Source organism: Dendronephthya gigantea, unplaced genomic scaffold (assembly GCF_004324835.1).
Source record: "Dendronephthya gigantea isolate DGI-Jeju-01 unplaced genomic scaffold, DenGig_1.0 000081F, whole genome shotgun sequence".
Classification (NCBI taxonomy): Eukaryota; Metazoa; Cnidaria; class Anthozoa; order Malacalcyonacea; family Nephtheidae; genus Dendronephthya; species Dendronephthya gigantea.
In genome coordinates this window covers 161,337-233,425 of record NW_021163091.1, presented here as the reverse complement: position 1 = coordinate 233,425, position 72,089 = coordinate 161,337, and the positions used below count along the sequence as shown (strand labels likewise).

Below are 72,089 nucleotides of genomic sequence, written 5' to 3'. Positions count from 1 at the left end.
GCTTCAAAGCCCTTGCTTCCTTGGTATGTCGTCAATGCTTTAATTTAAATTGGCAAAAAATTCTCTTCCGCGTTCCAACAACATTTACTTTTTAAAGGGTTAGTATGGTTTAATTTATTATAGTTAATTTGATTAAAAACGTCCGTGGTAATCTCAGTTCTCTAATCTTTCACCCGGTTTCATTCATTTCATCTGGTACTTCATTTCTTTTAGTAAAATTAATATGCGAATGTGTGTTCCAATTTACTGCCAATTTGGTGGAAATACATAAGAAATACTTAATGCCTCGTTGCCGCCTTTTGTTATGTTTTATCTTTGATATGCCTTATAACATAGCTACTTATTGTTCATACAAAAATTAAAAAAAAAAGCCTATAGATATTATAGTAAAACCTCTCATTTGAACATGTCTCTGATTTTATCCAGTCAGTCAGGTTATACAAAGTAATATCAGTGCTAGCCGGCATGTTCTTGGTGATATTCAAAGCGGCAATCCAGGCACATTTAGATATTTTTGATGGTAAAAAATAGAAAATTGCGGAAGTGTACATTTATATAAGTAATAATTATAACAAACGGCTCGAAAAGGCGTTATTCCAATGATAAAAACAATAATAATCGATACATGATGATCCGGCGTATATTTAATATGCTTAAATCTTGTCGTTTAACTATTTCTATTGATATAGAATTATTTAATCCATGTGGACTAACTAATTTTCGTTTGCTAAATTATGAAAACCGATTTTAACCGATTCTTACCAATTTATTGGGTTGTAAAGATAAATACGCAATGGTTGCAAATTCCAAATACGAATTTGGGCAAATCTAATTTCTCGTGAGAATCGCTTAAAATCCTGATATATGTCAATGATGAAAAAATTCGTATTTCACTGGCTAAATTAATTTCATGCAATTTGATTGGACGTACGTTTTTTTTCACGTGTGAAAAATTGGTAGGTCATTTTGGCGGCAATTTGTTGACATTTTTTTCATGATGGCGTCAAAATATAGGAGTGAGATTCAAAACCTAATTCTCAAATGCAACTGACATTTTCAGCACATTATGAAATCGTAAGCAAAGAATATCTGACTTCTATTGAACAAAACTACAAAGAAACTGAACGGTAAAAAATATGTTTTGATGCATAAAAATTCGATTTTTGTTTTTCGCTCTGTTTTTGTTTATTAAAGCGTGTCATTCGGTCGTTCAGTGTCAAACTGATCTCTATAGATTTAATCTCGCTGTAAAGGATCGCAAAGCTACCCTCACTTGCTCGTTTTGCAATCATTCACAACAACTCGTGCATAATAAAAATCATACAAATAAGCCAACAATGAAGTGATCTTTATTTATTATATGAAATGGCAGTAAAGATTTTTATAACGTACATATTAATTTAAAAAAAGTGAAGCACTAAACTTGTTTTAACATTATATTTAAAAATATATTTATGCAAAGATGATCATTGAAATTTATTGTTTACAAAAAATTAAATTTGGTTTATTTCCTGAACTACCATTAAAATCCACCTCAGTCCTAAACCCACTATATATGCATTCTATAGGTATGATAATAATTGTGATAATTGTAATATGATTAAATATTGTCCATAAAGTGACTGTGTAACCATTACCCATCACTGCATAAACGGTATCCCAAAAAGTGCCTCTAAACAATCCACTAGTAGTTTGAGGCGCTGCCAGTCCATGGATCGGAACGTCTGAAGACGGCCTTTTTTGGTCAGCATACATGTCAGCAAATCAACGTATGATTTTTTTCCATGGTGTTTCTGAATTACATCAACATGCCTGCCAGGAATGATGTTTGTCAAATCTAAAAAGTAAAATATATTGTTGTCCTATGATACCTAAATATATCAATCACGTGATCTTTATTTGCGTGGTTTTTGCGCGAAACCATCAATCTTTAAATAAACCCAGTACCATATTAGAAATATATATTGTATCAGAGAGAGAGAGAGAGTAATATATTAATCGGCAATTTACCATGAAAAGTCCATAGATAAAAATAGTGGTAAATTGTTTTCCTTGGCTGAAAACTGTGAAAAAATACGAGTAACGTGAATATTTGCAGTTTTGGCCTAGAGAGATTCTACATCTATTTTTTGGGCGATAGCTTACTTTGCAAAAAAACAACAACATCGCCTCCAACTGGCAAAAAATGATTAAACCTTTTTTTAGTAGAATTTGAGGTGTCCTTGCGCTTGTTTTAGGCTTTTACTCTTGCTCAGATGAGATGCATGGTCTTGGGCATAAAAACCAGCGTTGTTTTGCCGGTGCTGTAAATTCAACTGTTGCCCTTCGTTGAAATATTTTTAGAGATCACTGGCAGCAAATCAACACCCAGGCACAGAATACCTACCAGAAGTGGAACTCTATACTATTTTTTCGTAAGTGTGATTCGTCACTTAGCAAGTGCATTTTTTTGAGGTAGTCACCCCCCTGCCAATACTAAAAATGGCCTGATTTTAGACAATGGCAGGGGGGTGACTACCTCAAAAAAATGCACTTGCTAAGTGACGAATCATGACGAATCACACTTACGAAAAAAGTACAGGAGTTCCACTTCTGTAAGGTATTCTGTGACCCAGGGTTGCCCATTTCATTGTGATCGAGAACTGATTTAAATATTCGACTAAAACACGTGACATGTAAAAACTTCAGGATGTAAACATCTGGTAGAGTTTCCAGTGAGCTCAATATATATTTGGAGTAGAAAATTCCGTCATTCGTCGTAGCAAAAATGCGAAGCCGAAGATGGCGGAAATTAGACAAGCAACAGTATCATCATAGTAAGTACTATAGTCTTGAATCATCATGCATGAATGGTCGCAAGCGACCAGACGGCGACCAACCGCCATCCTAACGCTCCCCCAAATCTCTGTAATTTTCCTACCCAAAAAAATCCCAATGGCTGCCACCAGTCCAGCCCTCCAATTATTTAATTTTCTATTGAGTCAGCGAACTTATTTGAGCTGTTATTGCGTAAATGTATGCGCAGCGAAAAATTGAAATTGTAAAAATAATACATGATAATATATATTCCAATCGCAACAATTTCGTCTTAAAATATTATTGAGCAATTAATTAATAATGTTTCAGACTGTTAATTCAATCGCAGTATAGGTCCAGGTGGTTGATAGATACTGTATTTCTACGTGTTTCCTGTCAACAATATATGTCCGAATTGAATACGGAAAAAAATGACAAATGGCCATCGAGATTATTTTTCATCAGTGAAAATGACTTACCGGGCTTCACTGGTGAAAGTTATATCAAGTCAAAATGTCATTGATATAAGATATTGCTTTTTTAGCTATTTTCAAGGCACCAAGCTCTCTCATTTGCTGGCTCCGACAACAAGAAAAATGAATATATATTCATTTCGAGGCTAAGACTTACCTCTCATTGCAATATTTCGCATTTTGTGAAATCCAAACGATTTATATTGAAAACTAAATACGGTCTCTTCGCAATTCAACAAGAGAGTGCCTTTTATCCATTCTAACGAACCTATAGATGTACCGGATTGACTTGCCAGCATCCAGATTTCTACTCCTTGCTTTAGAAATTCCACCAATCGTTCTTGACGCTTTGATCTTACTGCCTGGAATTTGTTGTATGAAAATTTTGACAGATAGTTCATTGCTGCTGTAGTCATCATGATGAATCCACAAATTTCCGCGCGAGTCTCCTCGCTCAGCTCTAGATGACGTCCAGAAACGTAGAGCAAATCCATTCTCTCAACTAACGTTCCCCATATCGCTGGTGGGGAGAGAGAGAATGACTTTGTTTCATCACAGCTTACGTATGTTAATGTCCCTTCGTAGCATATCTTTAAAAAAATAAGAAAAAAAAACACATACATATGGACTTTTGACACATTAAATTGCCAAACTCAACACAAATCATCGTGCAAAAATCTAATAACGGTATTACTTGCGCGAATGTATAACTTACGCAGCTTGGCCCAATATGTGAGCAGAAAATTATATTTTTATAAAATGTAGATGCAAATTACTTATTACTCTATTTGTAATTTTGTTAAAGATGTTGAAATTCGCTTAGTATTTTGCATTGTACTCGAACAAACTCGATGATACTAAATTTTGGGGTCTATAATAAAAACTCAGCTTTGTCGCAATTTTATATCCATATGATCGCCAAATAAACTAGGATCCGCGAAGAAAAATACATTTAACCTTGCCTCCGTAGCCTTCGGAACCATTACCTTGCTCATTATTAGAGAGAAGAGCCAAGAGGAGTAAAATTATTTCATTGTTTATATATCGTCTGTAATCTTGGGGAAATACTGCAATTTCATTGGCTAAGAGGGGCGCCAATAAAAATTCTATGCATTCAACTTACCAATCACCATTCAGGATAGAAAATATGAATTTTAAATTCAGTAAATTTTACTAATTCCAAATCGTGCTTCCAAATTCCAAACAAACACAGATGTAATCTATTTTACTTGTCAGCTAATAAATAGCCTTCACAGAACTAGTGATCATGAAATGAATTTGTCGTCCGGCTGCACTTACATACACAAAAGTCGGAAATCGCCAGTTTTAAAAATTGATCAAAGTAATGTTGCAAGTATTTTGTTCCGGATTATTCTTCTACCTACACTGGTTTTAACTTAATTAAGTTCCCATATTCTGTTAACATCTCAATTTCTTGGTGTTTTCATGTAACTAAAGATCTTAAAATAAAGTAAAACATTTACCTTCGAAGGTTGCCAATCCAAGTGAGCCTCAGCGGCGGATCTGAGTTCATACTGAAGTTTTTCAGCTTTTTCTTTCAAAGGAAACACAAGGTTTTCTTCGTCAGCTTGATTCTCTAACGCTGCAATGACTTTCACGTCGTCTTGTAATTCTCCATAAAAATTATTGAGCGTATCTTTATTTATACCGAGTTCAGCGAAGGCCATTTTTTCGATTAGTTTTCTTGTCTAGAAATCAAATTTGAAATCCAATAAAAAGGGTAGTTGTTTTAATCAAACATTTTTGTATTAACCACTGATAAAAAGTTGGTTCAATGTTATAGTCATGGTATCCAAATGGTATACACTATTTTTTGGGAATCTCCACAATTTCAAATTCGACAAATGGAAAAGCCCGTTTATTTGTTGCTGAAGGCCGCTATAATTGTGGTATATAGCACATTCTCACATACTCGTTTTCGCAGCCCGTCGATTCAAGAAAAAGTTAGTAATATATAGCAAGAGTAAATCAACAATATGAATGATTGCATTTTACCACATATTTTTCAGTCAACTTCAACTTATGCTCAGCAAATTTTCTCACGAATTCGTTGCAGTTTGCCAAAGCTTTAGGGTGCCATCCGTACGTATCCACCATGAACACCATCGCGACAGTTTCATTATTTCTTTTCAGTTCACTCGCCATTTCGTAAGCCACCATGCCACCAAAGGAGTAGCCAGCTAAAAACATAATATCCTAGTTCTAATATGGTTTACGACTGGATAATTTCAATAATTTCTAAAACGTCTACGATTTATCTATAAAATAAACAGTCGTTATTCTATTTAGACTGAATGAAATACAACACTCTAGGTTCACGTCTGACCCAAATGTCTTTAAAGTTTACCATGAAAATTTTATTAAGATAGCTTTATTACTTTGTGAGTTATCTTTTCCCAAAATAAAGGGAATGAGAATATTAGTTTCCTAAGAAGAGCAATGCCCATGTTTTGTATATATTCATAAATTATAGAGAACAATACAATAGAAAAATTGCCCCTTTTGTTTGCTCGGGGTAAAACCCTAAGTAATAAAACTTTTCCTTTAATTCTCGACTTCTTTATATGAGAAAATATATTCAGGATCGATTACGGAGATATTTTAAGTTATATTCAAAGTGTTTCGCTGCGACTCGTACTCGTTGTGACTGCTAAAGCCCCGTTCTGACTGACTACGGCATTTTTAAAACTATTTTACCCTCACTACGTGATTTAAAAAGCCACGCGACTTGATATTTTTTGGAGTTTTTTTTAGAAAAAAAGCTGAGAGAACTGTTTTCATGACCGTAATTTTAGGTTTATTCTTCGAAATGAAAAGTCGAATTATTTATGAAAAACTTGACAGTTTAAACACGCTTTTATTATAATTGGTGGAGAGGTTTGATTATCAGAACAGTACCAGGTAACGTAGCTAAAAACATGTTCGTTTTGCCCGACGATGGCGAATTTCGTAGCCGTAGTCAAATCTAAATCTCCCTATATTGTTTATGAAAGGACGTCTTGTATGACAGTTGAGAACCCAACATAGAATTATAGGAAGTCTTTTATTATTTGTTAAAATGCTTAGTATAAATATACATACCAAGATAAAATGGACCCCTTGGCTGTATTTTTTTTATTAAATCTACATATCTTCGGGCGAGTGTCAGCACTGTTCCATAGTCACTCTTCTCAATCGAGGTGTCATCCACTCCAATACCATACAATGCAATCTTGTCCTGTAACAGAAAGTTGAACAAATGATAACCACAGGATGCATGGAATTGAAGAAAATTAAATCACTTTTTTTGTACAACAAACGGTATGAATATCATATGTCTCCCTCGATAAACAAGAGCATTGCCACACCTAGCCTCACGCCTTATTTGTCAAAGGATCTTTATAGGCGATTGAATAGCGCGGAAAAAAAGAGAAATTGCGATCTGTCCTTGTTTTGAATGTTCTTCTTGTGCTCTTCCTGTGTGTATATTTTATGTAAATATTATATTTTATGTTAAAACAGCAAGTTTTCACCTGTTTTTGGAAACCTTGTGCAAATGATGCCAAAGCAAGGGCTGATTTGGGGCTACCATGAACCATGAATACTTTCACAAACACACTTTCTGAAGTATAGAGAGGAATTACTTTCTCGGGGTTGTCAACGGATTGCATTTCAACTCCATCTTCACTTTCTTTATTCTCAGCGTTGTAAACGGGGAAAACATTGGGTAAGAGAACATTTTTATCTGCAGAAACGCTTTTCTCTATGTCAACAGGCAAACTATTTGCTCTGCTTTGGTGAACTTTTTGTGAAGATTCACCCTCCACACTCGTGGTTTTGATGTTCTCGATTTGTTCCAGAATATCATTGACGATTGTTAGGCCGCTCACATTTGGTTGGATAAAATAGTACGTCTGAATGTCAAGAAAAATTGAGATGTTTGTAAATACAAATCTGTATATATCGGATAAGTGCAGTCATCATCGGATGAAATTTGCAATGCACGAGATCTTGCTGACTTTAATATTACAAACGTACCTCAAACGTGGCACCAATGCTGTTTTTAATTCGAAGTCTCATATTTGTTGCAACAATTGAATCAATGCCATACTTGTACAGACCGGTGTTTAAGTTCAATTCAGAGGCTTTATTTCCCGACCATGAGCTGAGCAGGTGTTTAACAAAATCTTGAACGTAGTTAAATCTGAACTCTAACGGTTGTAGCGCTAGGTTTTCCAACTTCATAATTTCGTCAGCAACAATCATCGTTTCATCTCGTTTCAATTGCAATCTCGAAGAAGTATGCCCTTTAAGATAGATTTGCCAATCCACAGGACATACACAGACTTGAGCTTCTTTAAAATTTTTAAGCATGATGGATTTCAGAAATTCAATTCCTATAATTACATAAAAAAGAAAATACGTGTATAATGTTGCAGCATACCACACCTCTATACGCCAAACTTTGATGAATGTGTTTTTGGGTTAATTTAAATAGCTAAGTAGACAAGGGCTATGCTAAGTAGCACAAAAGTTTTAAGTTGGAAAAACAGCGGTGAATTTGTATAGGTAACGAGCTATGCGATGTCTAGTATAATTCGGGATTAGGTCTAATAGTACAGTACGAGTGATTTCAAACATCACGAGTACTATTATTTCAAATTGTATATGAGCATCATCGCAGTATAATTGTTAATGGACCTTGGGCTATAGCTTTTTTATCTAGGCGATGAAGTGGAAATTTTCGGAATCGGAATATTCAAATTAGTAAATACCAAGTTTGGATGTGAAATGTTATAAATGTTGAAAATATAGCCTGAAAATTAGCAAACATAACTTGGTATATTGTTGTGTTACGGCCGGAAGTGTTTTTAACTAACTTAGCAGCGATATTATCCAGACTTCATAATTATTTATTAAATAAGAATATTATATGGTTGCGCAGAAATATGGAATTTATTTCGAGTGTTGAGACAATATTGCTTACAAGTGTGCGAAGCAAACGAGTGAGCAATATTCTCTCCAATACGATAAATAAATCTATATTTCCTAGCCACCATGTACTATTCTGTTTATTATAACTGCTATTATGCGTATTAAACGACAGTTCTTAGTAACTCAAAATGAAATATGTATTGAAGGGCACACATTTAAAATAACAATGTTCAGTAAAATGCGCTTATAGTTATAGTCTCTTGAACCGTGTATACTGTATATAAATATGGTATGAAATAAAAAACGAACGGAGACTGTGAGCTACAAAGATTTTTTGATTGGTCAAACATGTTTCCTACGCCGTTTTTGATTGGCTTTCGAAAATGATATTTTTACAGGTAGAAATATCGTATTTTTACGTGTGTTTAAACACGATTTTTCTCAGTGGCGTAAAACTCTCAACATATAACAATCGTGTTCATATAATAGGTATATTTTTACGGCAATTAAACTTAATAGTTAACATTCACCGAAGGCGTTAAACGAACGCAACGTCTCGTTACTGAACGAAACAATCGTTAAAATATAGTTTCCCATTGGCTAAAAGCGCTAAATCCGTAAAATAGCAAGCTCCCATTGGACAAACGTTTAATAACTTTCGGCTTAATTTATTCGCACGAAAGTTGCCAGCTTGGAGAACTGAACGCTTGCTTGCTTACGCACGGAACGCGAACATGGAATTTGCTTGCATGAGATGTTATAACTCTGGACCGGTGGCCGGCATGTCACAAATTTTATATTTCACAACTCGGGGAAACGGTATATAGCTTACTCACTAACTTTCTAAGATCGTCGTGCATGTAGCTCTGTGCGAATGTACTCCCAGTTTTAAATCATAGTACACTTGCTTGAAAATATTTCTATTCCCGAAAGTACTGAATATTTTGGAATTCTTAAATCTGATCGTGAATCAAATGACATTAGACTGTATACATGTGGCGATAACAAAACGATATTTCACAGGGGGTTAAGGTATAAAACGAGTTTTATATAACTCGAATACTCGATAAAAAGGGATCGCTAGAAAGTTTTATTGCTCTTTATTACGTTGTCGGGGCCGCACAAATAACTAATGTTGTTATATAGGTGCTTTGTATCATAAATGTGATTGGTTCATTCGTAGTCACATGACTTTAAATGGATGCAATGTTTCCCGCGAGGGAAACAAGTGGAAAATGCTTCTTGTCATAACAAAGTAAAGCGGTATTCTTTTTTGAATAAAATTGTTGTGTAACATGTATGTTTTCGTTCCTATAAAAAACATTTAATGTACACTACCTCGGGAAATAGTGAGTTTTGTTTTCCCTCGAGTCTCAATGTTTCCCTCTATTTCGTCTCGGGAAACATTCAGACTCTTGGGAAAACAAAACTCACTATCTCCCTCGGGAGCATACATCACCTATTGTTGATATTGTGAAGAAATATCCATGCCCTTAGGAACATTCGCAGGTATAGGTATGTGTTGAGCTTTCCATATTTATATGTTAATTATATGCATGCCCATGTCCTAGGTAATATTTGGCAGTGAATGGTTTGATGAGTATTTCTTATAAAATACGCTTTTTATAGATATGTCAAGAGTTCGGAAATATACTGCAAAATAGAAATGCTATTAGAGAGGCAAAGCAGCTTCTTCTTGATAAATACGCGGATAAGATAATCCCCGAGCCGGTGCCAAACACCGGTCGAGGGTACTAATTCCGCCCGGAGATTTTAATTACCCGCCCGGGAATGCAAATGCGAAATGAAAGTTGTCCTTGTCCGCCATTATGTCATAGACGTTGGGTGTTTTTGTAAGTTATGCGCATGCGTGTGTATAAGACGAGTTAAAACTGGTAACTAGCAAACGCTTACAAACGTGCGATTGGCTAAATAAAAACTTACGTTCACGTCAGCATAACTGATATTTTGAATTATAAAACTTTCTTTAGATAATATTTTTCATTTGGATGGTCTTAAAAATATACGAAAAATTGACTCTTAAAATTGATTAAAATAAAATGTAAAAAATGCCTTTGAATAGAAAAATTCTCACGCAAATGGATGGCAAAAAATCTACGATATTGAAGCATTTTTAAAGTGTTTTTGAACAGGTAAATGGGCCTAGATTTTGTATTCAGTTAAAGCATACAAGTATTTTGTAAGTTTAATATGTGGATTTATCAACAAATGTATGACACCTTTTTGAATTTATTCGTCAATTTCGCTGAAAAGATTTTGATTTGGAATCAAAGTATTTATTTTTAAAGGTGAATTTGTTTAAAAAGTAATAATTGAAATTTCGCTAAAAATTGTAGAATTTAAAACTATTCGTAGCACAATTATGATTATGATCGAATTTGGTAGCTCGAGAGTCGACTTTATAATAGTACCAAGATATAGGATTTTACTTTACGACTTCGGTCATTCAGCAGAAACGAGTATTATAGAATTTCAGTGATGGAAATATAAGTTTATTGCATCAGGCGAGGGGACTTTGCATGCAATGTATTTCTAGTAAAATATGCCAGAAAGCTTACCAATATGCCAGAAAGCAGCGTTGTCTGATCTTGATCGAAGTGCAAGAAATGATCCTGGAAGTCTTGTAACGGTATTAATTAAATTTTTATTCAAAATGTATAAGTCTTATGCGAATTTTACTATATTGACTTGTTTTCTTTCAGATTACGAAGTTACCTGTTCATCACGTAAGTGAATGAGATTAAAGATTATGATTAAATGTGTCAATTGAAAAAGTTCTGTTTTTCAGGATATTTTGCAGAATTTTGGAAATTTTTTTTATCCGAGGGATAGTTCAGACTTATCTGCATGGTATCCCTAGGGTAATTTGTTTTTAATTAACAAAATCATTTCACTGGGGGGTGGTTCCTATACACGGATATTTAGAGGACTTGCGCGCGAAAATGTGAAGCTGAAATTGAGATATTATTTCACTGTCTAAAAGTAGGAAACGTTTTTAATAAACTGTCAAAGTTTCAGGAAAAGCAATGCGTACTGGGAGCAACGCGCGACCCCTAAAGGTGACGAATATTTCATTGCGCGCAGTGGATTAAATGAATCGTTTATTTTAGCGTGACCGATCTCATGCATGCAAGGGTGAGCAAATGAATAAATTAAAGCGAGAAACTAAACATAAAAACAAAGCGATTTATTCGTGATGTTAATCCTCAGCATGTCCACCATTTCTTTCTAAGCAAACTGCGGCTCGTCTGAGCATTCTAAACACTGAACGGCGAACCATTTGTCTGTCCATTCACCTAGATATAGTCGATTCGCAAGAAAGAATTTCGAACAAAATGGAGAATTTGGGCTAGGACAGACAAATGCTTCGCGGTTCAGTGTTTACCGTGCTCAGACGAGCCGCAGTTTTCTTATAGAAATAATGGAAATTTTGAGGATTAACATCACGAATAAAAATCTTGTTATTAAATCACTTCGTCTTTTTGCTCGGTTTCTCGCTTTAATATATTCATTTGCCCACCCTGCATGAGATCGGTCACGCTAAAATCAACGATGCATTTAATCCACTGCGCGCAATGAAATATTCGTCAGCTTTTGGGGCCGCGCGGTGCTCCTAGTATCCATTATTTTTCCTGAAACTTTGACAGTTTATTAAAAACCTTTTCTACCTTTGGACGGTTAAATGATATCTCAATTTTAGCTACACATTTTTGCGCGCAAGCCCTTTCAATATCAGTGGATAGGAACCCCCCCCCGGTAACATAATTTTGTTTATGAAAAAAAAAACTTGCCCTAGGTTTACCATATAAGTCTCAACTATCTCTATAAACACAAAAACATGCCAAATTCTGCAAAATATCTTAAAAAACGGATATTTTACATTTGCGACACTTTTTTATACACCCTGTATAGCTGACGAGCAAAAAACCATTAAGGCCAAAACTTTCTCACTTTTTCTGAAACGGTGACAATGGTCACAGTTAGCCTTACTAACAATGCATGCCATTTTTATGTATTTAATTTAGTATATCCACCAAAGTGTTAATCACCTTCAGCTTTTATTTGTATAAAATTTGCATAGATTGCTCATTCATAAACTATAATATATACCCAATATGGCTTTTTGGGTGTAAAATAACCTCCATTTTTTGGAGGGTAAAAATAACTTTACTTGTTAAAGTCACCCCGAAAATTCAGGCAATATTTGGGACAAAATAATTACCTCGCGTTTTGGGGTAAAATGTACATCCTGTTATACGGCCGTTTTGCCTTGCCGTATTTAAAACCTTTCGTTCAAGTTTGGCTGTTTCTCACGCGCCTCTTATCGATTTATTCGTTATTCGTTATTTCATATAACAAGCGGTAGAAAACGTACCGAACTTGTTTCACAACAACAACAACAAATTATCCTAAATAAGGAGTAAAAAATACCCCTAAAATACGGACGATTTTAGGGATAAGTGAGAACTTTACTGTGCAAAATAATAAAATAATGGTCCTTTCAGCACAACTGCGTGCAAACGAGCGATTGCGAGTCACTATAAGGAAAGTAAAACGCAAGGAGGCGCTGTGTGCGTGGATTTCATATAGTTAGCCACAATATACCTTTTGTATAGTGAAGGGAAAGCAATCCAGAAGTTTCCAGGATAGATGTAATATCTTTATTTCTTTCCAAAACCCCAGCACCACTGATCGGTCCCCAGTTAACCGACAAGGCAGGCAGCCCAAGCTTGTTTTGACGATATTCGCATAGTTGGTCCAAAAAGGAGTTAGCTGCAGCGTAAGATACTTGGCCTGCATTACCAAGAACTCCAGATATTGAGGAAAACATGATGAAGAAATCTAGATCCATCGATAGGCTGAATTCATGAAGGATAACACTTCCTATTTAGAAACAAGTAAAATTCTTATTCATCTAATAGACCCTTTTGATAATTACTTCATAATTTAGAAAGAAATTAATAACATTTTTTACTCTCATGAGCTATAGTCTAAGATGCAAAACATCTTTCCCCAACACATACATGAGGAAGAATGTTAAATTTTCATTGATTAATCTGGAAATGAGTAGTAACTCGTGTGTCTGTCAATAGGAAAAAATTATCGCAAGAGTTTGTAATGAATTCGAATATAGCGTAATGCAATGTCCACTGTTAACATGGCCAGAAATGTAGGTCGGTCAGAGCCTCGTACCCAGGTGCTTTAACAGTAAACGCCTAAGGTTTTGTTTTGTTTTTTTTCTTATTATTTTTCGTCGTCGCAAGTTTGTTTTGGCGCGAAATATACTTGGTATTTGATAAGTGTATGTGACCGTATTTATCTATGTCACAGTTGTCTCCCAAAAGCTGTGGTGGTATATATACTTTCTTATTAGGATGGCCATCATAAAAATATTTTTTCTCAGGAACATACTTGGGCTACATAGAGAGCAAATTTTAATGATTCCACCACTTTTTTCTTAGAGGCGCATATTGAATCCTAAATTAGCGCGTCCTAAATAAGTTCGATTCCTCACAGTCTCGCATTCTTGGCAGTCATTTTTGGCCTGCATTTCTGACCATGTAGTGTGTGTTGAGCTGAGCCTAATAATTACTTGTTTCGGTTACAAACAGATGAGGTTGGACGGCAGACCGCGAAGCATCATAGGTAATGAGTTTCCTTATTCGAATTGCACGTCCCCCCTTAGTAATGCTAACCGCAATTTCGGCAAAGCTCTGACCAAGTGCAATACGAGGTGCAATACTCTGATTTGTAATCATAGGGTATCTTGAAAATAGTGTTCATTTCGCAAGGGATCGATGCAGACGATCTTTAGTATACATGCTCACCTTCATTTTAGCGAAGAATCTCAAAAATCGAATCGCAGGAATTTAAGATTTTCAATTTTAAAAATCGTAAATAAAAGCGCACATGAACCGTCAAATCCGAAACGTAAAGGAATTCTTGTAACTGTTGTTAAAATTCCTTGATTGATTAGGTCGATCAAATATAGTTACATAAATGAGGTTGAAAACGTTTATCTCAATAAATTTCACATATATCGCTAGCTTAACTACCCTTCTCTCACTCTTCTTAATCCTGTGTAATATATTTGAGAAACAGTGCATTGCCATTGGTCAAAAAATTCTGAGTAAAGTTTATAGCAGACTGCAATACCACAATAAGCAGAACACTTACCTTTTACCTTAGTACCCACAACCTCTCTGCATGTCTTCAGGTCAGCATTTTTTAGCAATTGATCTGCTAATACCATGGCAGTAAAAACAATTCCGGCTGTCGCAGGCAAACTTTCTAGTTCACTCCTTATTACATTCATTTCTTCCCAAGATGTTACGTCTGCTTGTCGTAGAAAAATTCGAGCTCCAGTTTTTTTCTCCAAAAGTTTGACCTCCTCTTTCTTTTCCTCGCATGGTGCTGAGCGAGCCGTACACATGACTGTTTTTGCTCCATTCTCAACCATCCATCTCGCGACTTCGAATCCAAAACCACGAACACCACCAATAACAAGGTAAGTGCGATCATCTTTCAAACCGTTGTCGTCAAGAGGTAGACTGTAAAAACCAACTTGATCAGGAGGATACTTAGGATTCAGAGATATTGTATTTAAACAAAACTCTTTCTTTGTTTCAACATCACGCGTTTTTTCCTTGCATCGCTTGTTGGATTCATTGCGGAACCCGATGACATCGTATATGCTGGATGCGTGTTGTGGTATATTCAAAAGGTTGTTCCAAAGGCCTTTCGATTTCAAGACTGAACAGCACAAATCCAATAGTTCTGAAAGATCCTTAGAGTTTTCAGTGATGTCTTGTAAACTCGTTAAAACCAAGAAGACATCCTTCATGTAAATCCATGGGTTGAACCTGACCGTTTCTTCTCCATTGAGAGTAACTGCAATCACAGTAGCCCCTGATTTAAGACGTTTCAGTATTTGGCGTGTGACATAAGAACTGGTCCTACCGAGAAAGCATACGGCATCTAATTCGTCATAACAAACATCTTTTGGGTCAGCCCTCGTTAATTCCTCTTCAGTCACAACCAAGAACATACCAAATTTCATCATCCGGGTTTTACTTGCCTGATTGTCCACAAGACACACGACATTTTTATCCATGGATACGGCAACGGAAGCGAAGATGAAACACACTTCTTCACTTTGATGATAGACAAGGACTTTTCTCTTACCCTCTAGATCACCAAGAAGATTTGCGAGAATGTGGTAGGACATTGCCATTGGAAATCCAATGGACGCAGCTTGTTGCGCTGTGAAATTGGCTTTCATCTCGGCGAAACAGCATTTTTCCGCAGCAACAAAACTTCCAAGATCACCAACTTTACAAACACCCACCACAAAGGAATCAGTTTCTTCGTGTCCATTGTATATTTTACCAGCTACTGAGATACAATCGTTCCTCTTCATATCTCGAAAATGCTTGCGTAAGATAGGACAGGCATAGTGAATTTCAATTTCCTTCTTTTCTTTAACTCGTTCGTTCGTTACTTTTTGTGGGAACCACTGACCTGACATACTTGCCAACTTCATAGGCTTACGTGTCCCGTCTTTCCAGAGAGGTGATTCTTTTGTTGCAAGTGTAGAATCTTCAAGGACAAGCTTTTTAATACGATTGACATACCGTCCACCACCTCGATAAACTATTTCTTCTTCCAACATTGGTTTTTCAACGTCTTGTAGCATTGCGTGAAAATCTTCTTCGGTAGGGGCGGTTGGCAAGTCAATTACAGAGGCACTAGGGATTGTGAATTCTTCGGAAAAGGTTCTCCTAAATCCAAACACAGAAGAAGCCCATGGAAAATTTTCATTCTGATTTTCTTGGATATGAGGAATTGAAACCATTCCTGAAGTGACAAAAACGAGCTGAATCTTCTCGTGAAAGCCCTCTCTTTTTAAAATCTCTTGAGAAACACAAAGACAAGTTTCGAACGTAATGCTGTGGACAATATGAAAATTGTTTGCATCAGCATCAAACATGCAGGCATCGACAGGCCAGAAATTGATCACCAGCAACCTTTTATTGCCTTTTATTTTTCTCAATACTTCATCTATTGCTTGAGAAACTGCGTCATGAGTTGAATCTGTCGTGTCTTGTACATCAACAAAATTTACACTTTCGCATTGGGGAATATGCTGTGCAAATCGTTCTGCAAACTTGCTTCGGTCCCTCAAAATAAGCCACACATTATCCTGACTATACTCTGATGAGCCAGTTGCCAACTGCTGCCAACCAATAGTGAATACTGCTTCATCAAATGTTGCCTTCACTTTGTCTGATAAAATTTGTGCCGTTATGTACTTGTCAATAATCATCACAACTTGACCACAGTAATCCATAAGAGTAATGCTATAAGTTTCTGTTTCTTTAGATTCTATTAATTTTACGTGAGCATAAAACAGTTGAGTGCAAGGGATCTTCTGGAAAATGGTGATACCTGTGATCGTCTTAGGCAGAAATTTACCCGCAATACTTTTTGATAGGAGGGTTGTCTGGAAACAAGCATCAATTACAGAAGGATGGATTACATATGCTGATGTATTCTTGATCTCTACAGTTGGGCATATGAGAGAAAGAGCTTCGGTGTCATTAGACCAGGCCTGAGATATCAAATTAAATTGAGGACCAAAAGCGAATCCCGCAATTTTACGAATCGTTTGAATATCACTTGTAGTCCTTTCTTCCATTCCAGATTTGAGCTTTTCAATAGTGTGGAAATTTCGTTCTCGGGGGGTAACTAAGTTGAAAAGCGTTATATTACAAAATTTGGATATATAGTTCGCTACTCCCTGTTTTTCACGTTTCTTCTGAAACAATCATCAGGCGAATGATTACTTTAGAGCAGTTAAAGATTGTATATACCGCTGAATAGAGTTTAATCCAGTTTTTTTATATTGCAAAAAATGTTATTTTTAAAAATATCGAACTCCACAGATTTTTTTTAAACTTTTCTATCGATAAAGATTCCGCAGTGTAAAATTTTGATCCAAAAAAATCGGGTGTCACCGTACTCGTTTCCGATATAAACTTGATTAAACTCTATTTGGCGGCCATTTTGAAACGCCTCTGTTGCTATAGCAACTGTTGCCAAGTGAAAGTTCGAAATAGATTTCGGCTCTACATATATGTTGCGTAAAAGTTATATTAAAGTTCAGTCTTGTAGACAAACATTTATGTGGCTTAATATCCCTGTTCAAGATGTGTATTTGACAATTTCAATACACTGTAGGGAGCCACCTTACGATCACAACAAAATCGACCGTTCATATTTGAAAAAGGATGTGACAAATTATCTAAGACTTTGAAAGTGCAACTTGCCGTGGTAATTTGTATTTTGCCACCGCAACCTGCCTCATGTTTTGCTTGATGGATTGCATTTTGAATGATTGCTTCAAATTGCGTGGCATGCGTTAACAAAAGTGAATTAATTTGCTATTTAAATTGTCAAATCTTTTAAAACTGGTCGAGTAGAAGGAACCGAGCTGTTTTTCGTTGAAAACAGACACTTATTCAAAAAGATTAGTAAATAAACGATATCTGAAGGTAAATATCTAACCGTAAACGGATTACCTGTTTAAAGTACTTACGTTTTAGAATATGCCCATCCTTAACACCAAGTTGAATAGAGCCTTGTGAAACAACAATTTCTTCCTCGTTGCTTTCCACTATTGTTATCTGGAATGATTTTTCTTCACTAAAAGATTTTCCAGGCTGAAGACGTGTTCTAATCCTGTACGAGTCGTTGTTGGATATGGTCAGGAGTTTTTCAAAGCTAATGCTCCGTATTTCGGGAGTTGATTGTGGAGATAAATGCAACGACATTGCAGCTATCATCTCGATATAAACAGCTGCAGGCATCACTGGGTCCGATGATTGTGAAAATTTGTGATCTTTGATGTAGGGAACATCGTGCAAATTGATTTCAGATTCCCAAGCCTCTAAACCAGTGAATATTTCTGTCGGTACAGTTTTTCCAAGAAGGGGATGGATAGTGGCGGTTGTAGTAGTTTGTTCATCAGTGTTTCGCTCATCGAGGAATGTAACGAATTCAGGCGGATGGGCACTGCGGTACCAAAACTCTTTCTCTTGCCATGGATATGTTGGACGGGGGAAAAAGGTTTTCGATCCTGAGCCTTGTACTTTATTCCATGATAACGACACACCATTTACAAAGAGACGAGCAACACAATTTTGAAGAAATGATAAGTGCTGGTTATTGACTGACCGCTTTGGCAGAGTTTGAACTACAACGACGTCATTTGACTGCAGGGAGCCAGACGCTTGATTGCGGGACCAGGTTTCACGAACATGGTACGAAAGCTGAGGCGCTGCATTAATTTCAAGAAAGAACTGGTGACCATCAGAAAACATATTTTTTAATACAGGCTCTAGTAGGACCGTTTGACGGATGTTACACCACCAATGCTCGAGTGACAAGAGCTGACCAGATAGCTGGGCGCCGGTAACAGTTGAATAAAATGGTATATTGCTTTGCATCTGGTTGACATTGAATTTACTTGTGAGTTTGAAATATGCTTGCTTTATTTTATCCATTTCCCGGCTATGATATGCTCGTGTTGTGGCCAGTTTCTTCCAAAATATGTCTCCTCTTTGACTGGATACGTGGTTTTCAACAAGATCTAAAGACAATTTGTTACCAGATAGCACAACATTACCAGGGCTATTGACGACTGCAACATCAACTTCGTTCTCCAAGTGAAGATCTTGCAGCATACGTCGAGCTTCTTCCTCTGCCATTCCAATAGCAGCCATACAGCCTGTTGGGGAACATTTCTCGTGGAGTTGGGAGCGGAACAGAACCAACTGCAAAGCTTTACTCAAAGGCAATGCTCCAGATGCCCAAGCTGCTGATATTTCTCCAAGGCTGTGACCAACTACAGCGGACGGTCGAACACCCCATGAATCCAGCAGCCCAGTCAAAGCAACATGTATGGCAAACAATGCCGGCTGTCCAATTTCGTTTTCATGAAGTCGGGAGGCTTCTTCAGGTTTATTGAGCTCAGTAATCAAGGACCATGGAGCATTGTGCTTTTTCAGGAGTGCGTCAATCTTTTCAATGCTTTCCTTAAATTTTGGCTCATGGACCAACATTTCTTTTGCCATGCCATGCCACTGAGCCCCTTGACCACCGTAGAGGAATACGACACTTTTAGGTACTTTATCAACGTTGCCGGTAGCCACTAATTCTTCCCATCCATTTGTCTGATTGGAAAACATCTCTAGGGCTTTTGCTGCATTTTTGAATGAATAAAAGCTGACCGCTAAGCGATGGGGCAGCATTGCGTACCTTTCATTTAGGGAATAACAAATATCGTCCTTGAAAAGTTCATCGTCATCAGGCTTTAACATAAGCGATTGGGACATCTTCCCGGCCATTGCTCTCAATGCATCTTTCGACGCCGCAGATAGTGTCAGAACTCTGTTAAATGAAGATCTGTTCTCGATAATAATGACAGGCTTCTTAGTAACTTCTCTGACGATAGCATGAGCATTTGTTCCACCGAAGCCGTACGAGGAGATTGCAGCAGCTCTCGGTTTGTCTTCTTCAGTTTTCCAAGGTTCATTACAAGCTTGAACAACCATTTTTCGCTCGGGCAATTTAAGCTGTGGCTTCAATTGATGCACGTTAATTGTCGGGACAAATCGAGCATGTTTTATCATCAAACATACTTTTATCAATCCGGCTAATCCTGCTGTTGACTCCGTATGGTTTATGTTTGATTTAACTGATCCTACACGAAGTACTCTTCCACTACTATTTCCATAAACTTCGGATAATGAGCCCATTTCGACGACGTCTCCCACAGCTGTACCAGTACCATGTGCTTCCACGTAACTTATGTCGTCTTTAGACAAACCAGATTCTTGAAGAACTCTTTCAAACAAGGCTGCTTGCGTTGCCTCACTAGGTGCTGTCATTGGGATTGCCGTTTGACCATCGTTATTCGTACCACACGCTACAACTTCCGCATAAATGTTATCTCTATCATCCAAAGCGTTTTGAGTTGGTTTCAAAATGATGGCAGCTACACCTTCGCCCCGCCCATATCCGTCTCCTTTTATGTCAAAACTTTTGCAACGACCATCTTCGGCTAATAATCCAGTCCTGCAGGATGCCGTATGGAATTTGTTTCCAATCAAAAGAATATTTGGCGCACATACTATCGCAGCGTCGCATTCACCATTTTGTAAGTGTGCATATGCTACGTCTAAAGCAACGAGAGAGGATGAACAGGCTGTATCCAACGTTAAACTTGGACCGGTTAAGTTCAAGGAAAAAGATATGCGATTTGCCAAGACTGACAAAGCACAGCCAGTCGATGAGAATTGATCAATTTTTCGAATATTTGACTGATCCATAACAAGAGAGCTGTATTCTATATTCATCGATCCAACATAAACACCAGTTCGACATTGTTGTAAATCTTCTAGACGTATGCCAGCATCCTCAATTGCTTCATAAACAACTTGGAGAAGTATTCGCTGTTGCGGATCCATTGACCGACACTCGCTTGGGGATATTCCAAAAAAATGGGCGTCGAATCCTGTAATTTTATCAAGAAAAGCACCAGTAAGGACATAATGTTTTCCTGGCGTGTGTTTTCCTGTATTAAAGGAATCGGTAAACTCTCTCGCGTCTGGTCTGTTCGTTGGATAAGTGCCAATACCACATCTACCCTCTGCTATCATATCCCAAAAGGCATCTTTTGAGTTTGCACCACCGGGGAACCGGCAACTGATTCCGACAATTGCAATAGGATTAGGCGTTTCAGTTTTAGCAACTGATTTAGAAAAACTTAGGTTTTTAATTCTTCTGAATTCGCGTTTCTTTGTACGGTTGAACCATTTCGTAATAAACGAGTCAATGTTTTCTACGCGGAAGTCAAATATCTTTCCTAGTAGGGTCAGGTAAACAGGTAATATGACTAAGCCATGAAGCAAACCAAGAATAACGATACCAACAAACATTTTGAAAAATGTTTGAAATACTGTGGAGGAAGTGAATCCCGTTGGCATCATTCCAAGGAATGTACTAAGCCCTCCTAGGAAAACGCTACCGCCAACTCTGTGTAGAGCATCGATGACACGAAGTTCAGGCGTGGTAGCCTTAGAGGAAACAAAGTGAAAAGCGACGTGTGCGTTGTAGTCTACAGAAAATCCCAATGCCATAATAAGGTTTATCATAGAGATTGAGTTTAACGAGACATTCCATATGTACATCAGGCCAAGTAGTTCAAATATAAGAGCAACAAAACCCCATATAAGACAAAATATTATTACAAAGTGATTAAGAAACAAGCACGATATCACAATAATTGAAATTCCAGCGACGATCAAGTTCCTAATGGTTTCATCAAGTACACGTGCATACTGTTCAAAGTATATGAACGGTAGAGCAACGGCAAAAGCATGAACATTGGAGGAATGGAAGAGATCTTTTCGAATGCTGGCCATCATATTTCTCTGAAAGGTTGAGTCAGGGTCACTTCTAGAATAAACTAAGATCCTTGAAGCTTTCAAATGTGTTTTATCTTCTGAAAATTTGAGATCCTGGGCAAATCTTTGATACTTCGGAATTGAAATAAATTCTTGCAAGTAGGCATGGAATATTCTGGTATTGTTAATCTCGATGTTTCTTTTTTGTGCCCAAGATATATATTCAGATAACCATGATATGCTTCCCGTGACAAAATATTCATTATTTTCAACAAGATTCTCCACATAGAAGTATGTTTTTTCAATTTCGTTGCTCGACTGATCAGCCTGTGATATAAAGATAATATTGACTTCGATATTAAGATGAAAGTTTTCTTCATAAACTTTTAGGAATTCCCGGTAATGCGAATCTTCAGTTGTCAACAGCTTTCTGTTGAAGCTCTCGTCAATGCTACGAGCGCCATAAATCCCAAAAGAAAGGAGAATTAATGAACTCAAAAAGATGATGATTTTGCCAGAGGGTGACACTATTTTTTTCCCCCATGCTTTCATAACGTTGTCAAGTCCACTCCTCCGAATTCCTGAGCAACAATCAGTTGGGGGAGGACTCATTAACCAAGGCAAAAAATCCCGGCGTCCTGCGTTGATTCTTTTAATATCAAACCACATACAACCAACGAAAAATGTTAGCAGCAGAACAAAAACAGATGAAATTGTTAGAGCTGCGTATGTGCAGAAAATACGAATAGAAGGGAAGATGGAGCGACAGCTCACGGCAAATGCTACGAGATCTGTAAGAGTTGCCATAGTAATAGTTGGACCGCTTCTAGCCATTGTCCCACTAAGAATATGATTTGCAGGTATATCTTGATGGATCATTTCATTCAGTTCGTGTAGGATAATGAACACATCGTCAATGCCAATGCTAACAACCAAAAATGGTAGAACACCAACCATACTGATAAAAGGAACACCGACCAACATTAAGAAACCAAGCGAGCTAGTGACTCCTAGATATATGGACAACAAGGCACTAAATCCTAACAATTGATGGCCGTAACGAGCATCTGCGCATCTTCCATTCACAACGCCACTAAGAATTCCCATGATCACGAATGTTACGGCAAAAAACTTAATATCAGAACCAGTACTTTCTGCAACTGAGTCGTCCAGGCTTCTTTCTGCTGCATAAAAGATATTTGCACACGTAGTATTTTTCGAAAAAGATGATACTTTATTCAAAAATATCTTTTCCCACTCCAAGATGCCTTCCCTTCTCTCTTCTCCCCTGTCATGCTCTCTCATAAAGTAAACTATTCTCAGTGCGTTTGTGGAATTAATTGAATCAATAGAAGCAGTGTTTCCAAAAATTTGATTAAAATTATCCAAAAGTCTTCTTCCGTTCGACATAAGAAAAGCATCATTCTGGATTATGGTCTCGATACGTCGTAAAATATTGCCAACTAGATTTTTCTTTTGAAAACCAAAAGCTTCCAATATGTTTGTTGAGGCACAAGTGCTATTAGTGTTTGGTCTAAAACAGTATTCGTCGTAATCCTTTATCTCTGTGATAATGTTGTGTAAATCAGTCATTTCCGCCAAACATTCTTGCGACAGGACAGACTTCCCAGGTTTAGGCAAGACAATAACTTCTTCTTGTCGCACTTCCAGTTCAAAGCCTAGACTTCTTGCTCTTCGTATATCCTGTGATGCTTCACTGTTTTCTGGAAGGTACAAAAACTTCACACTTTTTTCGACTTTTAATTCCACGAAGCCACTCGTTAGAGCAATAGTGACAAAAAGACAACACAACGTCACGAGAAATGGCCGTCGAGAAATAAATATGGCAGATATTTCAAAGATTTTTTCAAGAAATATGATAAAAAGCTGGTGCAATAAAGCCCATTTCTGTAGAAGTGAAGCTCTGAAGCAAAAGCGTGTTCGTTCCTTAGAAGGGCATTCTTCTTCACTGTTATTGGCATTGCTGTTAGCTTGCAAACTGCAGCTATTATAAAATAATAAAAAGAAAGTAAATGTTGAAATAAGTCTTCACATCTGAATTGAATTGATAAACAACTAAATAGTAACTATGAAAGCCAATTAAATTTGCGTTTTGGTGCGGTTGCATGCAAAGAACGGCACATGCGCAGATGCGACGTATTGAACATTATTCACGATGTAAAGAAACGAGGAGAGACGAGCATTGCTTCAAAACATTTCGGGCGTATAAATCGAGCAATTCTTTGAGAATCTACGCAATTTATCAACTTATGTTATGAATTACGAGTGTTACGCAAGGCTTTATTGTGTTTAGATATATGCATGTAAAAATAGAATAAATAGCTGCAAAAATAGGAAAATCAATAGCATGACAGGGATTAGTGATTAAGTTTTGCCACAAGATGCCTGAGTAAATATAATTTCGGCCCATTCGCAATCATTAATCACATTTCCTTTCATGCATGACATTTCGTGGGATTGAATAAAGTAGTAAGGTGAAAATATCAATCATCCTGTCAGAACGTGCGCATCTGGATCAACAGTCGTATGCCGTTGCCAAGTTTAACTGTCATAATTGAAAATATGCATGCTTGAGGCAGCTGCGAAGCTCTTATGTCAATCAAATGTGTTTTTTATAATGCGCAGTCGAGCATTTTAAAGATTACGTCAGAGAAGTTTAATTCGATTAAAATAGTAAAATAAATAGTTAAGTTAAAAAATAAGGTTCACAAAAACAATGTTTGATAATTTTAATGCTTGTTGATGATAAATATTTTAAGTTGTGAACATTAGAAAGCATTGATCGATACAGCTAAAGACCAACTCGACTAGTGCGTCAACGCCTTATACAAACAAGAAATGAGAGCTGGAACGAGCTTCTAATGCACACCCCCATTTCTATCTAACAACGCTGATTGGTTGGATAAGGATCAGCCCACTCTGGTTGATGACGTGCGCAGATGTCCCTCGACCATTACTATAAAAGGGCGTGCACAAGAACTTCAGACGGAACCCCGAAACGAGAGTGGACTAGCGGAGTAAAAAGCATATGAAACGTTAGGAAGCTCAACCTGACAGAACGGACAGCCAAGACAAGAATGGAAAACGACGAAGTTCCGAAAGGACGAAAATTGGAAGAGAAGAACGGAGAAAGAAGAGAACATTATTGACCTTTAGTAAACCCTTGTAAAAGATCTCCTACCTCGCGTAAATAGAACATTAAAGACATATAACACGAGCATTCAATTCAACACAAATATAATTTGGAAGGTTTATTCCATCAATAGAGCTAATTAAGAGGCTAGGAAGAAACGACGCTGTGTTGGATTGATCGATCTCCTACACGAATATATTATGTCGATAGAAAGTCGATACCTGGTATTCTGCATACAGTATATAAATGATACTATACAAAACGGACATTTTGGACAGTAAGTCAAATCATTTTGGTGGAATACATGCAGTATTGATTATAAGTATGTTGTTTTGTATCGATTTACGCATCGAAGTATCCACATCATAGACATAATATGCACCGCGGTTTATTTACATTATTTACAACACAACTATTTTGGCTATTCTTATGAAATGACGGATAAATTGTTGCCACCGTATAAATGTAGTGAATGTAGTCACAGTTGTTTGACGTTGTTCTTACTAATTGATTATCAATTTTAATTGATGGTTGAACATTCAAATTATTTATCTTATATGTTGATCCAATCAAAACGTATTCAGTTTTTATAGTAATATTCAAATTAAGCTTGTTTGCTGATAACCAAATTCGGACATTCTCTAGGTCCTCATTTGCCCTTTTCTCCACTTCATCCAATGTTTCTCCTGCTGCTGCTAAACTAGTGTCATCCGCAAACAGTCTGGCTGTTGTGTGTTTGAGGCAATTTGGCAAGTCATTTATATAGAGATAGAATAGAAGAGGGTCAAGTATACTTCCCTGGGACATGCCACAAATTATTTTTCTTTGTTTAGAAAACACACCATGAAGATGGCATTTTTGAGTTTGATTATAGATTCTATCAGTCAGATAATTACGCAATAGTGTAAGCGCCAATTTTCCGAAACCGTATATTTCAAGTTTTTTTAAAAGAATAGCGTGATTTACGGTATCAAACGCTTTCTTGATATCAAGGAAAACAACCAAATTATAGTGTCCACGGTCCATAAAACGAGCAAGGTCATAGCGGCATTGGTGATAAATAGGTGCTACCAGAAGATAATCATCAAGAATGTGGATTAAATGCGGGATTGACGAGTGTTTCTTAGCAACCCATTCGATAACAGTACTAAACATCTCAAAAGTACGACAGGATGACGCACAGCCCATTGCCATAGCACGATCGTAATGATATTGTCCCCGCCAAAAAAATGCCTAAAAGATCGTAATCAGATGGCTTGATTGGGATTGGCACTCTTAATATCGCTTTTGGCCAGAAAACAGCCATGCAGAACCTAATAATAGTTTAATCATAGCAACCGCATACTGTATTGACGCATGCTTTTAGGCAATACCGGCATTAACTGAATCCCTTTTGGGAAAAGATAAATGATGAATTAAGCGATATTCCTCTTGCGGTTTCTTGGGAACTACCCCTAAAGGTGAAACACGAAAATTGGGGAAGGGTGGGCATACAAAAGGCCCGGCAAGTTGACCTGCTGCCAATTCTTTTGAGAGCTTAGCACTGACTAATTCAGGATTTTGTTGTGCAGAAATGAGATTATTCGCAAAAAATTATTCACGCTTTCCTTCAAAATGAATAGAAAAACCAAATTTAAAACTATGATACAAAATAGATGTCAATGTCGGATCGTACTCACATAATAAAGGTTTAAGATTTTCAATTTGAACCGGTGTTGGAAGGACGGGGTTTGGCCCAGAGAGGGGCAGAGCTAGAGGTTTGTAAAGAACGAAAGGGTTGGGTGAACGACAAGACACTGATAAGAATTATGTTTATAATTGCAACCAGGACAGCAATCTCCACGGTGAAACTCACGACAAAACCCCTTGGGAACAAAGGGTCTGGCAACAGAGGAGGATGAATTGTTGCGCACAGGCGGTTGAGCCACTTTTGAAAAACGCGCATTATTAAAAGTTTGTGTTTGGCCGTAAGAAGGGCAGAGTCGCGTTTTTATGACACGCAATTTCGTTTCTTACGTCAATCTAACACGGCCGAGCTGCCATAGGGGCCGGTCTACTCATTGGGAACCGTTTGGATCCGTGCACAAACTTTTAATAATGCGCGTTTTTCAAAACTTTCTCAACCGCCTGTGCGCAACAATCCATCCTCCTCTGTTGCCGCACCCTTTGTTCTCAAGGGCTTTTGTCGTGAGTTTCACCGTGGAGATTATTGATGTCCAATACCCGCGATCGGTGTCCGATGGAGAAATTCATCATACATGTGATACCGATCGATCCGATGAACAACTTGCTTACCGTTGGATAATGTTTGTCCGATGGACATATACACGTAAAAAAATACAGAATAACGTCATTTATGACATCCAGACTATTACAACAGTCCAGCATGAAAAGCTGGACCAATATAATATATTTTTATTTTAATGCAATTTTTTTTCTAAGCGTCCATTTTTGAAAGACAAACAGGTACGATCGGATCGATCGATCGGATCCATCGAACAAATCAGTGCTTATGGTTGGACAGAAAAAAAGATGTCATTTGAAAAGTGAAATAAAGAGACTGGGTAGAGAGATTGGCTATGCCTCAGTGGAAGCTAGTGGAAATGTCAGACAGTCCGATCGATCGATCGGATCCATCGGACAAATGTGCTTACGGTCGGACAAAAATTTTTCCGATGGCAAAATGATGTCATTTGAAAAGCAAACGGTTGGAAAATAAACAGCCTGGGAAGGAGGCTATGCCTCTTTGAAAGTGGAAATGTCAGACGGTCCGATCGATCGATCGAATCCATCGGACAAATGTGCTTACGGTCGGACAAAAATTTTACCGATTGGGAGAACAGTTATTGTTATTTAGTATAAGCAATAAAATATTTGTTAATTAGAGTTCTGAAATGATATACTAAAGATCTTTACACCGGTGTAGACAGTTATGTTTGGTAATAATCTCTGAAAGTCGAAATTTAATCCTGCTTTTTGTTTCTTGTTCACATGGCTGAAATCGTGGCTTTACATTTCTCTTTAAATGTAAGGTTGTTTGAGAAGTAATATAATAAACTCGAAAGCTGCTTATTACCATTAGATAATAAACCTCAAATGAAGTGTGCCAAAAAACTCGGCTGTGGCCTCGCTTATCAACACACTTTTAGGTATCTAATGGTAATAAACGCTTTCCCGTTTATTATATATTTCTTATGAAGCGTGTTACGAGAACGTGGCTACAATGCATACGCATTTACAGAGCGTTCAAACGGGCCTCAGATATGCCTAAGTGGGGTGACGTATTTGTCCATTGGCATGTATTATAATAATGCATGCAGTTTCATGTTTTAATTTACAACTAATTCAATTAAGGTCAGTGTAAGGGGACGGTGGGTTGTTGTTTATCTAAGCTCATAATCTTTTGAAATTCATGTTTTCAAAAATAACTAACATACATTGCCTATCGAGCCAAAGTCAGTTAATGCCATATTTGATATTATGTGAAAACCCATCGTCTCTTGCCGCTCATAGTTAAACGAACGAGGAAGTATAGTTTTATGTAATACAAATATACAATTCGTGTTCTAAGCTTCATTGTCATTGCCATTGGGATATTTATAATTCATAATACTCCAGTTTCATTTTATAATTAATGTGCATGGATGTTTGGCATGTAAAATTGTGATAAGGTTTCTAAAAAACGAGGCAACATGGTTGTATGTAATACTTCTAAGCTCACACTCATTCGCGTTTGCTTCCCATTTTTGCCATCGGTAAAATGGATGTTTGTCCAAACGGATATGGATGTTTGTATGGATGTTTGTCAAATGGATCGGATCGATCGATCGGACAATTCGACATTCACACGCCGCACATTCAACGTGCACTACCACGCTAGACACGCGCGCAGTAACCCTCGCAGCAAGCCTTTATTTGTTTTCAGGCAACCGGCAAAATATTGTCCGACGGTAAGCAAGATTGTCCGGTCGATCCATCCGTACCATCTATAAAAGTGGTTTGTCGATCGGATACCGATCGTCAGTATTGGACATTTATGGGGGAGATCACTCTTCTGGTTGCAATTATAAACATAATGGTTATAAGTGTGGTGTCGTTTAACCTTTATTATGTGGGTACGATCCGACATTGACATTTATTTTGTATCATGGTTTTAAATTTGGTTTTTCTATTCATTTTGAAGGAAAGCATGAAAAATTTTTTGCGAATAATCTCATTTCTGCACAACAAAATCCTGAAATAGTCAGTGCTAAGGTCTCAAAAGAATTGGCAGCAGGTCAACTTGCCGGGCCTTTTGTTTGCCCACCCTTCCCCAATTTTCGTGTTTCAATATTATTACGATCGTGCTATGGCAATGGGCTGTGCGTCATCCTGTCGTACTTTTGAGATGTTTAGTACTGCTATCGAATGGGTTGCTAAGAAACACTTGTCAATCCCGCATTTAATCCACATTCTTGATGATTATCTTCTGGTAGCACCTACTTATCACCAATGCCGCTCTGACCTTGCTCGTTTTATGGACCGTGGACACTATAATTTGGTTGTTTTCCTTGATATCAAGAAAGCGTTTGATACCGTAAATCACGCTATTCTTTTAAAAAAACTTGAAATATACGGTTTCGGAAAATTGGCGCTTACACTATTGCGTAATTATCTGACTGATAGAATCTATGATCAAACTCAAAAATACCATCTTCATGGTGTGTTTTCTAAACAAAGAAAAATAATTTGTGGCATGCCCCAGGGAAGTATACTTGACCACCTTCTATTCTATCTCTATATAAATGACTTGCCAAATTGCCTCAAACACACAACAGCCAGACTGTTTGCGGATGACACTAGTTTAGCAGCGGCAGGAGAAACATTGGATGAAGTGGAGAAAAGGGCAAATGAGGACCTAGAGAATGTCGGAATTTGGTTATCAGCAAACAAGCTTAATTTGAATATTGCTAAAACTGAATACGTTTTGATTGGATCAACATATAAGATAAATAATTTGAATGTTCAACCATCAATTAAAATTGATAATCAATTAGTAAGAACAACGTCAAACAACTGTGACTACATTCACTACATTTATATGGTGGCAACAATTTATCCGTCATTTCATAAGAATAGCCAAAATAGTTGTGTTGTAAATAATGTAAATAAACCGCGGTGCATATTATGTCTATGATGTGGATACTTCGATGCGTAAATCGATACAAAACAACATACTTATAATCAATAACCATGTCCTAGCAACGTTGACTCCAAGACTTCCTTAAATGGGATCATAATACAATGTTCCTTGGCAAATCTACCTGATAACTTATGCTTCACATGGACCGCTACTCCTGATCATCGGCTAAGAGTAACTAATTATCCTCCCGATTACCATTATGGATTAGGCTTCCAAACTACTGGTAAAGCATCCCACATCTTCCTGCTTATTCTACTTGCTGGTGACATACAAACTAATCCTAGCTCTACTGTGCAATCCAACAGTAACAAGAACATGTTGCGCTGCCTATATTTTAATGCAAGAAGCGTCGTGCGTAAGTTGGATGATCTTCAAGTTCTCGCAGCTGATAAAGATTTGATCGCTCTTACAGAAACTTGCTGAAACCGACGGTTATGGATTGTGAAGTGCTACCCGGGACAAATTGCAACATCTTTAGAAAAGACAGAACTTCTCGGCCTGGTGGAGGAGTTATGTTGGTCGTTCGAGATACGATTACGTGTTTTGGTCGTCAGGATTTGGAGGGGGATAGTTCTGAGGTTCTATTTTGCGAGATTCGACCTAACAACAGACGTAAACTTCTTGTTGCTGTTTACTATCGACCACCGGATTCCAGTCTTGAGTACTTGAAGGAGTTAAAAGCATCTCTACGTCTAGCACATAATGCCAAATTCGATCAGCTCATTTTATGTGGCGACTTCAACTTGCCAAACATAGACTAGGCTACTGGCACCTCAAAAACCAATGACGCTATTGAGAACTGTTTCACAAAGTTAGTGCGTGATAACTACTTATGGCAATTAGTAGACTTCCCGACACGGATCTCTAACACACTGGATCTAATATTAACCAATGTACCTGAAAAAGTTAAAGATGTTTATGGGTATGATGACGTCATTTCTACTGATCATAAACTCATCAGTTTCTCCATGGATTTTAACACTCCAAAAAAACTAACTGTCAAACGCAACGTCTTCGACTACAAGCGCACTAACTGGAATGACCTGAATGAGGCTCTTTCTAGAACCCTTGGGATTTGGCTTTTACTTCAAATAATGTCGATGCAACCCTAACCCGCTGGTGCGATTATTTCTTGCAGCAGTAAAGGATCACGTGCCGGTGCGCCAGGTCAAGAGTGCGTCCGCCCATCCATGGATCGATGCAGAAATGTTGTCCTGTATCCGACGCAAAAATAAACTTCGGAAAAAGCTCGGGCTACAGCGAATCCAGACGACCTTTCGCGGTATTCTGAAATTCGACGGGAAACAAAAAGACTCATCGCGCAGAAAAAGAAGGAGTCTGGCCATAAACTTGGTGATGTGCTTGCGAGCAACCCAAATCGTTTCTGGTCCTTGATGAAGTCATTAACTACTAAACGTTCAATTTCCAACGTCCTGCGTGATGGCCAAATGATTGTGTCGGATCCAGTTAAGAAAGCTAATTTGATGAACTCGTTCTTCAACTCCGTATTTTCACCTCACTCACCTGTCTCTCCTGCATCCTTTCCTTCCCGTGATGTTGATCAGCAACTATCTGATATCGAACTGTCAGTTGGTGAAGTAGAAGCTGTTTTGAATACACTGAATCCATCTAAAGCATGTGGACCTGACAACATCCCTGGAAGACTTATTACATCCACAGCAGCAGCTATTGCACCAAGCCTGTGTCGTCTCTTTAATATGTCTTTATCCCTCGGTGTTTTCCCAGAAAACTGGAAGAAGGCCAACATTACTCTTGTCTATAAAAGTAACGATCCTTCACTGTCAAACAACTACAGACCAATCTCTCTACTGTGCATCCTATCCAAGGTGCTAGAACGTTGCGTATTTAACCGTTGTTTTCCACATACATCGCAGTTCCTCTACCCCCTACAACATGGATTCCGTCAAGGCCATTCTACTGAATCTCAACAGCTGGTTGTGTATCACGACCTGTTGGATTGTGGCAAGGAGATTGATGTTTTATACTTGGATCTGTCGAAGGCATTCGATAAAGTTCCGCATCACCTGCTACTTGCCAAACTTTCTAAGCTTGGTATATCTGGTTCCCTCCATCAATGGTTCCATAGCTATCTGTCTGACAGGTACCAACGAGTAGTATTAGAAGGTGCGTCTTCTGACTGGTTGCCAGTTTCATCTGGGGTGCCTCAGGGATCAATCCTCGGTCCCTTTCTGTTTATCGTCTTCGCAAATGATCTGCCTGGCTACATCACCACAGGGTCCACTTTAGCGTTGTTTGCCGATGATTCAAAATTGTATAAAACCCTTGATAGTCCTTCGTCGACGACTAATCTCCAACAAGACCTGAATAACCTTTGGGATTGGAGTGCTGATAACTCAATGCTTTTTAATCCCTTGAAGTGTAAAGCGTTGCGCATCTCCAGAAAAAAGTCACCCAGTCACAAGTTCGGCTATATCTTGAATGGACATTTGTTGGAGAGTGTGTCAAGCATCAAAGACCTCGGTGTGACTGTCTCCAGAGATTTGCAATGGTCTAAGCACATCGAGGAAATCACGGCAAAAGCAAACCGAACGCTGGGACTGGTGAAGAGAGCATGTAGAGATGTGCAAGACGTGAATACAAGGAGGACGCTGTACTGCACTCTGGTTCGCCCGCAGTTGGAGTATTGCTCCAGTGTTTGGTCGCCATACACTGTTAAACATCGGACATTAATTGAAAATGTTCAACGCCGCGCCACCAAATTCATCCTGAACTACCCAGAAAGTAATGTATCTTACGCCAATAGACTCAGCGAACTTAACCTGCATGCTACCTCTGGAATATCGAAGATCTATCAAGGACATTACTCTATTTTATAAATTCAACTCTGGTACTATGTATATCGACTCTAAGGGCATTTTCTCTCCAGTAAACTGTGCTCGTTTAACACGTAATACTTAGTAATAATAACTTCTGTTTTGTAATAATGTAAGCATATGTCACCGTCCGAGTTTGTTTGTAAAATTTCCATTACCAGAAATTTGGGACATTTTGCGTCCGCGTTCGTGGGCAGCGTCCGCTTCTTGGCCGAAGGAATTGGTGAAAATTTCATAAAATGGCTCGATGGTATAATTATGCAATTATAATTATGCTTCAAATGTATATGGCCGAATGCTTAACACACTGAAGAATCATGAAATTTCAAACGCTGTGGGAACCGTGGCGGTAAAAAATACGAAGATATTTATGAGTTATATCGCTAGCTATATCACAACCAAAGACATTTCCAACTCCGAACTTTGCATCGTCCAAAAGGAAAGTGGTGTATTTGACCAGATTGTAGGGCATGTTTACCGATATTACTATGGTTTATATAGCCGAATCATTCAAATTGGACTTGTATATAAATCGCACTCAGGAACCTAGAGGATTTGCTAGTGAGTGAATATTTTTTGTTATAACTCTTCCTTTCTGAACGATTTACAGAATTCAAACTCCGAACCAAGAAAAAAACACACATAGGAAGCGTAATTTAAAGTTTTGTGATTAAGCCATATTGTTTCGCATGAAATTTGGCCGCCATGTTTGTTTTTATCCGAATGCAAGACGCCATCTTGTCCCAAATTTCTGGTAATGCTGTATATGTCTGTACTAGTTGTATTTTAGTGTATTTATATTTAGATAAGGAGACAATTACAAATTGGGACTTATGTCCTGTTATTGCCTCCTGTCACTGCTGTAACTTTTAGTGACAAACCAATTAAAAAAAAAAAATAAAAATATTGCATGTATTCAGCCAAAATGATTTGATTACTGTCCAAAATGTCCGTTTTGTATATATAGTATCATTTATATTCTGTATGCAGAATACCAGGTATCGACTTGCTATCGACATATTATATATATAATATATATATATATATAATTATATATATATATATATATATTCGTGTAGGAGATCGATCAATACATAAACAACACAGCGTCGTTTCTTCCTAGCCTCTTAGCTCTATTTATGGAATAAATCTTCCAAATTATATCTGTGTTGAATTGAATGCTCGTAATTCATAACATAAGTTGATAAATTGCGTAGATTCTAAAAGAATTGCTCGATTTTTACGCCCGAAATGTTTTGAAGCAATGCTCGTCGCTCCTCGTTTCTTTACATCGTGAATAATGTTCCAGCCTCAAGGCTCGACGGCACATGCGCAGTTGCAACGTATAAGAAAAAATCGGGTGTTCCGGGGGGTAAATCTGCGCAAACGGTTTGTTTACATTTTGAACTTCACTATTTTTTAAAATACGACGTGCTGTCTGAATATCTAACATTATTAAGGCTCGTTACGCTTTTAGATTAATATGAACTAGAGTTTATGTTAAGAAAAAATAAGAAACATGCGGAATTTAGGCAATTTTCATATCAGAGGGCCCTCACTTGTTATGTGCAGAACCTATGCGCAGAACGGACTTGACTTCCACTTTAATAATCTAGCTCCTCGAAGTTTGAGAGATCTATTTCAACATTCTAATACGATGCATGATTATGATTTGACAGGGTCCTCAACTAGGTTATGTCTTCCCAAGCCCAGGACGGATTACTTAAAAAAAAGTTTTAGCTACAACGGTGGTTATGTCTGGAACCAAATTCCGGAGGACATAATAACGTTGTCATCTTATAATTCATTTTGTGAAAAGCTTTCTTCTTCGACCTTTCCATTTATAAATCCTCTTGTGTAAATTAATTTTTAAAAGTACACTTTCTCTCTATTAATCTCATATGTATAGTTTACACTTTCATGTTTATATTATATGTTTATAAGTATTGTACGTATATTGTAGATCGAGTTAAGCGGGTAGGTGGGATTTCATTTTGTAAACTTAGTGCACACCTCTTTTGAAAACCAGCTTTATTGTTGAAACGATTTTGTGTGTAAATAAAGTTTGAATGAACGAATGAATGTTTTCTTATCTCTCTGCGATTACTTAGACGTACCAATGGCGCCAGAGAAAACAGTCGGTCCAAAAAATGTCCTTTCTTTTGCAGGCATCGGATTATATACTTTGCGCATGGAAGCCCGTTTGCCGTTGAACAAAACGAAAAATGTAAACTTTTAGTTTCCGCGTTTCCTCGACGCAAAAAAGTTAATTTACGCGAGATTCAATCATTGACCGATTTACTTAATTTTGCATGCTCAGTCGTTGTCCCCGGGCGGGCTTTCCTGCGTCGTCTGATCCATTTTAACGAAGGGAATAAAACCCGCGCATCATTTTATCCGTCTTACGAAATCGGTAAAAGCGGATCTTGACATTTGGCGTTCTTTTTTAGATGATTTTAATGGCCGATCGTTTTTTCCTTGCGATGTATGAACTGATTCGTTCAGTTTAAACCTATACCCTGACGATGTTATTTGTGCGCCGACTGGTAATATTTTATTTCGCGCTCGCCATGTTCCGGGGGTTAAGAACGTTTTAGCTGATAGTTTATCCCGATTACAGGTTTTGAAGTTCAAACGGCTAGCTCCAGTAGGTGTACAACCCTCTCCAGCGCTCATTCCAGCTCAACTATTGCCACATAATTGGCCAATAGAACATCTAAATTAGTTCAATCTAGTTTACACCCATATTAATCAATCCCTACTTATCGCCGGGCCTGGAGACTCCGATTTTCAGGATATAGTTTTCATTCTGCCTTGGTCCATTTGCCTATCTCGCCTTCAAATTTAGGTTTGTTTATAGCCTACATGTTTCAGCGCAATTCATGTGGCTTCGACTGAAAACAGATATGTCTCTGCACTGGGCTATTATCATCGCACCGCTGGAGTGCCAGCGATTTTCCGAACATGTGGTCTCGATCCAACTAAATACAGAGGACATAGTTTTCGCATTAGCGCGGCAACTTTTGCTGCGGAATGCGGTTTTACTGATGCGCAAATTCTTTCAATGGGTCGGTGGAAATCTGACGCTTTGAGAAAGTATATTCGAGGTCCGGGTCTGTGCTCAACCGTTTTACATAGATAGGCGCTATTCATCATGGCTGTCAACCAGCAATTTTGTTTTGGCAACTTGGCTTTCGTGCATATCGATATGTCAAGTTGACGCAGAGGAAAGACTTGACTACACAACAATTATTCTGCACGTTCTTTGAATGTTCTGAGATGCTGACAAGGGTAGCGGAACATTTATGTCTGGTCGGTGACCACTATACATGGAAGTTCAAAGAAGGAGCACGAATTGTTTGGGTATAGCCAAGACTCTTTTCTTGCACGCAGTTTCATACCAGTTTGCCACTACTATCATTTAATTTTGCAGGATTACCGCTTACCTGTTTTATCGGTTGGTATAATCACTTTTATCTGTCGATACCCTGTCACGATTGGGTGGGGTATGTCTCCTTTATCCAAGTAGACTTATGGCGTTTTTATTACCCCCACCTTTCCTGTGCTAACTGTTAATTAATCACTTTGGTTAATAATTTGTTATGTTAAAAATTATGTCATTCATTACAAAATTAATAAACCGGCATGTGCATTATGCAATGCGCACATTTCCATAATTATTCCAAGTGGTGTCTGACTCGTTTATTGCCTAAAACTGATGCACAGGAAATCATCGTGACAAGATAATCCCCATCAGATATAGTGTTAATTAAAGGAAGCCATAAAGGAATTATTGGCATACCAATAAAGATTTTATTGCTTCCTGAGCTTATGATATAAAATGGGGAACTTAATATGGGGCACTTGGGTAATTTGCCCATCATTTTCTGATCACACGAATGTAACGCATGCAAGAAAACGGAAGGGAGCGGCGATACATATATGTAGCAGAATGCGCAAAGGCTTCATTCTGTTCTTTGCTTTATAGCGCAAAGTCGTGTCTGTTTTGAAGAAAAGTTTTTCCCACCCTTCTCCCCGTTTTTCTGAACGCAATGTTATTCTATTCAGTATATTAGTTTATAAGTTATATATTGTTAGTTGTGGACGTTTTTATTACCCCCACTTGATATGGTGCAGTTTGTAAATGTTCGTATAAAACAATGTAACAGGAGTCATATTAAATGTTTTGCTCATCAATTTAGAAGAGACTTCTAGACAGATACTATTTCCATATATTTGTTAATTTCAGCTAAATGTCAGCACCGTTTTGTTATTTAATTCCTATATATAAATGCAGGGGGTGTGACTCTTTGAAAACTCGGTGTTTTTGAAAGCTAATCTTTATCACGATTTCGCGAATCCCTGCAGGTAAATGTTATATAATCACATTTATTCACGTGACGTTTATTCAACTCAACTTAATTCTGATATAGAGAACGTAACAATACAAATTGCATGTGTAATAATTTGTGTGTTATTTTGAGAAGGAGCGATATAAATATAGCTACAGCAAGTTTTTCGTGTAACTGAGTACATAGTTCCAGAACTATAGAAAACGTAGCAATATATCACAAGGGAATTATCTAATTCGTATTAAAAACGCAAGGGGTCTGACACTTTGAAAATTCGGTGTTTTTGAAAGCTAATATTTATCACGATTTCGCAAATCCCGGCTGGTAATTGTTAATCATGTTTATTCAGGTCATATTTATTCAACTCAACTTAATTCTAATATATACACCAAGTTTTCAAAGTGTCACACCCCCTGTGTTTATAAAGGAATTAAATAACAAAACGACGGCGAAAGAAATATATGGATATAATATCAGTCTAGAAGTCTCTCTAAATCGATGAGCAAAACATTTAATATGACTCCTGTTACATTGTTTTATACCAACATTTACAAACTGCACCATATTTAGCTACGATCGTTTAAAAAAGACATAAAGATTAGCTTTCGAAAACACCGAGTTTTCAAAGAGTCACACTCCTGCGGTTTAAATAGGAATTAGATAATTCCCTTGTGCCGGATATGTGCAGTACGTGATAAAAAATTCTTAAAAATTAATTAACTATAATTATTAACTTGCTACGTTTTCTATAGTTCTGGAATATGTACTCAGTCACACGAAAAACTAGCTATAAAGCTATATTTATATTGCTCCTTCTCAAAATAACACACAAATTATTATACATGCAATTTGTATTGTTACGTTCTCTAAACTAAAATTAAGTTGAGTTGAATAAATCTAACCTGAGTAAATGTAATTAACATTTACCAGCAGGGATTCAGGAAATCGTGATAAAGATTAGCTTTAAAATCACCGAGTTTTTAAAGAGTCAGACCCCCTGCGTTTATGTAGGAATTAAATAACAAAACGATGGCGACATTTAGCTGAAATTAACAAATATATGGAAATAATATCAGTCTAGAAGTCTTTTCTTAATTGATGAGCAAAACATTTAATATGACTCCTGTTACATTGTTTTATACGAACATTTGCAAACTGCACCATATTAGCTACGATCGTTTAAAAAAGATATCAAATCATTACACGAACCGTCGAAAGTTTTCAAATAATATATAAACAGTAGCTATGTATACTCACGAAATGAGTTGTGTAAAATTTTTCATTATAACTTACAAATTTACATACACTCGAATTTGGCTAATCCGAAGTTTACATTGAATGTTCGGGAAGGCGTATTATAATAGTCATTAGACGCAAGAAGGAATTGTTAAACTTGCAAAGCTTAAGATGCATGAATATACAGAACACAGAGGAAACGCTAAATTCCCCCCAATAACTAAGAATAGCTCATCTTATATGAGCTTATGATATAAAATGGGCGAACTTAATATGGGGCACTTGGGTAATTTGCCCATAATTTTCTGATCACACGAATGTAACGCATGCAAGAAAACGGAAGGGAGCGGCGATACATATATTAGCAGAATGCGCATGGGCTTCATTCTGTTCTTTGCTTCATAGCGCAAAGTCGTGTCTGTTTTGAAGAAAAGTTTTTCCCACCCTTCTCCCCGTTTTTCTGAACGCAATGTTATTCTATTCAGTATATTAGAAATCGTGATAAAGATTAGCTTTAAAAATCACCGAGTTTTTAAAGAGTCAGACCCCCTGCGTTTATGTAGGAATTAAATAACAAAACGATGCCGACATTTAGCTGAAATTAACAAATATATGGAAATAATATCAGTCTAGAAGTCTCTTCTAAATTGATGAGCAAAACATTTAATATGACTCCTGTTACATTGTTTTATACGAACATTTGCAAACTGCACCATATTAGCTACGATCGTTTAAAAAAGATATCAAATCATTACACGAAACGTCGAAAGTTTTCAAATAATATATAAACAGTAGCTATGTATACTCACGAAATGAGTTGTGTAAAATTTTTCATTATAACTTACAAATTTACATACACTCGAATTTGGCTAATCCGAAGTTTACATTGAATGTTCGGGAAGGCGTATTATAATAGTCATTAGACGCAAGAAGGAATTGTTAAACTTGCAAAGCTTAAGATGCATGAATATACAGAACACAGAGGAAACGCTAAATTCCCCCCATAACTAAGAATAGCTCATCTTATATGAGCTTATGATATAAAATGGGCGAACTTAATATGGGGCACTTGGGTAATTTGCCCATAATTTTCTGATCACACGAATGTAACGCATGCAAGAAAACGGAAGGGAGCGGCGATACATATATTAGCAGAATGCCCATGGGCTTCATTCTGTTCTTTGCTTCATAGCGCAAAGTCGTGTCTGTTTTGAAGAAAAGTTTTTCCCACCCTTCTCCCCGTTTTTCTGAACGCAATGTTATTCTATTCAGTATATTAGAAATCGTGATAAAGATTAGCTTTAAAAATCACCGAGTTTTTAAAGAGTCAGACCCCCTGCGTTTATGTAGGAATTAAATAACAAAACGATGCCGACATTTAGCTGAAATTAACAAATATATGGAAATAATATCAGTCTAGAAGTCTCTTCTAAATTGATGAGCAAAACATTTAATATGACTCCTGTTACATTGTTTTATACGAACATTTGCAAACTGCACCATATTAGCTACGATCGTTTAAAAAATACATCAAATCATTACACGAACCGTCGAAAGTTTTCAATAATATATAAACAGTAGCTATGTATACTCACGAAATGAGTTGTGTAAAATTTTTCATTATAACTTACAAATTTACATACACTCGAATTTGGCTAATCCGAAGTTTACATTGAATGTTCGGGAAGGCGTATTATAATAGTCATTAGACGCAAGAAGGAATTGTTAAACTTGCAAAGCTTAAGATGCATGAATACAGAACACAGAGGAAACGCTAAATTCCCCCCATAACTAAGAATAGCTCATCTCATATGATGCTTTCAGACAAGTTTGTTTTAAAGAAACCGAAAGTACTTCGCAAGACATGCACTTTAAACCCATTCCATGCACTTTGCCTTTGGTTTATATTAATCTATTCAGAGTTCAGACTATTCTACTTGGATAGAGCATCTGAGCTCTTTCTCGTAAATATCAAATACGTTTAATTTACCTTTCTTCCATCTTGCACTGACTCTATATCTGTTGTTTTGTTAGCTATGAATTTTAGGTAGTTTTCTCCGCGGTTGACCGTAAATGTATCTTGATATCTTCAATTCTTGGACATGCCGCAGCTCTCGAAGGCTTTTGTCCAATTGGATCATGCTTTTCTGTGCTTTCCAAAAAACGAAGCTCTGCTATTGGTTGAAACATAAATGTATTGTAAAGTTCAGCCAATAAAAATCATTTTCAAAGAGTCACACCCCTGCGTTTATATAGGAATTAAATACCAAAACGATGCGGACATTTAGCTGAAACAAGACGCCTGTTCTGTCGTTAACTTCGGCGTACCGCGCACGTGCCAGTCTTCAATATAAAGCTTTTGAACATAAACAATACAGTTCATACTCATTTAGATGCCTTGCGAACCTAAATATTGTTCGATCGGGAAATTTAGAAACACGTCATACTTTAAAAAGTACGCGGAAGTTCAATAGTCAAAAATGTAAATAAACCGCTTAATACGTTCACTTTGTCTTACACGTGCACTCTCGCGTTCATATAGTTGTATTAAATCTTCAATTCTGTGCAAACTTCGACGTCTCAACGCGCCCATAAACTACCATTTGTTAAAAGGCGAAAGTAGATTCCCATATAGCAGACAAAGGGATGCTGCCAATGACGTCATACTGGGTGTACACGAGGTTACCAGGTGAACATCATGTGGGAATACACGATAGTTTCACGTGAGCATGTGTGGTGTATTAGGGTACCATGACGTCACATCAAATGTGCACGATAGTTTCACGTGTACATCATGCGTTTGATGTGTGTAGTGTTTATGGGGTATGGACCACTGCTGAGGCGAGTATTGTGTAGGATTCAAAAACAAATTTTAGTGTGAGTCATTTGTCAGTCGGATTATTTTTATCCATTTATCTCGAAATATTCTCTTATAGATTTGGTGGTTTTTAAAAGAACCGTTTTGTTTTGTCTTGTCTCGAACAAATAACAAAATACTACGTGTATATAAGTGGATCGAAATATAGCATAACTTTTATAATATATATTTTAATAAACCAATTTTTAAAATTAACACAACAGTTTCCCAAGTGGCAAGTATAAAAACATTTAGAGTACTCCTCTAACAGTCCAACCGTTTTACCTGGATAGGCGCGATTGATCAGGGCTGACAACCAGCAATTTTGTTTTAGCAACTTGGCTTTCGTGCACATCTGATACGTCAAGTTGACGCAGGGGAAAGACTTGACTACAACAATTATATTATGCACGTTCCTTGAATGTTCTGTGATGCTGACACAGGGCAAGGGTAGCAGAACACATATGTCTGGTCAGTGGCGAATATACCTGGCAGTTCAAAGCAGGGGCACGAATGGGTAGAGCCAAGACTATTTTTTTACACGCAGTTTCATACCAGTTTGGCAAACCAATAAAGTAAGATTTTATTGCTTCCTGAGATTATGATATAAAATAGGCGAACTTAATATGGGGCACTTGCATGGGTAATTTCTCCGTAATTTTCTGATCACATGAATGTAACGCGTGCAGGAAAACGTGCGGCGATACATATATGTAGCGCAAAGTCGTCCCTGTTTTGAAGTAAAGTTTCTCTTCCACCCTCCTCCCCGTTTTTCTGAATGCAATGTTATTCCATTTGTATATTAGTTTATCAGTTTTATGCTGTTATTTTTTGGCGTTTTTATTACCCCCGCCTAATATGATGCAGTTTGTAAATGTTCGTATAAAACAATGTAACAGGAGTCATATTAAATGTTTTGCTCATCGATTTAGACGAGACTTCTAGACTGATATTATTTTTATGTATTTGTTAATTTCAGCTAAATGTCGGCATCGTTTTGTTATCTAATTCCTATATAATATATAAACGCAGGGGGTGTAACTCTTTGAAAACTCGGTGTTTTTGAAAGCTAATCTTTATCACGATTTCGCGAATCCCTGGAGGTAAATGTTATACACATTTATTCAACTCAACTTAATTCTGATACAGAGAACGTAACAATACAAATTGCATGTATGATAATTTGTGTGTTATTTTGAGAAGGAGCGATATAAATATAGCCACAGCTAGTTTTTCGTGTAACTGAGTACATAATTCCAGCACTGTAGAAAACGTAGCAATATTAATAATATAATTATAGTTATTTTTAAGAATTTTTTATCACTGCACATATCATCACAAGGGAATTATAATATTTAATTCCTATTAAAAACGCAAGGGGTCTGACATTTGAAAATTATGTGTTTTTGAAAGCTAATATTTATCACGATTTCGCGAATCCCGGCTGGTAATTGTTAATCATGTTTATTCAGGTCACATTTATTCAAGTCAACTTAATTCTAATATACACCGAGTTTTCAAAGTGTCACACCCCCTGTGTTTATGTAGGAATTAAATAACAAAACGATGGCGAAAGAAATATATGGAAATAATATCAGTCTAGAAATCTCTTCTAAATCGAAGAGCAAAACATTTAATATGACTCTTGTTACATTGTTTTATACGAACATTTACAAACTGCACCATATATAGCTACGATCGTTAAAAAAAACATAAAATCATTACACAACCCGTCGACAGTTTTCAAATAATATATATACAGTAGCTATGTATATTCACGAAATGAGTTATGCAAAGTACGTTTGACATTATAACTTACAAACTCAAATACACTCGAATTTGGCTAGTCCGAAATTTAGATTCAATGTTCGGGAACGCATATTATAATAGCCATTAGACGCAAATAGGAATTGTTAAGGTTTGCAAAGCTTAAGATGCATGAATACACAACACAGAAGAAACGCTAAATTCCCGCCATAACTAAGAATAGCTCATCTCATATGATGCGTTCAGACAAGTTCGTTATAAGGAAAGAACATCACGAGACATGCACTGACTCAATCCATGCACTTTGTCTTTGGTTTATATTAACCTATTCAGACTATCAGTCTACTTTGATAGAGCATGTGGAATGTCACAGGGCTGGTAAGTGCACAGGGCTGAGCTCTTTCTGGTAAATATTAAATACGTTCAATTTATCTTTCTTCCATCCTGCACTGACCCTATATGTCTGCTGTTTTGTTAGCTATGAATTTTAGGAAATTTTCTCGGCGGTTGACTGTAAATGTATATTGATATCTTCAATTCTGGGACATCTCGCAACTCTCAAAAGCTTTCGTCCAATTGGATAAGGCTTTTCTATGCTTTCTAAAGAACGAAGTTCTGCTATTGGTTGAAAAAGAAATGTATTGTAAAGTTCAGCCAATAAAAATCATTCTTTCGAGGAGCTGGGACACTACCCCTGCGTTTTTTGTGGGGAATTAAATAATTCCCTTGTGATGATATTCAGTGATAAAAAAATCTTAGAATACACTATAATTATTAATATTGCCACGTTTTCCGTAGTACTGCTGAATATGTACTCAGCTACACGAAAAATTAGCTGTATATAGCTATTTTTATATCGCTCCTTCTCAAACCGATAACACACAAATTATTATACATGCAATTTGTATTCTTACGTTCTCTATATCAGAATTAAGTTGACTTGAATAAATATGATCTGAATAAATGTGATTATATAACATTTACCTGCAGGGATTCGCGAAATCGTGATAAAGATTAGCCTTCAAAAACACCGAGTTTTCAAGAGTCACACTCCTGCGTTTTTAACAGGAATTAGATAACTCCCCTGTGATGATATGTGCAGTACGTGATAAAAAATTCTTAAAAATTAATTAACTATAATTATTAATTTGCTACGTTTTCTATAGTTCTGGAATATGTACTCAGTTACACGAAAAACTAGCTATAAAGCTATATTTATATTGCTCCTTCTCAAAATAACAAACAAATTATTATACATGCAATTTGTATTGTCATACGTTCTCTAAACTAGAATTAAGTTGAGTTGAATAAATCTAACCTGAGTAAATGTAATTAACATTTACCAGCAGGGATTCAGGAAATCGTGATAAAGATTAGCTTTAAAATCACCGAGTTTTTAAAGAGTCAGACCCCCTGCGTTTATGTAGGAATTAAATAACAAAACGATGGCGACATTTAGCTGAAATTAACAAATATATGGAAATAATATCAGTCTAGAAGTCTTTTCTTAATTGATGAGCAAAACATTTAATATGACTCCTGTTACATTGTTTTATACGAACATTTGCAAACTGCACCATATTAGCTACGATCGTTTAAAAAAGATATCAAATCATTACACGAACCGTCGAAAGTTTTCAAATAATATATAAACAGTAGCTATGTATACTCACGAAATGAGTTATGTAAAATTTTTCATTATAACTTACAAATTTACATACACTCGAATTTGGCTAATCCGAAGTTTACATTGAATGTTCGGGAAGGCGTATTATAATAGTCATTAGACGCAAGAAGGAATTGTTAAAACTTGCAAAGCTTAAGATGCATGAATACAGAACACAGAGGAAACGCTAAATTTCCGCCATAATAACTAGGAATAGCTCATCTCATATGATACTTTCTGACAAGTTCATCATAAAGAAACCGAAAGTGCCTTATCATTATATACTATATAATAATGATAATAAAAAGTATTTCTATAGCGCACAACCAAATTGTGTTCTGTTCTAAACGCTTTACAGTAAAATCTAATATTAAAACTATTAAAATATCTAAATCATTAACAAACCTAATAATATAAATGTTAAGACCAACGTCATACATTATTCAAAAATAAGTTAAAAAGATATGTTTTAAGATTTTTTTTAAAAACAGTAATTGATTTGCACATCCGAAGATTAATGGGTAATTCGTTCCACAATCGTGGTCCCGCGACACAAAATGATCTATCCCCAAATGTCTTCAGTCTAGAACAGGGAATCTGGAGCAATTCACAGTTATTTGATCGAAGTGAACGCTGCGAAGTATGATAATGCAAGAGTTCCTTCAAATACGGTGGAGCAAGGTCGTTCATAGCCTTATACACATGAAGGATAATTTTGAATTGGACACGATATTGGACTGGTAGCCAATGCAATTCAATAAGTACTGGTGTAATATGTTCCGATTTCTTAGTACCAGTTAATAGACGTGCTGTAGTATTTTGGACTCTCTGTAGCCTCTGGAGTAAATATTTTGATACACCATATAGCAGTGAGTTACAGTAATCTAATCTTGAAGTTATAAAAGCATGAATGATTATTTCAAGACAGTCCCGAGACAAATACTTCTTTATTCTTGAAATGTTTTGATATTATAAAAAGATGACTTGCAGATACCATTAATATGTTCCTCCAATTTAAAGAACTCATCAAAAATAACCCCCAAATTTCTAGCTGAACCAGTTGGTACAATTCTGTCATCACCCACGATGATATAATTCAAGGGAGGCATAGGGCGATAGCGTGAATGGACTAATATAAGTTCTGTTTTTTCACTATTTAGTTTCAATTTATTCAGCATCAACCAGTTTCTAATTTCAAATATACATTTTTCCATACGAATCTTAGATGAAATCAATTCACCAGGATCATTTGTTTGAATGCAATGTAAAGTTGTCCCTCATCAGCAAAAAAGTGAAAACGGAGATCATGACGCCTAGCCACATCTGCAAGCGGGGCAGTGTACAATGAATATAACAGCGGACCTAATACCGATCCCTGCGGTACACCACATTCAAGATCACTCCATAGCGAATCTGTTCCCTCAACACGAACAAATTGTTTCCTAGATATAAGATATGAAGTAAACCAATCCAAAACACGACCCTTTATACCAAATCGTTTCCATAATCGTGTCAATAAGATCGAATGATCTACGGTGTCAAACGCTGCTGACAGATCCAGTAGAACGAGAATGACAGAGTTTCCATTGTCGAGGTCTTGGAGAATATCGCTTTGAACCCTTAATAATGCTGTTTCTGTACTATGACGAGGCTTATAGGCAGACTGGAACTTCTCATGTAGTTTATTCTCGTCAAGATAATTCATTAATTGTACAGCAACTGCTTTCTCAAAAGATTTCGAAACAAATTTCAAATTAGATATTGGACGAAAGCTGCAGAATTCTTCATAGGAAAGACCACACTTTTGTAATAACGGTTTAAGAACAGCAATCTTTAGAGAGTCAGGCATTAAACCATTTTCCAAAGATAAATTAATTATTCTCGTTATAATGGGCACGATGTCTTTTAGGCAATGTTCCAGCATAACCGCTGGAATAGGATCTAGAACACATGATTTCATTGCAATCTGTCGAATTAAATCGAACATCTCATTGTTACCAACTTCCTTAAAAACACGACGTTCATGGGGACATGAATCACCATCGGGAAATGGGTTTTCTATATCATTAATTAAGAGGGTGTCATTGATTTCACCTCGTATTTTAACAATTTTCTGCGTGAAAAAATCACAAAATGAGTTTGCCATTGGGTCAGGAGATGATGGATATCGGGTAGTCGTATTTTTGTGCAGCAAATTACTTACGGTCTTAAAGAGAGTTCTTTGATCAGATGACCCATCCTTGATTAAGTCAGTATAGTAAGCCGATTTTGAGGAATTAATCAGTTTATTCACAACATAACATTGTTGTTTATACAGATTCCTATCAGCATTCATCTTTGTTTTACGCCATTTTCTCTCAAGTTGTCTCCGTTTTCGTTTTAGAACATTGATTTCATCAGTATACCAAGGTGCCTTCGGGCGCAATGTAATTTCCCGGAATTTAGCCGGTGCATGTTTATTTAAGATAGTATGGAGACAGTTATCATATTCACGTACCAATGTTTCCAGATCCATAGTCATAAAATCTTTAAGGGAAGAATTTAGAACATCTGCTTTAAATTTACGCATATCAATCGCCCGCAGATTACGAGAAAGCAAACGTTTCTTCGCAAATTTTGGTTTCCTAAACAAGAGATGTAGATGCACAGCAAAATGATCAGAGATCGAAGGATCAACGATGTTACAGTGGTTAACAATATTTTCTTCTGATCGCGTTATTACCAAATCCAGGGTATGACCACCAGAGTGCGTCGCTCCAGAAACGTGCTGCTTCAAGTCAAATGAAGCTAAAAGATCTAGGAACTGCTTAGCAAGAGGGTCATTTGAATTATCCAAATGAAAATTGAAATCTCCAACGATCAAAAGTTGTCTGGGTGATGCAATAATTCCTTCCATGAAAGATGAAAACTCTTCAAAGAATAAAGTGGATGTCAGCGAGTTAGCCGATGAAGGTGGCGGTCGATATACAACTATAACTCTAATGGGTACAATGTCCAAAAAGGAACAGTCAAGATATTCAAATGATCTAAATTCCTCCTGTACATTGCAATTGATATTAAGGCTCTCTTTGAATAAGAGACCAACACCACCACCAATTGATCCATGCCTTGGTGTATGCAAAAATTTGTAGCCTGTTGGACATAAGTCTCCAATAGTTAGTTCATTCCCATTCGGAGCGAGCCATGTTTCCGTTAAAGCAAAAACGTCAATATTATTATCCACAGCAAAATCCTTAATCATCATGGTCTTGTTTCTGACAGATCTGGCATTAAGAAGGAAAAAATCAAGCAGATTAGTTTCATCACATTTAAAATTTATAGGCTCTATAGGCACTGTAATTAAGTTAGAGTGAAAACTGTTCATGTCCAAGTTCTCCTGCGGACCAATTCCAGGTGCCTGAGCCAGTCGGTCTGATACCGATGCCAAAAAACCTGATGCGCACGTCTCTGCTTATTTACTCGATTTGAGTTAACTGGCATTCGACGATGTGTAATACGTACTGGAATGCTATGAGTACGTTGATCTTGATCCCGTGAATAATTAGAGATTACATTTTCAACAGGAGCACTATAATGACAATTTTGTTTTTCCCTAATTTTCAATTTTGCTTTACTTGACTTGCTTGTTACACCGTTAGAAGTATACATTGCACGATGAGTAATTCGTACTGGAATTATTTGACTTCGTTGAACTTTAACTTGCAATTCATTAGAGTCAGCCTTATTGTTAGAGGCATTACAATAGCATTCATGTTCCGCACTGATTTCACATTGTGGTTTGATTGAACTTCCTACATTAGAGCAGGGTAAAGTATGAGCATCCACGCCATCAGACATATTTGGGAAAGCGCTAATAGTTTTTGATAGTATGCCAGTGTTTGCCCCTTAAACAACTTGCAATTTGTTGTGTATTCAAGGTCATTGTTGATACCGAAGATGTTTGATCAGGCATGACATTTTCTTTGTTTTCCAATAAGCCCGACCTTAGCTTATTTTCACGCTCTAAAGAGAAAAGCTTCTCATAGAGTGAAGCTAAATCCGATTCAAGTTGAATTCTTTTATCTTTTTCTTCAGTCAATTCTCGACTTAAACGACATATCTCTTGCTGGTATTCATTAAACGAAAGACAGACTTTCTGTGTGTTTTCCAAACTTTGTAGAGCATCAGTCCTTGATTGTAAAATCTCCATTTGTAGCCTGATATCTCTGAGTTCATCTAAAGCGAGTTCACACGAACAACCACCACAACAAGGATTATTCGTGGGACGAATAGGTGTCGCTTGCTCAGACGACTCCAATGTCGAGCAACCCCCAAACAAGGAAGGTTTAGGTACATTTATAACTTCAGAAATACGGCTTTTAATGGCGTCAGCTGCTTTCCCTTCAAAGGAAATCGTTTGACTTTTACTGTACCATGTTAATAATAAATTACCGTTTAAAAAGCATGTCCAACTACCGCCGCCAGGTGACTTCCATACAATATCCTTTGCATTGACGTCTTTAAATTCACTCGCAATTAACGTCTTTAGTTGCGTAAGGGTTCCTCCCCAAATTAGTTTGTTCTTCTTCGTAGCAAATAAATCATATTCGACAGAATTGCTAGATTCTTTATCGATTATATTATGAATTGACATTATTGAGTCTTTCTACAGCCACTTGAGAACAAATTTAGAGTACAAATCTTTCTATCACTTTAAAAAAAATCACGGAGCTCTGAAATCACGTCTGCACTCGGTCGAAGACAACGGTGACCTTCCACGGGAAAACATACGTTAACGCTATTAATCGCTCGAAAATATCGTTTGCGTTATACGTTCGTTTGCCATTCAAACGCTTCAAGCGTTCGTTGAAACGATTTTCGAGATTGCTTCCGTAGGTTGATAAATCGCACATAAACTGGATATTGTGTATCGAGAAGTTATACGGAAACAGTTTAAGCCCTGGATATTGCCACAGAAGTGAGTAATCTAGATCTAACATGTAATTACATATTCATATTCTAGGCGCATTTATACTTTATAAATAACTGGGTTTTAAATTTAGTCTTTATATATTATTTATCTTATTTTAGATCGAATTGTTTTATTTGTAAATCAAATATTAATACCGTATAATAAATTCCTGATTCTGGTTAGCAATATTCCCAATTTCACATTTACAATACTATCCTTTTACAGATTCCGGCTTTTCCCATTCCTGGTTTTACCGTTCCCTGTTCCTTTCCCCATTCCTTTCCCCGATTCCCCGTTCCTTGTTGGCTATCTTTAAAACCAGGAACGGGGAATCGAGGAAGGGAACGGGGAATGATAAAACCAGGAATGAAAAAAGCCGGAATCTTTAAAACCAGGAATGGGAAAAGCCGGAATCTTTAAAACCAGGAATGAGAAAAGCCGGAATCTTTAAAACCAGGAATGAGAAAAGCCGGAATCTTTAAAACCAGGAATGAGAAAAGCCGGAATCTTTAAAACCAGGAATGTGAAAAGCCGGAATCTTTAAAACCAGGAATGGGAAAAGCCGGAATCTTTAAAACCAGGAATGAGAAAAGCCGGAATCTTTAAAACCAGGAATGAGAAAAGCGGGAATCTTTAAAACCAGGAATGAGAAAAGCCGGAATCTTTAAAACCAGGAATGTGAAAAGCCGGAATCTTTAAAACCAGGAATGGGAAAAGCCGGAATCTTTAAAACCAGGAATGAGAAAAGCCGGAATCTTTAAAACCAGGAATATGAAAAGCCGGAATCTTTAAAACCAGGAATGTGAAAAGCCGGAATCTTACGGCCGGAAGTTTGTAACTAAATTAGTTACAATTTACATGGCTATATTTTCCGTATTTTACCAAATTTCGCAGCCAAACTTAGCATTTCCACTAATTCAAGTACGCTCAATTCTGTTATCTGTTATATGGGACATAAACTGCATTCTTTTGTGGGGGAAGGAATAGATAATACATACATTGTTACAGGGCGCTCAGAAGCATGGGGCAGAAATGCCCCTTAAGATTGAACACGGACGCCCCGAACGTTGTGTTATGTTTTCTATTGTTTTTGTAAAAGGCTTGCGCTTTAAGGAACTGGAATTTGACATTAAAATAGAATAAAATAACTTGTGTGTGAGCTTATAGTATTTAACATGGTACCAGGAGTGAGATAAACAGTTATTTATCGCTTGGAAGATTTATCGTGTGTAGCATTCCAGGAGCTTGTGTTAAAATTACGAGCGAAGTATTTCAGAAGATCGTGTCTGATGGAAAATGTGACGGACCATGAGCAAGCGACAACCTCGACGGCATCTCAGCCTTCTCAGGAGGTTAAAGTGGTGCAAATTCCGGTGAATTTGCCAATGCCACCTCAGCTGGCCATGACCGGTAACTTGGGAACGAATTGGAAAAGGTTTTATCGTGCTTGGCGCAACTACGAACTTGCCGCACGTCTACGGGACTCTAGTGACCCTAGTACAAACAAAGAGCTGCGAACAGCGACTTTGTTGACGTGCATTGGAGCTGATGCTCTGGATGTCTTGGACGGTTTGGACTTCGCGAATGAAGAAGAGAGAAAAGACATCGATGTTGTTGTAAGTAAGTTGGAAAAGTATTGTATTGGAGAAACAAATGAGACGTACGAACGGTACTGTTTTAATAAAAGAGATCAAGAGTCACACGAAACGGTCGATGCTTACTTCGCAGTCCTTCGCACATTAGCCAAGACATGTAACTTTGGTAATTTGGAAGACAGCTTGATAAGAGATCGTATTGTTATGGGTATTAAGGACAACGCCACACGAAAGAAATTATTGCAAGTCTCAAAGCTTACCCTGCAACAAAGCATAGATATAGTTCGGTCTTGGGAGAAGACGGCGAAGCAACTCGAGTCGATGAAAGCTGAAGATGAGAAAGTGTTGGCTGTTAGCAAAGAACAGCACAAAGAGCAGAGGAAGCCAGTTGAGAAAAGAGCTGACGAAGGGCTAATAAGGTGTAAATTTTGCAGTAAATCTCATCTCAGAGATAAATTCAAATGCCCAGCTTGGGGCAAAACATGCTCACAGTGTAAAAGAAAGAACCACTTCGCAGTCGTCTGCAATGCTCAGAGAAGACCATTGACCAAAAGAGAGCCAGTATCCGGCGTCAATACGGATACAGACTCGTCAGAAGGAGAGTATATAGCTCTGGTGGAGACCAAAGAAGAGGTGGGTGCTGTTAACTCTGATCAATACACCCACAAACCAAGTGCCTCCTTGATGATTAACAGAACACTTGAAAGTTTCCAGCTTGACAGTGGAGCAACAGTAAACGTACTATCTAAAAGAACACTGGCAGGGTGTTTCCAAAAGCCTATCGAGAAGAAGTTGGTGAAGACAAACACACTCTGGTAATGTATAATGGGTCAGAAGTGAAGCCTATTGGAAAGACAAGGCTCCAAGTTATCAATCCTAAGAATAACAAGAAGTACAGCATAGAGTTTATGGTTGTGGAAGAGAATTGCAAGTCCATACTTGGGGCTAAAGCCAGTCAGCTCATGAACTTACTTGTTGTTAACAAAGAGAACATTTTTACAACTACGCCGAGCGTCAAAGATGCACCCAAGTTTATCACCAAAAGTATCTCATTAAGGAGTATCCAGAACTGTTCCAAGGTCAAGGAACTTTACCAGGGGAACTGCATCTAGAGATTGATGAAACTATTTCCCAGTCCAGCTCCCAACACGAAGGATTCCACTGGCTGTAAAAGACAAACTCAAAGCAGAGCTTGACCGACTAGTTGACACGAATGTCATAGCTCCAGTGGATACGCCGACGACCTGGATATCGGCTATTGTTGTTACAGTCAAGAAGAATGGGGACATCCGTTTGTGTATTGACCCCAAACCATTAAATAAAGCCCTCAAGCGTAACCATTACCCTTCACCCACCATTGATGAGATCCTACCGGATTTGGCCCACGCCGCTGTTTCTCAGTCCTTGATGCCAAGAACGGGTTTTGGCATATCCAGCTGGATGAGGCCAGTTCATATGCAACAACCTTTGGCACTCCATGGGGTCGGTATCGGTGGTTGCGAATGCCCTTCGGCATATCACCCGCACCTGAAGAGTTTCAACGACGTGTGAACGATATCTTGTTGGGTCTACCTGGAGTCAAAGTCATCGCAGATGACCTCTTGTTTATGGCAGTGGTGCAACAGATGAAGAGGCATATCTCGACCATGACAAGAACCTCAGGGGTTTGATGGAACGGTGTAGAGAGAAGGGTCTCAAGCTGAACCCTGACAAGATTCAACTTCGACTCGAAGAGGTTAGCTACATGGGCCATCGTCTGACATCGAATGGACTGAAGATCGACCCCGAGAAGACGAAGGCCATCAGAGACATGCCTGCCCCCACAGACAAGTTGGGAGTACAGAGATTGCTTGGCATGGTGAACTATGTGCAAAAGTTCGCCCCTAAGTTAGCTGAGATCACTACACCTCTACGTGATCTGATCAAGCACGGACATGAATTCCGGTGGGAGAAGCATGTGCATGGGAAAGCGTTGGAGGAAATCCGACAGATGCTCTCAGAACCACCAGTGCTACGGTTCTTCGACCCTGATGTAATGCCAGTCCTGCAGTGTGATGCATCCATGAATGGTCTTGGGGCCTGCCTGTTACAGAACAACCAACCAGTGGCATATGCGTCAAGGTCGTTAACACCAACCGAAGTACAGTACGCTCAGATAGAGAAGGAGATGCTGGCCATCGTGTATGGGATGGAGAGATTTGAAAGTTATCTGTATGGTCGACACGTAAAAGTAGAATCAGATCATAAACCACTTGAGTCAACCTAAAAAAAGCCTACTAAGTGCACCAAAGCGCCTACAACGTATGATGCTACGACTCCAGAAGTTTGAGCTCGAAGTCGTGTACAAGAAGGGACCACTTATGTTTATGGCAGATACGCTAAGTCGAGCAACTTCCCACCAGCCAATGTCGAAGGACCAGGAGAGACCGAGGAAGTGATGATCATGCAGGACACAAGATCAATAACGGAAAGAGAAGTAGAGCAAATTGACATGCTGCAGAATCTAGCAGTAAGAGAAACTCTAGCCCAAATTAAAGAGCACACAGCGGCAGACAGCAACCTGCAGGCACTGGTGAGAATTGTGAAAGAAGGGTGGCCAAACACAGAGAATGAGGTGTCTCCAGCATTACGAGTGTATTACCCGTTTCGCGACGAGTTGACCGTACAAAATGGAGTTATCTTTAAAGAGAGATTGATTGTGCCAGAAGGATTGAGAGCTGAAATGCAAGAGAAACTTCACTACAACCATGGTGGGGTACAGGCTACACTCAGAAGAGCCAGGGAAGTATTCTATTGGCCAGGAATGAACAAAAACATTGAGGATCTCATCGCAAAGTGCAATATTTGTGCGCAGTACCGAACAATAAACCAGAAAGAACCTCTTATGAGTTCTCCAGTCCCAACGCGTCCATGGGAGTCGATTGCAACAGACTTGTTTGAGTTTGGAAACAAAGATTATCTTGTTACAGTAGATTACTACTCTAACTTTATAGAGGTGGATAGACTGTACTCGAAGACCAGCACTGAAGTAATCCACAAATTAAAGGCACACATGGCACGGTACGGGATACCGGAGAGGGTAGTCAGTGACAACGGTCCTCAATACAGTTCCCGCGAGTTTCAGGATTTTGCCACACGATATGAATTCGAGCATGTGACCTCGTCGCCTCGATATCCTCAATCGAATGGGAAAGCGGAAAGTGCTGTGAAGATAGCAAAGCGAATTATGAAGAAAGCGTTGGATGCGAAAGCAGATCCGTACCTGGCAATACTAGAACACCGGAACACGCCATCGGAAGGTATGACTACCTCGCCCGCCCAACGATTGTTTGGCAGGAGAACAAGATCCCAAATTCCAATCTCGCGCCAACTGCTTGAGCCCACCTGTACGCATTCAACAAAGCAAGAGCTGAAAAAGGCAAGAGCTAAACAAGCCTACTATTACAATAGAGGATCCAAGAAGCTTACACCACTCAAGGTCGGTGATGCGGTTCGTATGATGCCCGAGAAAGGAAAGGATAGGTGGAGGAAAGGGACGGTGAAAGCGATTGTTAGTCCAAGGTCGTATATTGTGGCAACTGATGATGGAGGAAACTATAGAAGAAATCGCAGGCATCTCCGGAAAACTGCAGAGCTAGGCGAGTCAGAAGCAGATGTAGACGGAGAGTTGCCAGTGCAAGAGCAGGATACACCAGGCCGGCAGCAGGAGCCCGAATCTGAAGAACCAATTCCTCAGCAACCTGTAGAGCACACCACTCCCAGGAGCACAGTGAGAACATCAAATAGACAAACACGTAGACCGGCATATCTTGAGGATTACGCGACTGAAAACTAATACAAGTATGATGAAAAACGTTTATGTTTAACTCATAAGGAGAGAGATGTTACAGGGCGCTCAGAAGCATGGGGCAGAATTGCCCCTTAAGATTGAACACGGACGCCCCGAACGTTGTGTCACAGGTTGTGTTATGTTTTCTATTGTTTTTGTAAAAGGCTTGCGCTTTAAGGAACTGGAATTTGACATTAAAATAGAATAAAATAACTTGTGTGTGAGCTTATACTATTTAACATACATAATTATACAAACGATGAAACGAACACAAGGTTAGTTTGCAAACAGTTAAATTTGTTGATTTGGTCTCATTCATAAACCTACAAATGGGGGCTTTCCGCATTGCTATCTACCGTTTGTTATCTGCATTGCTATTGAAATTGAATAATGTTTGGTTGGAAATGAAAACTTTTTGGATCCAAATTTGAATTTCCAAATTTTCATATGAATTGCATACTGCATGATATTAAATATGCAAGAACAACTTCATTAAATACACAATATCATCTATCTTTTCTATATTCAGTACATTGTATTTACTGCTACTTAATATATCAGTATAAATCTATGCGAACAACAATTTTGCTCCATTTAATACATACATATTAAGCTTATTTTGCAATATATATTTGTCATAGTTCATGGTAACAGCTTTTCATTATTGAATCAGATTACCCCTGAACAATGCACTACACTTTTGTTGTCCCAAATATAACATAATTTTGCTTGTAAGTAAAATTGTATAGAAAATAAAAATATTTTAGTGCATTTTGTACCTTAATTAACTCAGATTATAATTAAACAGTTACCATTCTCACCCAAGGTTTTAATGACTGGAGGCAGATTAAAAATATACAATAATCTGTAAGTAACTAACAGTTGCAATCAATTAAAATCTGGCTCTTTGAGAACAACTTTGTGTTGGGATGAAATTTTGGAATATATCCTATTGTTGTTTACATACTGTAGAGTAGATTTATATTAAGTAGCAGCAAATACAATGTACTGGTAATATTCCAAAATTTAACAACATATCTCAATTCTTTTATCTATTATATGGAACATAAACTGAATTATTTTGTGGAGGAAAGATTGAAGGAATATATAATACATGTATAATTATGCAAAGTTTGCAAACAACAATTAATTTTGCTGCACATAATACATTATTTTGCACTATATAATAGTTCATAGTAAAAGCTTTTCATATTGAATCATGCTAGCCTAGAAAACCACAGCTAGGTTTTCCGTACACAATTTTTAAAGCATTTTTATTTGAATAAATTATTTGTAAAAGTAAATGCTGGTTGGAAATTATACTTTTCTAAACAAGACCTAGGTTATATTCCAAAATTTCATCCCAACACAAAGTTGTTCTCAAAGAGCCAAGATTTTAATTGATTGCAACTGTTAGTTACTTACAGATTATTATTGTATATTTTTAATCAGCCTCCAATCATTAAAACCTTGGGAGAGAATGGTAACTGTTTAATTATAATCTGAGTTAATTAAGTGCACTAAAATATTTTTATTTTCTATACAATTTTACTTACAAGCAAAATCATTTTATATTTGGGACAACAAAAAAGTAGTGCATTGTTTAGGGGTAATCTGATTCAATAATGAAAAGCTGTTACCATGAACTATGACAAATATATATTGCAAAATAAGCTTATAATATGTATGTATTAAATGGAGCAAAATTGTTGTTTGCATAGATTTATACTGATATATTAAATAGCTGTAAATACAATGTACTGAATATAGAAAAGATAGATGATATTGTGTATTTATTGAAGTTGTTCTTGCATATTTAATATCATGCAGTATGCAATTCATATGAAAATTTGGAAATTCAAATTTGGATCCAAAAAGTTTTCATTTCTAACCAAACATTATTCAATTTCAATAGCAATGTAGATATTAAACGGTAGATAGCAACGCGCAAAGCTCCACTTTGTATGTTTATGAATGAGACCAAATCAACAAATTTAACTGTTTACAAACTAACCTTGTCAGTCCTTGTGTTCGTTTCATCGTTTTTGTAATTATATATGTATTATCTATTCCTTCCCCCACAAAAGAATGCAGTTTATGTTCCATATAACAGATAAAAGAATTGAGCGTACTTGAATTAGTGGAAATGCTAAGTTTGACTGCGAAATTTGGTAAAATACGGAAAATATAGCCATGTCAAATTAGCATATTTTGTATTACGCGCGGAAATTGTAACTAATTTAGTTACAAACTTCCGGCCGTAAGATTCCGGCTTTTCCCATTGCTGGTTTTAAAGACTCCGGCTTTTCCCATTCATGGTTTTAAAGATTCCGGCTTTTCCCATTCCTGGTTTTAAAGATTCCGGCTTTTCTCATTCCTGGTTTTAAAGATTCCGGCTTTTCCCATTCCTGGTTTTACACATTCCGGCTTTTCCCATTCCTGGTTTTAAAGATTCCGGCTTTTCCCATTCCTGGTTTTAAAGATTCCGGCTTTTCCCATTCCTGGTTTTACAGATTCCGGCTTTTCTCATTCCTGGTTTTACAGATTCCGGCTTTTCTCATTCCTGGTTTTAAAGATTCCGGCTTTTCCCATTCCTGGTTTTAAAGATTCCGGCTTTTCCCATTCCTGGTTTTAAAGATTCCGGCTTTTCCCATTCCTGGTTTTACAGATTCCGGCTTTTCCCATTCCTGGTTTTACAGATTCCGGCTTTTCTCATTCCTGGTTTTACAGATTCCGGCTTTTCCATTCCTGGTTTTACAGATTCCGGCTTTTCCCATTCCTGGTTTTACAGATTCCGGCTTTTCCCATTCCTGGTTTTACAGATTCCGGCTTTTCCCATTCCTGGTTTTACAGATTCCGGCTTTTCCCATTCCTGGTTTTACAGATTCCGGCTTTTCTCATTCCTGGTTTTACCGTTCCCCGTTCCTTTCCTCATTCCTTTCCCCGATTCCCCGTTCCTTGTTTTACAGATAGCCGGCTTAAGTGGGTTAGGAGGCTCAATTGGGCGATCATTCGCGTCATAAAAGAGTTTCATACGATTAACATTTACCGGTGTCGAAATAAGACGGTTTGCTGAATTTCTTAACTTGAATTTAACAGGTGATACGATAGGGACCATGCCAACAATGCAACAATTTTTTTGACAACCCCTTTTGGGTCTTTAGTGTAAATACCCAGACACGCTGCCCAATTCTATAGGCATCTGGTTTAGACTTTAAATCGTAGCGGGCTTTCATTTGTTGCTGAGTTCGTTCCGTGTTTACTTTAGCTATATCGCTGGGCTTCCTCTATTTGTAAGACTATACGAGCCCTATGTTCCGCAATTGATGTTAAGAGCTTATCAGTTTGAGGCGGTGTAATATATTTACATCTATAGGTAAGCGCGGTTCGCGCCCATATAGAAGATAGAATGGTGAGGTCCTATATGCAAATAGTATCGATGGTAAAAACTCATCCCAATCCATTGATAATGACTGCGAAATAATGCTATTAAATCGTTCAACAAGCCCATCCGTTTGTGGGTGATAAGCGGTTGTGTTGAGTTTTTTGATGTCTAATAATCCACACACTTCACGAATTAATTTTGATAGAAAAATTTTACCTCTATCTGAAAGCAACGTTTTTGGCGCTCCATGTCGACAGAATATTTCATTCACAAGCAATTTAGCTATAACTGTGGCTTCAATTGTCGAAACTGCAAATGCATCTGGCCAGCGCGTAAGGTAATCTGAAAAGACTACAACATAACGGTTTCCTGAATACGATTCTGGATATGGCCCTAAGCAATCAACAGTGACTCTATCAAACGCTCCGTCGACAGGAATCGGTAATAAAGGAGCCTTAATCCTATTTCGCGGTGTCTTACGCATTTGACAATCAATACAAGACCCAATGTTGTATATCACTGAACATACCAGACCAATAATAGTGCGTCCTGATTTTCTTGTACGTTTTTTCTAAGCCTAAATGACCACCCAGCGGCCTATCGTGAAATGATTTAAATATTTCAAAACGAAGAGAAGCGGGTACAACTAATTGAATTTTAGTATCAGGTCGGTTGCGGCCTGTCGGAGTCAACAAATGATGTAATATGCCATGCTCATCTAGTAAAAACTGGTCAACTTGGTGCAAAATAGTTTTTGCAGCTTTTTCCTCGTTTGGCAGTTTTAGGTTAAAATGCGAATACGAATGCAGAACGGATCGACGGAACGGATATAGGGTTAAAAGGCGGAACGGATATGGGATTAAAATGCGGAACGGACACGGGGCCGGTTAAAATGCAGAAATGCGGAACGGATATAGGGTTAAAATGCAAAACGGATGAAACACGAACTATTTTCCTTTTTAGTGTTCCAGTAAAATTTAGTTCCTTTAAAATGCGATTTATAACCAGCACTGTTATTTTCAGGGAGTTATTTTAACTCTCCCATTATCCTTTTTTAGTGGAGTTAAAAATTTAACTATAGTTTTGGAGTAAAAATAACTCTCTTTGAGGGGTTAATAATTTTGAGACCTTATTAACTATGCAGAATTAACTCCTTTTGGGGGAGTTAAGCAATCTAACCCTCTTTTATGAGTTATTTTGACTCACCTATTACCCTTTTTTGGGGGTGATAAAAATTCAACTCTCTTTTTGGAGTTAAATAAAATTCAAAATGGCGTGCACAAGAGGAGCGGGTTAATAGTTTATTATAAATTTTAGTCTTATAAACGTGAATTGATTTAACTCTGGAGTGAAAAAGGCAGAAAAGGCTTGTAAAAATTACGAATGTTTGTGCCACTAATATAATTTGACTTCTAAACCCTATATTTTAACTTATATCGCTTTCTTCATCCCGATGTATAAAGTTTCTTCCTACGGCATTTAACTTTTAAGTTTATAAGGCTGTTCTGTTCATCTGTATATCAAAGCCATTCCCCCCATAAAATAGGGAAAAATGGCAGGGCTGACGATGATCTATTGATTATATATGTTATTTCTGGCTGTGAGGTCGTTATTTCCGTTTTCGAGACCGTCGGCACAGTTTTTTGTATCCGGGCCGAAGCTGCCGGTAAAATATAATGTGTTTATTTTTTAACCTTTGCCGTAGGCCGAGGGAAGTTTTCGAGACCGAGAGCACAGATTTTTGCCTCCGGGCTGAAGCTGCGGTATATAACGTGTTTATTTTTTTACCTTTACATTATTGACTTCATGAAACACAAAAAAAGCAAAAAAATTAGCAACTAATATAAAAACTATAATTTCTGCAATCTACAAGGCTACAAGCCATTTCAGAATTTTAATACGTCAACAACTCCTTAAAAGGATATCCTAGTCGGGAAACAGCCAATGAAATGGCAGATATTGTCCATAGCAACTAAATCACGGCAAATTCGGGCAAATCGACTAGAAAAACAACGTAAAATGCAGCGAAAAAAGGAGTAAAAAATCCAAACTAAGACGTTTTTCGGGTATGTTTTTTATTTCTAACATACTTTTAGCCTTTTCCGGAAAGGTTTTACACATTTTAGCCTTACGTTGCTTTGGTTTGGCCGTTTTATTCACATTTCACACCGGGCCGGATGCATTTCAAGCGGGCCGGATGCAAAAATCAATATTAAATAGGTCATTTTATCACTTTAAAATTTACAGTAATCAAAGTCTTTCAGAAGTAATTCATAATTTAGGGTATAGGAAGAGTATTATTGAGGTTAAAAGCAACAACTGATGTTAGAATTATTTAAAAGTGGGCTATGAAAAGGTGATCCTTTCAGACAATTAATATAGCAATTCAGAGCTTTTGTATTGATCTGTCTTTTCAAATATACAACTCACAATATTATACAAATGCATGTGAATTGATAATAAGAAATTTTGTGAGATAAATTTGCCAATATGACACTACGAGAACCTTTGGCTGTTTTTAGTTTAATAATCCAATACACAAACACAATTTGCATCAGAACTCTGAAAGTAGAAATAATATAACTCCGATAGTGGAGTTACCACTGCTTAACTCCTTTTTAAGAGTTACATTTTAACCCCTAAATGATAGTTATTCTGACTGCAAAAACGGAGTTAATATTTTACTCCAAATCTGGAGTTACTTTTAACTCCAAAAAGTGAGTTGTTCTGTACCTTTTTCCATAACTCCTATTTTAGGAGTTAAAATAACTCCCTCAAAATAACAGTGAGGGCATCTTTTAATATATGACATAAATTTGGTAAATAAACTAAATATGGCAATACTTTGATGAAAAAGGTCGCTGCAAATTTATTTAGCACTGGAAAACCACGAATTCGAACTGCTTCCTGTACTGCAAAGGCAAAACACCCAGTGAATACTGTATGTCCGTTGTCTACCAATTTTCCTGCCCTTGTTGCCACAGTTAATAGATTGGTAAAACAGATCACTGCCCCATCACACGCCTTAAAGAACGCAAAACACGTGAAAGCTTAAAGTGAATGATCTAATGTGAACACTTCCACATATCAACATACGTTGATGGAACTTAGACCTGATGACACTAGCGATATAAATGTTATATAAATTGGATTAGTTTATAATTGGTTTGGATTAGGTTGTAATATATCCGCTCACGTCCTGTTACGTACACAGGAAAAATAGCAATTTAGTATTTAGTTAATTTTTGATAGGATGCATGAAGATAGAGTGTCAGAGGACAATCAGAGTTGTTGGTCATATGCTCTCGAAAGGAGTGAATTTTTAGAAATGAATAAATTTTCACTTTTATATTTAGAGACAGGTTGATACATGTGACGCGTTGTCGTTAATCTATATATGTCTGTGATAAAAAAGTGCAGTAGTGTATCACTATATATATATATATATATATATTATATATATATATATATATATATATATATATATATATATATATATATATATATATATATATATATATATATATATATATATATATATATATATATATATATATATATATATATATACAACTGAAGTAAGTGTTATGTTGTGTTTTAACAAGATTCTTTGGGATTAACACAAGATTTCTTCGAAAAATACCTTCGTTGTTTTCTCATAATGCAGTAAAACGACGCAATTGTGCTACGAACCTCGTATTTCTTGCTCATAATGCCGTACGATTTACGTCAATTCTGAATCACTCAACACCCTATGCTCCCGGTAACTCACGTTGTAATCTTTGTATTGAGGGGAAATTTTTATTATGAAATCAAACCATAAAAACTTGTTAAATAAGCGATCAGAACTGTTCAAGAAATGTCCCCACAATGACCGGTACAAACATAGGTAGCACAACAATCAGGTTTTTTGGTTTTTGATGAAACAGTCTCAATATATTTTAAATTAAAATATATTAATTGAATTAAAAAATGCGATTAAAAAATGAAAATATGCGAAGAGTTTTTGAAATTTGCCGTGTCCCGATGCGGGATGCCTGTTGCAAAACTCGTATACGCGATCCTATTGGTCATGCAGCTTTGACCGTTTTGTGATGACCAATAGGATCGCGTGTATTACTTTCATAGTTTAATGAGCGTAGCAGAGTCTAGTTCTGAAAACAACGAACCAATTGCTAGGCGAACGCGCTCTCATAACATAATTTCTCTAGGGTTGGACCACTGAGCTATATAATAATTCCTGGAGGACCGGCTCCTGTCAAAAAAGTGAAGCCACTAAGATGGCGGATTTTGAGCTTTGCTGACGCCACATGGTTCCTTTTGCTCATGGTAGTTACCACTGACATACCGCGATACAAGGTGAAAAACTGTGTCCATCACCCTCCCGATTTTTATGAAAATATTTTCAGCTTTCCGTATATATTTTTTTGTTTTTCATATAAAAAGGATAAAAGTGTTTCTCTTTTTCCCTGTTCAACAAATGGAAAGGACACGTAGCTTCGTGCTCTGCGTCTGACGTTGTGAATGGCTTAATTCACCTATCGGTAGAGTGAATTTTCTCATTTTGCTCTTATTTTATCTTTTTTAACATCCAGGTAAGCCGTTTTTCAACTTTTTTTACTATAAATTTTTTGGCCTTTCGAGTTTGGAATATAGTATAAACTGATTACCAAAGCCTCTGAGACAATAAATCCATCAAAACGTGTGGTACAAGCAGCAAAGATACTATTTTCGCCTTTTGGTACATTACAGTGCTGTCAGTGCAATGTTATATACCCAAATTTTATCATTTTTTCTTAACTTGTGTGGGGAAAAATTAAATTCCTGGCACTGTCAATCTTTTGAGTTTGGTCTATGTTGTTTTCATGATAGCAAATATCAATGTTAATAGGTTAACCATTTCCCCAGTGAGTCTACTATAGTCACACTTCTATTGATGCCACCCAACATCAATTAACATGATCTGAGGGTGCTGATACAGAATGATAAGATGCTGTAAACAGTGTAAATTAATTCCACCCTCTGATAGTGAGCCCTGTTAAAGCCTAGTTAATATATTATCTTTTTTACCTTGTCAAATCCAAAGTGAAATGATCAATTATCACAGCTTTTAATTTATTTTTTAGCTTCTTGCACCTTGTGAATAAATCTTGATCATATCTCCATTTTTATTTTTCAGGATGAAGTTCATGCATTTTATGACTGTGCATTGTTATTCTTCATTACCATGTTATCTGATTTTGTTGTTTGCTGGTGTTTTTATACCATTTGTCATATTTATTTATGAATGAAATAAAAATAAACATGCATTGACTGAGCAGTGTGTTTTCAATCTGCAGCAACTTTTATAACTTTCTGTTTATGGTATCAACCTCCAAGAGGGCTATATTCATTAGGCTAATCAGGAGCCTATGGAGGGATAAATGTTATTCTTTACTATGACCAGGGGTCCAGGGATGCAATTAGAGAATGCTGAAAACTTTTATAGCCTATAAAGGTACAAGTTGATGACTTGAATGAAAAGTATATTATGCAAATATGATTCTTGGTTGAAGCTATATTCCTGCACTTAGTATTAGTCAGCTGCCCAGCATTTTGCCTGAACTTTGGATTTTGTATTGTGCATAGATATAAAGTCTTGAAGACAACATCACATACTGAATACTGATTACATACTTCCTGCAATTCATCAGTTAAGTTTAGGGTTTAGAAAGTCAAATTTGTTGCCCATAAATTCCTAGTTGTCTTCAAAATATGCGAGGATAGTGCCAAAACATTCAAACATTTGTAAACTTTCATGTTGGAAAGTATAAATAACAAAATTATTTATTACGAAAATAAAATAATAAACCTGTCAGTTCGTGTCAGTAAAATCAATCTTTGTCCACATTTTTCCATATTTTAATATATATTTGTTCCCGCACTGGCAAAAACAGCGTGTATGACTTGTATTCATCTTAAAATAAAACTTTATTGTATGTCAGGGCGAAAAATATCAAAAAAACAACCTAAAAACATTTCAAAAACAAAAATATTTCATGATCACGGCAAAAAAATATAAAAACCAGGGGGGAGAATTGTTATTTACAAAATCCAGGGGGGAGAATGCTGCTGTAGCGGGCTCAGAATTGAGCCTGGTCAGTGGTAAATACCATGGTCAAAAGGAACCATGTGGCGTCAGCAGAGCTTCTGCGGTTGCGCAGAAGGGTGAAATCCGCCATATTGGTGGCTTCAAAAAGATGGCGGCGAAGTTACCGAAAAATGACGAGCCGGTCCTCCAGGAATTATTATATAGCTCAGTGGGTTGGACCCTGCGCGTTGGTGTACACCTCGGGGAGCTAGGGAACGAACCTTCTGAAATTTCAAACACTTCTGATTCAAATACTTCTCTTTCTTCATTGGCCTACACAGAAACAGAATTTCCTGCTTTCCTCAGGGACCCAATAATAGAAGGAAGGAAGCCCAAGCCCTACCACAGGGTCTTCCTGAATTACTACAAGAAATGACCGACAGACTACATGAACAACGAAATCAAGTTGTAGGGGCGCCTCCCAGAGCTAGTGGCCTTCCACCCCCAGTTTTTCGTGGTTCCCCAACTGAGGATTACGACGAGTGGTTACAAAAATTTAACAGATATGCTACGCTTAATGGGTCGACCCTTGAGCAACGGCTAAATGGGTTTATAATGTTTCTTGGTGGTAGCGCGCTACGCGTTTGTCAGCGGCAAACTGATAAAGTTCGCGCAGATTTCGAAGCGCTAAAAGAGGCTTTAAGGCAAGTATTTGTATCACCACACCAACAGTTCCTCCGGCGCCAAGAATTGAATAAACGCACGCAAGGCCGGGTAGAGCCGCTCGAAAGTTATCTCGATGATGTTGACGCTGGAGCCGCGCGATTACAGCTCACAGATGCAGAAACAATGCAATGCTTTGTTCAAGGACTACGTCAGGATCTGAAAGAGCATGTTATTTTGCAATTGCCAGAAACCTATGCTGCTGCTGTTGATGCCGCGCGCTTAAAAAATTCGTTTTCTCACGTAACAAGTTCAGCTTTACCGGGTCCAAGTTCGCGTACCTTAACACCAATAGATTTTGTTTCATCGCATTCGACAGCACATGTCCAAACCACACGTAATACTCATAGCCATGCCGATCAGTCGCCGAATTACGTTACTCGCGAAGAATTTTTGCGAGGTTACAAAATCAATTTCAGACCACACAGCCGATTGCAAGACAGAGAGTTGGACCGTTACAACCAGTTGCAAACTCTTATTATAATGCAAGAAATCGACGGACCACCGATGGTCGACCAATTTGCAATCGTTGCAATAGAGTAGGGTATATTGCAAATCGTTGTTTTGTAAATTTAAACCGTTCAAGTCATTCACAAGGCCGTACAAATTTTAATCCACCTAGGAACTCATTATTTCAACCACAGCGTAGTCACTACTATACACCGGGGCAAACCGTAAGAAATCATTTCAATCCTGAAACTAACCCGAGATCAAATACCTATGTAGGGAGGTCTACACGTTTTCCAGCATTCCCATAGCAAGAAAGCGCACATACATCTAGTCCATATCATAATAAACCTTGTTTTCTCTTCGCACGAAAACGCCCTGCTCAAAACAATATATGTGCCTACCCAGAACTTCGGAAAACTATCTAACTGTAATTGGGAATATCGAAAACTTTGATGCTAATATATTCTTATTGATACGGGTTCTGCTATTACAGTAATTAATCAAGCTTTTTGGAATAAAATTCGACGACTGAAATTGATATTAGGAACATCCAGACAATGTAAAACAGCGCAAACCGCAAGTGGCGAAATAGTTCAGGTTTTAGGAGATGTCAATTTGGAATTCTATTTAGGCAACGCTAGTTATATGGTAAAAACATGTGTTTTACCAAAGCTTCATTATATGGCTATTTTAGGGAAGGATTTTCTTGAGCGTTTTGATTGTATCATAGATTTTAAATCTGGTTATCTCATGCAAAATTGATCGTGATAATCTGGTTATGCTTAATACACCTATAGTACGCGTCAAGACTAGCAACCATGAGCCTACAATCGAAACGGAAGAAATAGCAGATCCATTACCGTTTGCAGATATAGAACCTGAAATTCATGGTAATCCAGAATATACCATTTATGCGGCTGACACTCACGTTATTCCTCCAAATTCCGAATGTATTATTCCAGTGACATTTAAGGTCACTATTATATTACTGAAACAATCGGTTTGATAGAGGCCAATGCAAATTTACCGCGGCGATTTAATGTTTGTGGCGCCGCCGCGCTTGTGTGTGTATATCTTCAGCAGGTCTGGTCCCCTTTCGGTTGGTAAACCCTACTGAAAAACCGGTTAAAATTTATAGATATACTACACTGGGAACGTTTTTCAAACAAAGTGAGATTAACAATATTATGTCCTTATCAGCGGAACAAACATGTAATCCTTTACTCACTAAACAGAATACTAATCTTCCGACTGAACAAACAGGTCAATTTGAACTCGATATTTCACCAGACTTAGCAACTGATCAACTGAATATATGACATGGTTTTTTATCGGATAATGCGGATATCTTTTCACAAAGTACACATGATTTAGGTCGAACATCCATCGTTAAACACCAAATTTTTACTGATGGTTCTCCACCTATACGACAGAGACCATATCGTACTGCACCAACACAACGTGAAACTATAACAGAACACATCCAGACAATGCTTGAGGCCAACATTATTGAACCTTCAGTTAGCCCATGGGCGAGTCCAGTAGTGCTCGTAAAGAAAAAAGACGGTTCAACTCGTTTTTGTGTCGATTACAGAAAACTGAATGCTGTAACTGTTACGCAAGGCTTCATTTCATAGTGATTGAGATACGCATATAAAAATAGCCATAAAAATAGAAGTAGCAAGAGCATGACAGAGATTAGTGATTAATTTTTGCCACAAGATGCCTGAGTAAATATAATTTCGGCCCATTCGCAATCATTAATCACATTTCCTTTCATGCATGACATTTCGTGGGATTGAATAAAGTAGTAAAGTGAAAATATCAATCATCCTGTCAGAACGTGCGCATCTGGATCAACAGTCGTATGTCGTTGCCAAGTTTAACTGTCATAATTGAAAATATGTATGCTTTAGGCAGCTGCGAAGCTCTTATGTCAATCAAATGTGTTTTTTATAATGCGCGGTCGAGCATTTTAAGGGTTACGTCAGAGAAGGTTTAAATCGATTAAAGTGGTAGTATAAATAGTTAAGTTATAGAATAAGGCTCACGGAAACAATGTTTGATAATTTTAATGCTTGCTGACGATAAATATTTTAAGTTGTGAACATTTTTAAGTAATGATCGATTGAGCAGAAGACCAACTCGACTAGTGCGACAACGCCTTAAACAAACAAGATATGAGAGCTGGAACGAGCTTCTAAGACCAACCCACATTTCTAACTAACAACGCTGATTGGTTGGATAAGGATCAGCCCACTCTGGTTGATGACGTTTACAGTTGTCCCTCAAAAGTGACTATAAAAGGGCGTGCACAACACCCCAACCTTCAGTGGACTAGCTTAGTAAAAAGCATATGAAACGTTAGGAAGCTCAACCTTACAGGACAGACAATCAAGACCAGAACTCAAAAAACGACGAAGATCAGAAGATCAAGTGAAGAGTAGAGAATCCAGAAAAGAAACTGAACATTATCGAACTGTAGTAAAACCTTGTAAAAGATCTCCTACCTCGTGCATAGAAGAATAAAAAACTTTATAACATAACAAAAAAGGATTCTTACCCTTTACCACATATTCAAGAATCTTTGGACTTATTAGGCCAAACACAATTCTTTACCACCTTAGATTTGTTTTCTGGATTTTGGCAGGTAGAAATGGACGAATCGTCCAAAGAAATAACAGCATTCACCACTTATGACGGCCTATATCAATTCAATGTACTTCCCTTCGGATTATGTAACGCACCATCTACGTTTCAGCGATTGGTGGAAAATGTGCTACGCGGATTGAGTTGGAAAATATGTCTAATATACATCGATGACATAATTATATTCTCCCATTCCTTTCAGGAACATTTACAACATTTGAATTTGGTATTTTCGCGCCTTAGACAAGCAAACATTAAACTTAAGTCTACTAAAAAGCCATTTTGCATTTCCTAAAGTCAAACACTTGGGACACATAGTTTCGCGAGAAGGAATTCAGCCAGATCCAGATAAGAATCATAAGATTAGTGCAGTAAAAGACTTTCTTGTGCCAAAAAAGGTTAAGGATGTGTGTAGTTTTCTCGGCCTAGCGAACTATTATCGTCGTTTTGTGAAGGATTTTTCCAAAATTGCCAAACCGCTTACGCAATTACTCCACAAAAACGTAAAATTCGAGTGGACGGATGCGTGTCAAACGGCGTTCGATATTTTGAAGAGAGCAATAATATCAGCTCCAATTTGGTGTTACCCTGACTTCACAAAACAATTCGATTTATAAGTAGATGCAAGTTTGGATGGATTAGGAATGACCCTATGTCAAACTCAAAATAACCGGGAAGTTGTGATAGCATATGCTGGTCGTAGATTAAATTCGGCCGAGCTCTCATTCTGCTATAGAAAAAGAAGCTTTGGCGGTGATTGACGGTATGAAGAAATTTCAACCGTATTTGTATGGGCATAAGTTCACGGTGCACACAGATCATAACGCTTTAAAATGGCTTATGAGTGTCAAAGATGTCACCGGAAGATTAGCGCGATGGTCGTTATTTATCCAGCAATTTGATTTCGAAATAAAACATCGCCTAGGTATAGCCAATGGCAACGCAGACAGTCTTTCACGGCGTGCTTATTCTAGTACCTTAGCCGCTTTAAAACCTGTCTCTGCCGAGATGGCACGAATTCATGAAATGCAACAAAAAGACGCGGATTTGGCACCACATATCACATATCTCAAACCAAACTCCTCGCTTGACCTTTTAATTGAGAGGGTGTATATTCACATTAATATATACTGTAAAGACAGCCTTGCTTACAATAACTAAAAACCTCCCTAACGAAACCGAAACTAAACCCAACGCTACGGTCTATGCCACTGCATGCTCCCTGTAGCGTGCATTTCAAGAAAATAGTGCCACTAGCGACATCGAGCTGACCGCGTTGTAGATTGTAAACTTTCTATTCTCTCAATTGTTAAACGTTGGCATATTATATGGTGCATGTATATTCAACCGTAGACATTGTCGCATCGTTCTGGGCCATGCAAAAAATGTTGTAATGAAAAAATTGAAAAAGTAGGTTTGGCAGTTGAACCACCACGAAAGTCACGACGTAGAGAAAGTGCCGATTCTTCGACTTCATCGAGAGCTAGAACTGTTGGAATTTTACCTAAAATGTGCATCATATGCAAAAAGAAATACCTTTTTTACAACGACAAGGTAAAACTAATCTGTTTTCGACTTTTATATGACTATCATATTTATTGCATATGAGAATGGATGACTATTTGATCTAAAAACGTTTTTGCGTTGCCGTTGTTTTTTTCGAAATTATTCAAAGTCGGAAAAAAAATTTGTAAGCTAAACTTTATATCTTTTTAGTAGAGTTATACAGTATACTACAGCAAATGTTGTAATTTGATAGGCTACTCTAGTCGCTATCTATTCTTTAGTGCATTTTAGTATATTTTGGAATATTTCACCCTCAACTGAAACAATTAGGTTTCCCACTCGAATACAATGGGGTGACTGTTAACTCGGGCTTCAAGCTCAATTATCAACTATCACAAATTTAAAAATCTCGAGCTCATAATCTAATTGTTAAAAAGCGCCAGGACCGTAGCTAGACCCTTTAATTGAGGGGGTGTATATTCATATATTCATGTTTATATACCGTTAAGGAACAATAGCGTACAAAAGAAATCATTCGAGCATAAGACGAATATACAGGGTGTATCAAAAAAAAGGAGACCTTTAGAAATCAAGCTATTGTTAAAATTTGAATGCCTTTTCAATTGCATTTGCACATATGCTGAACCGTAGTGCATGAAATATGGATGGCATGCATGCATACATTAGAAAATGAATTGACGTTTGTACACAAGATTGTCTGCTCCTGGGAATTTGAAAATAGCTTTAATAGCATAAGGAAAAATAACGACCCAAAAATATTCAAATGACTAAGCACACTACCAGTACAAAAATGGTTCAACTGACTTCGGAGCAAAGAGTTTTTGCAGTCTTAACTTATACCCAGCCTGCCGTCATCAGAAAAGCAGTTCGCGATATGCACAAGCGTACGGTAGTTTGTGTTGAGAGAAATGGAGGCCACGTTGGAGGTCATGGTCCATGACATTCAGTTCTTTTGATGTTCAATTTATCAGTAATTTTCAATCCGGATCGAAATGTCAAGTATCTGTGTCAGATCAAGTTACATTTTAATAGGCAGAGTTTGTAAAACCGAATGCTGAGCCATTCCGGATTCAAAGTCAATTCTAACTCATGTGAACAACCCTAATACTCGCACGCAGTGTTAAAAATTAATGAACAAATATTTGTTCATGTTTTGAAGGAACAGCTAAAACAATACCACGCATACTGTTATCGCTTTTGTGCTTAGTCGTTTGTGCTTAGTCATTTGAATATTTTTGGGTCGTTATTTTTCCTTATGCTATTAAAGTTATTTTTAAATTCCCAGGAGCAGACAATCTTCTGTACAAACGTCAATTCATTTTCTAAAGGTCTCCTTTTTCTAATGTATGCATGCATGCCATCAATATTTCACGCTCTACGGTTTAGCATATCTGCAAATGCAATTGAAAACGCATTCAAATTTTAACAATAGCTTGATTTCTAAAGGTCTCCTTTTTTTGATACACCCTGTATATATGAATATTCATCCCCCGAATTAGGCTTCTAGCTACGGCCCTAAATAGCACCAGCTTTTAGAAGCCCTAAATCATATAGCAAAGTTAAACGAATATTTGCAGTGAGTAATAGACTGACAGGCTGTCGGTGGAATAGTCACGGGGTTCTTTTTTTAAGAAATCGAGAAAGAGAGTGCTTCAGGGGTTAACACAATGGGAAACAATTGATGCTGAGAAATTGCGAGAAGCAGCAGTAAAAAAAAAAGATGAGAGTATTCTGATTCATATTAAAGATAAGGACTGTGTGGCAATTGAAGTGTGCTATCATAGGACGTGCTACAAGAATTACACTCGTTTTCTTTCTTGCCAGACGTTGACAAATCGATGGATTCTGTCTACGACACCTCCTACAAATTATTCTGCAAGGAAATAATTGATGAACGAATATGCAAGAATGGTGAGATTTTCTTTCTGACGAAGTTGGTAAATATTTTTCGGAGCTATATCGATAAGTGTGGGGACCAAGAAGGTGAAGAAGGTTCAAGGTACAAAGCTTGTAACCTGAAGGACCGTCTTCAGAAGAGCCATCCGCATCTCGTTTTCCATATTCCAGGGAGAAGAAACAGAAGCACGATTGTTTTTGCTGAGGATCTTTCTGCAGGTTCTCTAGCAGAGCATTTGATGATGTCCGAG

At 37.4% G+C, this 72,089-nt stretch overlaps 1 protein-coding gene and 1 long non-coding RNA gene across 2 annotated transcripts; both read right to left on the bottom strand.

The window, feature by feature from the left end:
* Positions 1-17,755: 17,755 nt before the first annotated feature.
* Positions 17,756-20,787, bottom strand: LOC114532811 (6-deoxyerythronolide-B synthase EryA2, modules 3 and 4-like). Its single transcript, XM_028554407.1, has one exon. The coding sequence runs from the start codon at positions 20,753-20,755 to the stop codon at positions 17,756-17,758; it is 3,000 nt and encodes a 999-aa protein (XP_028410208.1). The 5' UTR covers positions 20,756-20,787.
* Positions 20,788-67,090: 46,303 nt separating this feature from the next.
* LOC114532876 lies at positions 67,091-68,527 on the bottom strand. The gene is made up of 3 exons (XR_003687991.1): positions 68,314-68,527; positions 67,908-67,910; positions 67,091-67,377 (listed from the first exon to the last, which is right to left on the bottom strand). It is a non-coding gene; the product is annotated as an uncharacterized LOC114532876 (long non-coding RNA).
* Positions 68,528-72,089: the final 3,562 nt, after the last annotated feature.

Excerpts from the sequence above, each read along its gene's own strand:
- LOC114532811 (XM_028554407.1), bottom strand. The coding sequence starts at position 20,755 with ATGGATCCGCAACAGCGAATACTTCTCCAAGTTGTTTATGAAGCAATT.